General features: G+C 34.5%; 6 protein-coding genes and 1 long non-coding RNA gene across 7 annotated transcripts; 2 read left to right on the plus strand and 5 right to left on the minus strand.

Annotated features, from left to right (window-relative positions):
* Nucleotides 1-11,914: 11,914 nt before the first annotated feature.
* On the minus strand, nt 11,915-13,458 carry LOC122591726. Its single transcript, XR_006322700.1, has 4 exons — nt 13,189-13,458; nt 13,007-13,092; nt 12,674-12,761; nt 11,915-12,272 (listed from the first exon to the last, which is right to left on the minus strand). It is a non-coding gene; the product is annotated as an uncharacterized LOC122591726 (long non-coding RNA).
* A 551-nt stretch (nt 13,459-14,009) lies between these two features.
* LOC122590188 (receptor-like protein EIX1) lies at nt 14,010-20,687 on the plus strand. The gene is made up of 2 exons (XM_043762524.1): nt 14,010-15,810; nt 19,119-20,687. The coding sequence occupies exons 1-2, from the start codon at nt 14,058-14,060 to the stop codon at nt 20,378-20,380; spliced, it is 3,015 nt and encodes a 1,004-aa protein (XP_043618459.1). The 5' UTR covers nt 14,010-14,057; the 3' UTR covers nt 20,381-20,687.
* Nucleotides 20,688-31,286: 10,599 nt separating this feature from the next.
* On the plus strand, nt 31,287-32,548 carry LOC122585978 (23 kDa jasmonate-induced protein-like). The gene is made up of 2 exons (XM_043758093.1): nt 31,287-31,773; nt 32,190-32,548. The coding sequence occupies exons 1-2, from the start codon at nt 31,360-31,362 to the stop codon at nt 32,388-32,390; spliced, it is 615 nt and encodes a 204-aa protein (XP_043614028.1). The 5' UTR covers nt 31,287-31,359; the 3' UTR covers nt 32,391-32,548.
* A 5,455-nt stretch (nt 32,549-38,003) lies between these two features.
* On the minus strand, nt 38,004-39,092 carry LOC122609103 (kunitz trypsin inhibitor 4-like). Its single transcript, XM_043782167.1, has one exon. It carries the CDS (start codon nt 38,960-38,962, stop codon nt 38,111-38,113), a length of 852 nt encoding a protein of 283 aa, XP_043638102.1. The 5' UTR covers nt 38,963-39,092; the 3' UTR covers nt 38,004-38,110.
* A 4,443-nt stretch (nt 39,093-43,535) lies between these two features.
* LOC122584848 (kunitz trypsin inhibitor 5-like) lies at nt 43,536-44,568 on the minus strand. Its single transcript, XM_043756918.1, has 2 exons — nt 44,082-44,568; nt 43,536-43,967 (listed from the first exon to the last, which is right to left on the minus strand). Exons 1-2 carry the CDS (start codon nt 44,479-44,481, stop codon nt 43,684-43,686), a joined length of 684 nt encoding a protein of 227 aa, XP_043612853.1. The 5' UTR covers nt 44,482-44,568; the 3' UTR covers nt 43,536-43,683.
* A 4,389-nt stretch (nt 44,569-48,957) lies between these two features.
* On the minus strand, nt 48,958-52,130 carry LOC122590196 (monocopper oxidase-like protein SKU5). Its single transcript, XM_043762535.1, has 8 exons — nt 52,011-52,130; nt 51,733-51,842; nt 51,379-51,649; nt 50,771-50,888; nt 50,275-50,635; nt 49,532-49,900; nt 49,180-49,436; nt 48,958-49,103 (listed from the first exon to the last, which is right to left on the minus strand). The coding sequence occupies exons 1-8, from the start codon at nt 52,128-52,130 to the stop codon at nt 49,048-49,050; spliced, it is 1,662 nt and encodes a 553-aa protein (XP_043618470.1). The 3' UTR covers nt 48,958-49,047.
* A 1,860-nt stretch (nt 52,131-53,990) lies between these two features.
* On the minus strand, nt 53,991-56,895 carry LOC122585335 (ras-related protein RABC2a-like). The gene is made up of 6 exons (XM_043757463.1): nt 56,559-56,895; nt 55,403-55,471; nt 55,248-55,313; nt 55,013-55,134; nt 54,781-54,909; nt 53,991-54,491 (listed from the first exon to the last, which is right to left on the minus strand). Exons 1-6 carry the CDS (start codon nt 56,782-56,784, stop codon nt 54,381-54,383), a joined length of 723 nt encoding a protein of 240 aa, XP_043613398.1. The 5' UTR covers nt 56,785-56,895; the 3' UTR covers nt 53,991-54,380.
* Between the last annotated feature and the right edge of the window lie 15,194 nt (nt 56,896-72,089).

The raw sequence follows: 72,089 nt of genomic DNA on the forward strand, positions 1-72,089 counted from the left end.
ATAAACTCACTGGCCAAAAAGAACCTTGTTCGTGGCCTTCATCCTCTGTCCTTTGAAAAAGATAGACTTTGTGGTGCTTGTGAAAAAGGCAAATGCCATAGAGCTACTTTCAAAACTAAACAAGCTAACTCTGTTAAGGGTTGCTTTCACCTTCTTCACATGGACCTTTTTGGACCAGTGAATGTCCAAAGTCTAAAGGGTAGCAGATACACTTTAGTAATTGTGGATGAATATTCACGATATACTTGGACACTTTTTCTTAATTATCAAATTCATTAAGAAAATGGAAAATCTCAATAGCATAAGGGTCAAAGAACTCAGAAGTGATCATGGCACTGAGTTTAGAAACCACACTCTTGAAACTTTTTGTGCTGATCAAGGGATCTCACAAAACTTCTCTTCCACTAGAACTCCTGAGCAAAATGGTGTTGCTGAAAGGAGAAATAGAACTCTTATAGAGGCAGCACGTACTATGCTCAGTGAGTCCTCTCTTCCCAGCAGGTTTTGGGCTGAAGCAGTCAACACTGCTTGTCACACTCAAAATCGATGTCTCATTGTTAAAAGACATGACAAAACAACATATGAAGTTTTAAGAGGAAAGAAACCTCAAATCAAATACTTCCATGTATTTGGCTGTCCTGTCTTTATTCTTAATAATAAGGATCATTTAGGCAAATTTGATCCTAAAGCTGATGATGGTTACTTTGTTGGCTACTCTTCCATTAGCAAAGCTTTTAGAGTATTCAATACTCGACTTCAAAAAGTGGATGAATCCATTCATGTCACTTTTGATGAAAGCTCATCTGCTCTTAAAGATATTCAGCTATCCTCTACTGAAGAGATTTTCAATGAGTTCACTAATCCTCCTATGGAGGATGCCATAGGATGCTGACTCCTTTGTTGACGCTTCTTGTTCACCTCCTCTTGATCAGCAACTCACTGAGGACAGTTCAGCAGACCCTGAGCTGGAGCAAGTTGCTGCTCATATATATTCGATTGAGCCAGTTGAGCCTATCTTAAGGTCAATCCATGTTGCATCAGCCAAACCTAGATCACTGGCTGATGATATGCAAGTTGATGACTCTGCTGATGATGAGTTTCATGATGCTTCAGCTAACACTGAAAACATGGATTCTGCTGATGATGATGACCCCATCATTGGTAACTCAAATCAGTCAAATGGCTCCACTGATCAAACTCCTCTTGATCCTTTAATTACCATTGATTTCTCCTCTTATTCTTCTCCTGCTGATCCCTTGCAAATGTCTTCTGCTACCACTCTAGGTTCATCAAGTGTCCCATCACTTAAATGGACTTCAAGTCATCTTGCTCACCAAATTATTGGTGATCCTCAGCAGGGTATTATGACTAGATCAACGACTAGAAACACATGTCTATATGTTAACTTCTTGTCAATGATCACTCCTAAGAATATTGGAGAGGCCATGGTTGACCCATCGTGGGTTGCTGCCATGCAAGAAGAACTAACACAATTCCAAAGACAGCATGTCTGGTTCTTAGTTCCTCTTCCTCCTGGCAAAGAACCCATTGGAACTAAATGGGTTTATAGAAATAAGATGGACGAAGATGGTGTTGTTATACGCAACAAGGCTAGGTTAGTAGCTCAAGGCTACCTTCAAGAAGAAGGTGTTGACTATGACGAAACCTTTGCTACAGTGGCTAGACTTGAAGCAATACGCTTATTCCTGGCACATGCTGCTTATCAAAACTTCACTGTATATCAAATGGATGTCAAGAGTGCTTTCCTAAATGGAAAACTCGAAGAAGAAGTTTATGTGGAGCAGCCACCTGGTTTTGAAGATCTAACCAAGCCAAACCACGTCTATCGTCTTTATAAAGCATTATATGGTCTTAAGCAAGCTCCCAGAGCTTGGTATGACACTCTCTCTGAATTTCTTCTTTCTCATGAGTTTCAGCGTGGATCTATAGACAACACCCTCTTTATCTATAGAAAGGGTGCTCATGTTCTCTATGTGCAAATATATGTCGATGACATCATATTTGGATCCTCCAGTAAGAAACTTTGCAATAAATTTAGCTCACTAATGTCTTCTCACTTTGAAATGAGTATGATGGGTGAGCTAACCTTCTTCCTTGGTCTACAAATTCGTCAGCTCACTGATGGTATCTTTATAAACCAAGAAAAGTATATACGAGACATGCTGGCCAAATTTGATATGTCTAATATCACCACAAAGCCTACTCCCATGTCTCCTCCAAACAATCTCCATGCTGACCTTGATGGTAAGCATGTGAACCCCACCTTCTATCGTGGAATGATTGGCTCACTGATGTATCTCACAGCGAGTCGTCCTGACATTATGTTTGCTACTTGCCTTTGTGCAAGGTATCAAGCATCACCCAGGGAGTCTCACCTTCTCGTTGTCAAGCGTATCTTCAAATATTTCAAAGGGACTTCCTCTCTAGGTCTCTGGTATCCCAAGGATTCTAACTTTGATTTAGTTGCATACTCTGATTCTGACTATGCTGGTTGCATGTTAGATAGGAAAAGTACCAGTGGTGGATGTCAACTGTTGGGGGGAAGGCTGACTAGTTGGTCCAGTAAGAAACAACATACAGTTTCCATCTCCACTGCTGAGGCAGAGTATGTGTATGCAGCAAGTTGTTGTGCACAAGTCCTTTGGATGAAAAACCAACTTGCTGACTATGACCTAAATTTTTCTAAGATCCCCATCATGTGTGATAACACTAGTGCTATTGCTATCACACATAATCCTGTTCAGCATTCCAAAACTAAGCATATTGACATTAGGTATCACTTCATTCGTGATCATGTCATGAAGGGGGATGTTGAAATTTACTTCATCCCCACTGATGACCAACTTGCTGACATCTTCACTAAACCTTTAGATGAAAAAAGATTCAAGGATCTTGTCAGTAGGTTGGGAATGTTAAATTGTGATCCTACAAGTTCAGCAACATGATCACTCATGTTCTGCTTCCCATCTTCCTCTTACGAAGATGAGCAGCGACTTTTTAAGTCAAAGTCATCAGCGAGCTCTTCCTTATTACTCACCGATCCCTGTTGCTTTGGGAAAAAGCAAAATAAAGGCAATGGAAAGCCAAAAGTTTCCATCCAGTCCACAGCAAACGGCTGTGGTAACGACTTCTAAAATCCGTTGATCCCTGATGCTTTGGGAAAAAGCATAACAAAAGTAATAGGGTGCTGAAAGTCCCTATCTAGTCCAGCAGCAAACGACTGTTGGTAAAGACTTCTAAAATCCGTTGATCCCTGATGCTTTGGGAAAAAGCATAACAAAAGTAATAGGGTGCTGAAAGTCCCCATCTAGTCCAGCAGCAAACGGCTGCTGGTAAAGACTTCTAAAATCCGTTGATGGCTGACAATTTGCCAAAAATTGTTTAATGTTCGTCAGCATCCACTCTTTCTGTCTTTGTGGTGCTGATTAAAACTTGGTAACCATTATTTCTTCAAAAATTATATAAACTCTTCAGTGGATACCTCAATTTATCTGAGTGTATTCCACTACGTATTTTTGTTAATATTTTATTATATATATCTCAAACGGTTACCTCGATTTTCTCCCAAATGGGCAACTTGTACACTGTACGCGCCGTATGAACTCGAGTACAGTTGAAATCGTGGTTCATATAGTCACATCATACCTCTCTCATACGTATATACATACAGTGTCCTATAATTTTAAAATAATATTTTTATGCCACGAATGAAAGAGTGTACATGTGACGACTCACTTTTTTGCAATTATGGGGCCCATCCATGCCATATATATTCACAATTCCTTCCATATTCCACCTTTTACGTTCATTTCTTCTTCTCTATCAATTTTAAATATCTCCTATCATTCAAACCTCTCTCTCAAAATCTTTCAAACATCTCTTAACGTCTCTTGATCTTTCCAATCATCTCTAAAAACTTCCCAAATGGCTTCTTCTTCTCAACAAGAAATCACTCCAACATATCTCATCTCTGAGAAATATGATCTAGAAGGGATCCCCTCCTCTAAACTCATTATAAAGGCCAACAACTATCTTGGTTCTCCCAGTATCCCAGAAAATGTGGAGGGATACTTCTCCATGTTGGACTTCATCAAGGGGTGTGACATCAGAAGGACGATTTACAGCTCTTCATCTCCTAAGAGAGTTTTGGTGGACTTGTGACTATGACAAGGTCAATGATGTCATCACTGGATCAGTGATGAAAGGGGAACACAAAATATCTATTACTGTTAACTCGTTGAGGCAAGCTCTTCGTCTTCCTCAACAATCTGCTGAGCGTTCGTTTGTTGGGTTGTATCCACCCAAGTATGGAAGGAATGGCTGGCAACCATTGGATATGGCACCAATATTGAACCTGTGCAAGCTGTGCACAGCAACCCTCAAAAGAAGTTTTTGCCAGGGGTGTGGAGACTGCTGTTCACTCATGTAATACAATGTCTTGGTGGCAACAGTGGATCATTTGATCAAGCCACTGCTGGCCAGATGCAGATGATATATGCATTGGAAAATGGTCGATTCCTTGACTTTGCCAGTGTCATTTTTGAAGATCTTAAAGGGAAAGTATCCATCAAGAATAGATCAAGTTCAGTGCCATTTGCAAGATTTCTTTCACTGATCTTTAAACAGGAATTAAAGGAGAAGTACATGCCTCCTGGTGCTCAATACATGCTGTCTCCCAGAATTGCTAATACTGTTTACAAGACTCCAGCATGTGATCCAGAACAATTTGAAGCAAGATTCGCTGAGCTTACTCCAGCAATGAATCAGGTATTGATCACTGTCTTTCCTGAACAATATGCACCAAACCCCTCTGGAGCTGGTGTGCTGGTAATCCCCCCAGCAGCCTCCAAAGCTCACAAGAAACCCAAAAAATTAAGAAATTTAAAACTTCTCTCTTCTTCCACTTCACCTCCTGCTGCTGTCCCAACACAGCAGCAGCGAGTACCAAAGGGTCCAACTACTAAGGTTAGGAAGTCCTCACGACCCAAGGATATTAGAAACCCAGCTAGTCCATCAGCAGTCTCCCAACAGACTGCTGACGAGAATATGGGAAACCGTCAGCAGCCACCTCAAACGTCTGTAGGCGAGGTTGGTGTAGAACATGGGTCACCCCAGCCCACTAGAGTTGAGTCAACCACTACTATAATTCCCCCTTCTTCTCTACCCTCTAAGTCGCTGACAACAGCCAGATCACATGTGTTGCTAGAGTCAACAAATTCTACGGCCGATGATGAGTTGGTGCAACAACACACTGACTCTGAGGCACCCGGTTCCCTGACCCTTTAAAATTTTCAGTTGAAGCGAGAGCTGGTAGTCACGACGTTGAGAATGTGGTGGTTGCTGATGAGGTCTTAAACGAACAAGAAAATGTGATTGCCGAAGGTAATGATGATGAATCGGTTGAAAATGTTGTGGAAAGTGGTGGTTTTGATGTTGGTGATGATGTTGAATTTGATGATGAAGAGAGTGATCTTGAGCTAGATGATTTCATGGTTGAAGATTTCCAGCTGGATTTCTCTACCCAGGCTGATGTACCAGTTAGTGATATGGAGGAGGATGCTGACATGGAAACTGCTGCTGATGACAGTGCAGCAGTCACTGAAAATGTTGAAGGTATCGTTGCTATCACTCACACTGAAATTGTTGATATAGCACGACAAGCAGCCACCTCAGAACAAGTAGATGTACAAGCACTGGGCATGCCCTCCTTTGGCATGCCTTCTTCATTTCGTGCTTTCGGGTGTACCTCTGGCAAGCCTGCTGATATTCCATTAACTGCCAAAGAGTTGGGACTCTCCTTCAACACCAACTCCGCTGACAGGCTTGCTAGGATTGAAGAAAACCTTAATGATCTCACCAAGGCTGCTTCTATGGCAATAAAAAGTTGGTACATATTGCAGAAAGAAAATTCTGCCAGCATCGATAAGATCAAAAAGAAATCTATCTCTATGGCTGCTGATCAAACTAAGCTGCGCATCTTTTCTTCCTCTATTAGAAGAGATCAGCAGGCCATCCGGGGAGTGACTCGATCGCTGTGTAGAACCGGAAATGCCACCAGAATGCTTGCAAAGAAGGCATCCTCTAGCAGTAAAGCTGCTGCTGCTGAGGTTAAGAAACTTGTTGACCTGGTGTCTCCCCTTATCACCCAGGTTGAGAACAACTCTAAGGCGATCAGTGCCTTGGAAACACAAGTGGCCAGTCTTCCTCCTCCTCAAGTCTCATTCACTGAGGAAGATCGTAAGTGCCAACAGAAGCTAGAGGCTGAAGTTGGGGAAATCAAGAACTTGCTCACCCAACTTCTCAACAAAAAAGAGGCTCCGACAGCAACTGTGGAGGTTGTTATTAATAATACAACCTCCAAGGGGGAGAAAGCTGATGCTGTCATCTTGGATCTTGTCTCTGAAGCAATAAATAAAGCAGTGAGCAATATGTTTAAAGAAACTGCTGACAAGGTCCTTGATGAAGATGATAATAATGGTACAGCCACTGAAACAACAAATGAAGAAAGAGCATTAGTGGTTGTAGAAGGAACAAGTCCCCCTGCTGAAGTTCAGGGGGAGACAGGTGTAAATGCTGAGGGGGAGCAGTCATTGGCGATGAGTGATGCTCCTTTGGATCAAAACGTGCTGAATGAAGAAGAGGAAGCGAGTCCTCAAACATTAAAAGCAGGATGGGAAGCTGCTTGCATTCAAGAAATGGAGACGGATAGATCTAGAGAGATGCTCCCTATCTTTCATCCTTGCTATGTGGCAAATGCTCAAGTTACTCAATTAACTGGGGCTGGAAGGCAGCAGCTTGTAGAAGCTGGCGTTCTTAGCAGACCATCCTCCTCACTAACTGCTCAAAATGTATCCATCACTTCCCCGGCAGGCAATCAATTTCAGGTGATCGATGTTCTCCCTCTTACTGCCGAGGGAAAAACTCAAGAAGAGGCCTTGGAGGAGCTTGACAGAATAAAATTGAACGAGGAAAATGAAAAGAAAAATCTGCAGTTCATTTCCAGTTGGCCCTCTTCGAGAAGGACCAGATGGATGCTGAACAAAAGATGCTGCTGACCACCGGTAGGCCTCAAGCTCTCTATAGACAAAAACAAGCTGATGTAGAGCAACGATTGAAAGAGAAAAGAGAGAGGTTTGAGAGCGAGAAGGCCAAGTGGATAAAAATCATGAATGATAGAAAGAGGAAGGAAAGAATAACTGCTGTTGAAGTCTGCTGTTGAAGTTCACAAAGCAGCTTTGGGAACCAAATCAAATCTGAAGTTCGTAAGAGAAGGGGACAATGCGCCAACAAGAATTGAAGATGTAAAGATCACCAATCTTGGAGCGTCATAATGGTTTGAAATTTATATGCTGATAAAGAACAAAAAGGCTGCCAGTTATGTACACCTTCAGAAGATGCTGAAAGAATATTTTGATAAAGCTCTGAAGTTTGAAACAAAGTTTAAGGCAGACCTCCCATTGTTGAGAGCTGTCCTTGGGTCCCCAGCAGTCGTTACCTTGTCAGCAGGCAAGCGTATACTTAAAAGGAAACATGCTGAAAGACTCCTGCTTGCTGACCTTCCTCCTATCCCCACTGATGCTGGCCTGATCATGAAGCTACCTCCTAGAGCCTTCTTTGAAGAAGGAAGAGTTCTTGAACAACCTGCTGGCATCTTCTTCAACAACTTTCAAAATGATGAACTCTTCTTCCGCATTGCTGAAATGGAAAAGGCATCCACTGGATTTCTGATTGGCCTTAGGAAAAGGTTTGTCAAAGTGTCGAGTGCCAGATCGGTCATCAGCATGATAGATGAGGAGCTAACTAAGCCTCATAGAAGAGATGATCCGGTGCTGAGGATAGCCAAGCAAGAAGAAGCTTTTGAAATAGAAGCAGCAATGGCCTCAAATGTCTTTAACATTTAATGTATATTGCTTGTAACATTTTTTTTTATGAAATAAAGACATTTTTCTCTTTCCTTATCTATATGTCTTAAGTAATTTTCATCTAGCAAGTCTCCTCAGCAAATAGGGGGAGATCGTTAAGTCTGGGATTCGCTGAAGAAGACTTGCTCGCTGACGTATGTCGTCAGCAAGTCTTTAGCAAGTCATCAGCAGGTGAAGTGACATCTTCAGGAAGTTGAATACTCCAACATGGTGGTCATGGCGGGAAGAATTCAAATCAAATGAAGACAAGAAGTCACATGGTGGTTAACCAACTGTAATTTGCCTTGAATGGCAAAAGTACATGTTGGGACCAAAGCAAGGGTTCTCTCTCTCTCATACTCGATTTGGTATAGAAGACAAGGGCACATGATTCAAGTACTATGAGCTAATTGGATGTCGACAACCACCATCAAGTCACAATCAAAGAAGGCTGTGTTGCCCTAATTCTTCATCTATATAAAGCAACACAGCCACATTGTATCAAGTGTGTTAGTCACCTTGAAAGTGTGTATCACTTGTAATTGTTTAAGTTTTTAGTGTGTCTAGGCTTAGCAATTACCTTTGTTCTTTTGTATTCTTGTAAGTCAAGTGTGTAAGATCAACCATGTATTCATCGTTTAATCAATGATACATATGATTATCCTTGCATTGATGTACTACAATTGAACTTGATATTGTTCTTGTTATTTACTCTCTTGTCTAATTTAAATAAAACATAAGTTGTGCATTCAAGGACCATCAGTTATCAAACTAAATCCTTAGAACCAACGTGCGTTAAAATCTAACGGATCTGGGTTTTGATTAGTTCATTTGGGTTATGAGTTGTTGTCAAGGCAGTCCTCAAAACTAACGGGCGTTAAAAACTAACAGATCTGGGTTGTGATTAGTTCATCTGGGTTGTGAGTTGTTGTCAAGGACATTCCTCAAAACTTACAGGCATTAGAACCTGCACAAATTCGTCCCAAAATACACCCAAGCTTCATTTTGACCTCAAAATCATTTAGGAAGCACTTCAAAACTCATTTTTGGACATAAACAACTTATACTAACATGAATTGAACATAACCCACTTCAAATACTTGAATCAAACATCACAATTTAGCTCAAAAATCATTTTTACCCATTTTGTAACTCTAAGAAACCCTACCAACCTCAAATTCGACTTAAGGAGCATCAAGAAACGATTTCAAGTGTAAATAACTAATTTTGGACATAACTAAACATAACCCATCTCATTAATTCGTTTCATTTCATCCCAAAAAGCTTCAATTTCAATCTTGACCTAATTACATAACCAAAACCCTAATTTTGACCCATTTGAGTTTTTGACCTGAAAATTGACCCAAGCACACTTGTAAGAGACCAAGAACATAATAACAAACACAAAAATGATGGAATTGGGATTGATTTAACTTACCAACAACCCAACGTTTGCTAAATTTTGGATTTGAGCTCAAGAGGATGGATGAACACAGTTGACTTTCTGAAGTCAACTTTGACCTAGAACAATCAAACCCTAATTTACACACAAATTTGACTTTGAGGCTTCAAAACCCGATTTTTAATCCTTGGTGAACACACAGATGTAAACAAACATATCCCCTAACATAATTTTGATTCAAAACATAATTTTCGAAATCAATTGATTTTTGACCTAATTTCAAATAATAAAAACCCTAATTTGAGTTAAATCAGTTCTCCCCATAGAAAAATCAGTGTTGAAGTTATAATGATAACTTTGATACTATTATTTTCTATCGTACATGCATATATGTAAGATAAAACCTGCAGAGGAATGTGTATTGACAGGGTATAGGAAATGAAACAAAAGAACGGGACGAGAACATAAATTAAGTATCGCATGCCTGAGCCATAAACCGCGGAAGCATGATCTTCAATATCTGATCAAGGACTTGTGTGCCGCTTGATTCAATCGTTTGAACTGGTATTGCTTGGAAAGGAAATGGAATATCAATACTGACCTGAGCAAAAATTTCAAACATTTAAATACCTGATATACAAGTACAGAATTATGTTTGAAGATGTAAGATTTTGAATTATAATTTAGCTGTTTGTAGTTCAGAGAAAATAAGCAGAAATCTGAGTAGACCTCGATCCTAATAAAGTCCAAACAGAGATAAATCCAGAAAACATAAGATTGACTTTTAAAAGTCAAGTGCATTTCTTTTACAATTGATCATAGATGAAATTATAATAACCTAAGATACGAAACCAGAGTCAATGGAGTCCTGAAAAAGCCTTTTTACTTTTGATTTTTTCCTGAATTACTAGGTGATTATTACCTACAACATTTGTTTTAGGGACTATAAAGAGCAGATATGTGAATAGGTCATGGTTAAAATGCTTTCGCACTTCATAGGATGTTAAACTCCCATATAAAATGGTATATTTGGCTAAACCTGTTAGTGGATAAGTAATTTGAGACGGTTGATGTGGTACTACAAATGGATTCTGGTGGACCCGTTTAATCTTTCAATTTACCTGTTAATTAGATGTTCAAAATCGGGCGGGGTCGGTAATGGGTCAGAACACCTTTTAGATATTCATAAAAATTGATCAGAATTAGACGAGCACCTTTTAAATATGTATGTACGTGAAAATAATATAACCATAGTCTCATGCTGTATCTATGGTTTATAGTTCACAATCTCATGTTGTATGCTTTGCCTAATTATTTTTGGCTCGAAACAAAATTGACAGCATTAAAGGCATTTCTATTTCTATTACCAAAAAAGGCCATTTTGGTACCTTTATCATTTTATTTTCTTCTCACGTGTCTTTTTACTAATAACAAAACGTATTGAGCAGCCGACTTGTCAAAAATGACACTGATACTGGTGTCTTCTTTTGAAATTTTTCTAAGCATCTTGTAAAGTTGTAATGATGTAGGAATGAGCATAACGGACATCACGATCCAAATGGATTCGTTTCGAATCGATAGCTATTGTGGCCAATTATCACGAAGTATATCACCCTCGCCTTCATGGACCCTGTTATAACTGGAGTAAAGGTCCGCATCCCAGACCAAATTATATTCCACATAACATTTTAAGAGATTACACACCTTGCAGTCCACATTACAACTATAACCTGAACTATGGCCAACCATATCCTCAGATGGTTTAGCGTTGGTAGATACAACCGTTGGTACATCGTGATGGTGATTTTTATCTGATCTAAACACCTCAAATTGGTATTGCCAGTCATTATGATGGTCATAATCAGTGGTAACCATTAAGATATCGCCACCCCCAATCATCACCATCAGACTACAGGATAGGCCCCTAGGGGGAAACAGATTGCTGGTAGAGGCCATGTACCTCAACACCGGTTACAACACCAACATTCTGGGAAAAAGTAAAGAACAATAACGACCTTCTTTCCATTAAATAATGAAGTACATTTTGTATGTATACGTCTCATATTCTCCGGTAACACTATGTAACTGACACTTATTTGGGTAAGGTCTAGGTATGATCGTCTTTCCATGTTATAAACTTGACCTGTTATAAACATACTCAATATCATCTTGTATTTGTATATATATGCTAGCTTAGGTTCTTGTAAAGTGGAGGTGAATAGTAGTTTCCTCTGTATTATTCATCACAACTAAAAACCTTACAACACCCCATGGACAGGATACAAGGCTCTAAATATATGGCCTATTAGAGTATATATATTATCATATTATGTAGCATGTACTCGAGCTTATCTGCAGACTGTTGGCCCCTAGAGTTTTAATGATATGATCTTTGTCCTATTTAAATGCTTCATCGTGACAAGTAATATTAATCGAAATACAACAATGTCACCACCTAGATAAATAAACCTGATGGCTTTAATACATGCTACATAATATGACCATTAAGTAATTTTTTGATCGAGTTGATCAAATTGTAACTCTCGTGAAAAACAACTACCAAGTAAAAGCAGACGTTTAGAACTGCAACTCAATCAAATCTGCCGTGCTCATTCTAAAATCAAAGGACAAACACAATGTCATTCAGAAAGTCAAGATAGAACTGAGAAAACCAGCTAACTTCTAAGACACATCCTACTTTGATAGGAAAGTTTACGTGTTTAACACTACAACCAGCAATCGTTTACTAACGCTAACATGTTATTATGACCCAAACAAGATAAAATGTATGTGGCCATCGGCTCTTAAAAGACTTACAGTGATTCATGACTCCAAGTCTACCATTAAAATCTTGATCACGACAACATGTATTTGTCACCCAAACAAGTTGATATGTATGTGGGCACCGGCTCTTGGAAGACTTAGAATGATTCAAGATTCCAAGTCTACTGTTAAAATCTCGATGACGACAATTTTGTCATTCAGGAATACAAACAAGTTTTGCAAAACACTGCAGTCAACAAAGCATCGTTGGCTGGCAATAATAGGGACAACACGTTATGGACCCAAACAAGCTTTTTCTGTATGTGGCCACTATTACTTGAAAGACTTTGTGTGATCCTTGATTCCAAGTCTACTATTAAACGTCTTGTGGAATCAAGTCGATATCAACCTAAGTATCCGTTCATATAAGATTTTAAGGCATGCTGCGTTATATATATGCCCCATTCCCCCAAACAATTTTTTTGCATATTAGATTATCAACTATTGCTGTAACCGATAGCTTTTGTTTGTCCAAAGATTAACCGAGTTTGATAGTGGACTATGGTAACCAATAAAGAATATGTACCTGCAATCTTGGTACCAGTGATTCGAGCTGGTTCAACACGTTTTAAACTTAAATGGGCTCCTCTTCAAACACCATACCGATTTTTACCCTACGAACCAATAAAGAAAAGACAAAAAGAAAATAAAGATCTGAGAAGTGAGAAATAAACGATATGCAATCAATAAAGAAAATATAATCAATTGTAACAACTTTAATGATATGATTAAATAACCATACTTAAACTACAACTACTAATTAGCACATAATAAATTACTACGATATGTTATCTTCTGTGACTCTAATCATATAATAACATATATATACAGGTAAAATATACAAAGACAATCGTCTAACCTGATGCAATCGAGCACTCTTCTGAAAATTTTTATCTTCATACCGCCTACCGCCTGAATAAGCTGTTCCACTTTGATAAGATCTGGCTGAGAAGTGAGCGAGAATAGGTTGCAAAAACAGAAATTCTTAAAAGTATCCAAAATAACAAGAAAACAAGAAAAGAATAATAGTCGCTCAGTCACCTTGCTTTGATTAGTCAATTAACCATCAACACTAGAAAGCATAATCCACCAATTGACTTCAATTCAGAAGAAGCTAAGTTGAAAAGTTAAAATCTGAATGCATACCGCATCCGCTGCATCTTTGGCTGCTCGAAAACGTCTTGAATGCTTTTTGCTCTTTGCCCTTGGAACAACACCATCTATATCTATTTTTCAGCTGATATAAACTTAGGAATGATATACTCTAATACTCTATCAGTGTTAAAAAGAGATTTTAAATTTTTAAATAATAAAACATACATATATCCATGTATAGGAGTTTGTGTGGTCACACCATCACAAAATGAGGATCTATGGAATCAAACATGCACTTGAACACCACATCAAATGAGGTTGATCACGTGTCAATATCCGAAAATTCAGCAAACTGAAACCCGGGGCCCTGACCTGCATTTTATCCTTATTACCTTAAGTTTGTTACCAGTTACTACAATTCATCTCAAACTTGTACACACTGTATGAATAATCAAAATATCATAACTATTTTTATATGACTCAAACAACTTGTACTCACATAATAGGAGTAAGTTATGGACCCAAACAAGCGGTTTCTGTATGTGGCTACTATTACTTGAAAGACTTCGTGTGATCCTTGACTCCAAGTCTACTATTATGTCTTGTGGACTGAAGTCAATATCGACCTAAGTATACGTTCATAAGAGAAAGATTTTCAGGCATGCGTGTTATATATGTGCCCTATTTTCCCCTGCTTTTGCTTTATATAACGTGCACTCTATCTTCATTACTCCAAAATGGAATCTACTTTTCTTTTCACTTTTCCATTATTATTCCTGTTTTTTCAAACATATGGCGCAAACAGTAGCAACACTATGATCACAGCTTCCTCAAACATTACCTGTAACCAAAGGGAGCGGCAATCACTTCTTGAATTCCGAGAAGGCCTCTCGGACAATTCAAATCGTCTATCAACATGGACCGGATTAGAATGTTGTGAGTGGGAGGGAGTTGGGTGTGGCAGGAGGCATGGTCATGTTGTCAAACTTGATCTTCGATCTCCATTGTCTACCTGGAACGACCATCCTTTATACACAAACAAATTGCTCGAAGGTAAGGTAAGTCCTTCCTTAATCAACTTGGAGCATTTGCGTTACTTGGACCTGAGCATGAACAATTTCTCGGGTCAAAATATTCCTGAATTCTTTGGGTCTTTCAAGTATTTGGAATACCTTGACCTCTCTTACTCTGGTTTTAGTGGTGTAGTCCCTCCTCATCTAGGAAATCTCTCAAGGTTACAATATCTTAACCTTAACGTTGCAGATAGGTATGAGGTTTCGTTGATAGTCAAGGATGATCTGCGGTGGGTGTCTTTGTTGTTGTCGTTAAAGCACTTGGACTTGTCAGGGATAACAATCGGTAAGCATATTGATTGGTTCCATCCAGTTAACATGTTGCCTTCTTTGCTTACACTGAACTTGACCAGGTGTGATATCAATATCCCCTCCATAAAATCCTTCAATTTCACTTCCCTAAATTCACTCGATCTCTATGGAAACAACATAACTTCAACCATTCCTGTCTGGTTATCAAATCTTACTAGCCTCGTGATTCTAAGACTTAAAGAAAACAACTTCCATGGCCGAATACCTGATTCTATTGGAAACTTGAGCTCTCTTTCTTTACTCAGCCTTTCATATAATCAATTGTCAGGGCCAATACCTCTCTCACTTGGTGGCCTATCATCTCTAAGAGAGCTCGCTCTTTATGAAAATCAATTGAGTGGGAGCATACCTGAAAGCATTGGACAATTATCAATGCTTGAAAAGCTTTATCTTGAATGTAATAAATTGAGTGGAAGCATACCTGAAAGCATTGGACAACTAACGAGGCTGCAAGTGCTCGCTCTTTCTGATAATCAATTGAGTGGGAGCATACCTGAAAGCATTGGACAACTAACGAGGCTGCAAGTGCTCGCTCTTTATGATAATCAATTGAGTGGGAGCATACCTGAAAGCATTGGACAATTATCAATGCTTGAAAAGCTTTATCTTGATGATAATCAATTGAGTGGGAGCATACCTGAAAGCATTGGACAATTATCAATGCTTGAAAAGCTTTATCTTGTATGTAATAAATTGAGTGGAAGCATACCTGAAAGCATTGGACAACTAACGAGGCTGCAAGTGCTCGCTCTTGATTTTAATCAATTGAGTGGGAGCATTCCCGCTAGTCTTGGTCAGCTTTCAAACCTCCAATACCTCTCTCTTTGGGGTAATCAATTGAGTGGCGTGGTTTCTGAAATTCACTTCACCAAACTCAACAATCTAACCTGGTTGCGGTTGGAAGATAACCCATTAACGTTGAATGTGAGCCCTCGTTGGATTCCTCCCTTCCAATTGAAGTTTTTTTTGGCAAGCTCCTGCAACATCGGACCCCGATTCCCGAGTTTGATTCGGAACTCAACACATCTTGAAGTTTTACATCTTTCGAATTCGAGTATTAGAGATCGCATACCGGAGTGGTTTGAGAGCATCTCCTCTCATCTTCGGGATTTGGATTTGTCGGACAACCAGATCAGTGGAAATCTTCCACGAATTCTTGGATCAACGAACCTTCCTCATTCAGGTACAATTACATGATAATAACCTTTTTTCATTTTGCGACTTATGAAGACTTATTTAGGGGTGTTTGGGTTAGATCTTACGTTGATTTTTAGAATTGGTTCTGATGGAAATTTTATAAATTTTTGTTTTTAGGACTTAGAAACGAATTTTAATTTTATGCACCAACTTAATTTTTTATGACAAAGGGTTGTCACTAACAATACCTTTCATTTATATATAAAAAGAAAAAAAATAATGGCCTCTGGACAACAATCGAATATCCATTGACCTACCCCGTATGAATCCTATGATGCTGGTAAAATATCTCCATATGATCTAGACAACCCGAAAGATTGAACCTACGTATTTCAACTTCACATATGGGTCTAGTTAATACCTTTCATTTATATATGTCTTAGACAAACATAATTCAAAATATTTTATCTTTTACATTATAGGAACAAATAAAGAAAACAAAAGAAGTAAAAAGATGTGATAACTACCGATGAACTAAAACAAAATTGACATATTTTTCACGCTACATGTGTTCTTTTAGTTTATATTAATAAATCTCTTTTTTTTATATACCACATATATAATTAGAATTATTATTTAATTAAGAGACAGGTATATTTAATTATTAAATTGTTATTATATTGACAATTGTAAATAATGTATGTTATTGATGTAAAAAGGGATATTGTAGTTATTTTAGTAGTCAATGGTAGATGTTGTAAATTAATTTTATTAAGAATGTTATAAGTATTTCAAGTATATTTATTGATATTTATGGTGTATAATTTAAAATAATGAACAAAATTGAAATATATTTTAGAGTTATCAATTATTAAGTAGAAAAAAAGAAAAGAACAAAACCTTATAATGCATTTTAGGGTTATTAATTATTAAGTAGGAAAAAAGAAAAGAACAAACCGTTATAATGCATTTTAGGGTTATCAATTATTTAGTAGAAAAAAAGAAAAGAACAAACCCGTATAATGTAGTATAGATTGTTATCACATCTATCAATACAACATATGTATTATATAAAAACTAATAACTTAATACTCCTATATGATAAATTAGGAATTTCATGCCGCCCGATGGGCGACATAAGTTTTTGAATACGTTTACCTTTATGAGTGAGGTTAAAAAAAAAAACCACAAATTTATAGGCGACAAGAAGTATTGAAAACCAAAAGTTTAAAAATATAAAAAAAATGTATTAAACCAAAAGATAAAAAAGAGAACAAAAAAAAAGAATACGAAAACCAAATGAAGAAGTTATAAAAAAAACAAATGTTACATATAAAAAAGGTATAAAAACCAAATGTTTAAAAGAATATAAAATATATATTTCGCAACAAAAAAACCAAAAAAAAAAAATAGAAAACTAAAAAATGTATAACATTTTAAAAAGCTATAAAAAAAATGTTAAATATAATAAAGGTAAATAAAACAAATTTTACAAATTACAAAACATTAAAAAAAATTATATAAAGTTAGGGGGTTGAAGTAATAAAAAGGAAACAGGAGGGACAGAATAATAAAAGAAAAAAGAATGAGGGGCTAAAGTGCAAATACTTTATTACTAAATGAAAACCAAAAAAAATAAAAAAGGGGTGGAGGGTTTGAACCCGAGAGCTCCATCGCATAGGCATAGAGACCAACCACTGAGCTAACTCCATATGTTGTATTACAATTGCTAATTCTCATATTTATATTGAAAACGGAGATAAGACAAAAAAAACCCTGTTCACATCCAACTCTTTTATTATAGTAAGTAATAATGTATGTAGTTAATTTTATTTTTAAGATACTTTATATGATTTAAAATTGTATATTAGCTTAAATGTATATTTCCACTTAGTCCTAAGGTTTTATCTCAACTAAATGTTGTGTTTGCGGATGGTTTAGTTGGGGTTTTCTTCTCCTACCAGGTATTGAGAGTAAAGGGGCTCTCTAGCTCGGACCCGGTTAAGATAACGTAAGCTAGATCACCTATTGCGAGCAAATGATCCACACCTTTAATATATATATATATATATATATAATCTATATATTGAGTAAAATTATTGTTATTTACCAATTAATAAGGGTTGGAGGGCTTTAACTATGGATAGTGATATTCTTACAACAAAACTTTGCCATCTACAACAAAGATACAAACTTTATTGCATAGAGTATAACTGCATAATGAAGATATTGTTGTAAATTGCTAAATTTTGTTGAAGATTTATCATTTCTCACACTCAGTGGCGGATCTATGAATGAAAATCACGCGTGTCTAATTTTAGTTTAGGCAAAAAAAAATGTTTTTTCCTCGTATTTGATATCGGATCAGGTCGGGTTTTTACAAAAAAATTGTAATTCTATCGCAAAGCGAGTTCTTTCATAAACTACCTATTAGCAATTAAGGGGAATTCTCATAAAATTCCTTGTTTTACCTTGCCATAACATTAATTCAACTTATATCCGACAACTATCTTAACTACGAAGAAATGAAAGGAGTTTTTATTGTTAAACAATACTTACTATAGGAAATGATTCTTGGTAAATTTTGTTTAATTCCTCCTTACACCTAATTTCAAAAAAAATTCACGACCACTTTTAAATCTTACTAAATTAGTTGTTGGGGGCATTATTATTACATAATGGCATTACTCGAAAAAGTCTTTTGATAAGTTTAATGTTTAAACATCAAAGATTTTGAATTAAAAACATAAGAAAAGTGACTAAAATTATGCTACTAATAAACCATTAGGATTAGAAAATAGTCCATTATCTTTCTAAATTGTTTTATTCTATAATTAACGGATCTATGAATAAATAATACGTGTATCTAATTATAATTTATTACATCGAATGCTTCAAAAGAGTTACTTTATAATTTACCTAGGTTCAAACCCTGAAATAACATATGTCCAATCGTAATTTTCTATATGTCTGCTGAAAAAAGTTCCGACCTAACGTAGGTCCGTGGACCTAGTTTATACCTTAATAGAACCGCCCTTGCCCACACTTAATAGAAGTTTATACAGATCATGTATTGTTTCAAACAAACTAAGAAAAATATTTTGGGTGTGTGCAATTGATTTCATGTAACCCGAGTTAAATCTTTTGTGTAACATTTTATCAAAAATTTTCAGTTAAAATAAATAAACTTATTTACCCATTATTTTTTGTGGATATTTGAATTAGATACAAAAAAAAATTTTTTTTTTTGTGTTTTCAGAAATTTAAAGTTAACGATTGCTCCAATATAACTCAACTTAACTTAACTTGTCTTATAAAATTTAACTAGACTAATGATTTCCTTATCCAATCCAGGTCTCCTTTATGTTATTCTTAACAAAAATCGCTTCACTGGAAGCGTTCAAACACACTTATGTGAGTTGCTTAGTATAAAAGTACTGGATCTATCCGATAATAACTTCTCTGGAGTACTTCCCAAGTGCTTAGGGAGCTTGATTCAGTTACAGGCGATGGATCTTACGTGTAACACTATAACAGGTGCTATTCCGAATTCATTGGGTTCTCTATTATATCTCCGATCATTGCACTTGGGCAACAACAAATTTGAAGGTAATCTCCCGGTGGTTTTACAAAACTTGACAAACTTAGTCACCTTTGATATAGGGAACAATTTGTTGACCGGTAATATCCCTTATTGGATCGGAAAAAAATTATCAAAGCTTAAAATCTTAAATCTTCATTCAAATAAGTTCATGGGTAAGATCCCACTGGAACTCTGTCAAAACAACGATCTTCAATATTTAAACTTGGCAAATAATAACTTAACTGGAACTGTCCCTCATTGCTTTTGTAATTTAACTGGTATGATCATGATTAATGATAAATTTGTAAACTATGACATCGATATCGTCAACAATAGCTACATTCAATATAATAGCAGTACTAGGTATGAAGAAAGTATTGTGAGTTACATAAAGGGCATCCAATTGAAGTACACCAAAAACGCTAGGTTTCTTATATCATTGGACCTTTCAAGCAATAGACTTATTGGTGAAATTCCTGATGTTTTGATGAAACTTGTGGCGTTAAAGAATTTGAATCTTTCTAGAAACTTACTAAGCGGACAAATTCCAATAACCATTGGAAATCTAAAGCAAATGGAATCTTTAGATTTGTCGGCGAATAAGTTGTCTGGTCAAATTCCATCAAGTTTATCTAGCTTGAACTTTCTAAGCTACTTGAACCTATCCTTCAATAACTTATCTGGTCCAGTACCAACCGGAAATCATCTTGAAACTTTAGGTGATCCATATACTATCTATGAAGGGAACATTGAGCTATGTGGGTCGTCACTATTAAGGAGTTGCAAAAAAAACAATTCCTCGGATGCTCATGCCGGGAAGAATGAAGGTAATGAAGGGTCACAAGGTTGGTCGTGGTTTTATGCTGGCATGGTCTCTGGTTTTGTTGTGGGCTTCATGGGACTTGTTGGTAGCTTGCATTTTATTAGGATTTGGAGAGTAACTTACTTTGAGATGATGGAGAACGTTTACACTTTTCTAATGATCTCAATTATGGTAACTCTTGCTCGACTAAGGAGGAAGATTTTCGAATAAGGTATTTATATTCACAAAGGGTGAATCAGGTTGGTTTACAGGTCGAGTACGGTTCAAGTCAGGTTATGATTTAGCTTGTGAAGAACTGGTCTAGGTTGTGACTTGTGACCGAGTATTATGCATGGAAAGTTGTAGCAACGTTGAGATTATGCAAGCTGAACGTTGGAATATTGGGAACTAGATAATAGGATACGTCAGAGTTTCTATTTGCATGTGGTTTATTTACTTTATAAAAAGCAGGTTATAGTTTTAGTTTGTTTTTTTGTACCTTCTGTTAATTAATTGAGAAAGTGCAGTAAGTGTTTTATATTTTTCCTTATGCAAACATATATATACATATATTCAGGGGCTTGTGACACAACACAAAGAGTCAAAGATCACTCTTTTACTATAAATTTGTCTAAACATATGTTTCATGCTTAGGTTAGTTGTGTTTACCGGCCTAAATTGATATAACGACCTGTGAGCCAACCCAAAAATACGCATGGACTAACTATTTTGACCAGCCAACTGCCAAGAGACTATAATTAAGAACTTATTTGGCTCCTTGTTTTTTTTTTTGATTGGCTAAACCGATAAGTAATTTGAGAGGGTTAAGGTGGTGAATCTTTATTTGTATCTCATTGCAAAAATCGCAGTTTTTTTTTTTTTCGTTTAGCGGCTTTTTTTTTTGACAAAAATGTGTTTGTCGCATAAGTTTCGTCGCAAAAAACCATGATCTCATTTCTTCTTTTAATTCTCTTTTTAATAATATTTTTAGTTGACAGAATCATAAAAAAAATAATAAATAGATTTGAGTACGTCAAGTTAATACAAGTAAACTTTAATGGCTCATACTAATGTTTTTTCAATTTCTTTTAGCATCATATGTTAGAATATGCGCAAATGGAAGTTGCAATGCTAATTATCAAAAGACTTGCACCATTAAAACCATTGCCCAAAGATATATATATATATATATACTCCATACTATATTCATCTGACACTGTACGTTTGGTATGAGCATGGCATCATTTAATTAGTTGAAGAGATGGCGGCTTGAACGTGGTTTTCTTACTTGTCAACAACATCCAATTTTAAATCTTTAATGTGATCGAGTTAGGAATAGACGACGAAGATAGGATTTACATTGTGTTCTGTTGAGTCTATGATGCATTCTCTAGCTTTTTATGATGTTTTACTAATTTGATATGAATCATATGATAATGGAAGGATGTGGTGCAACCTGAAGCATACATAGGTAGCATTGCTTAGTTATGGTAGATGTTTACTTATGATCAGTTGTCATAGGAGCCTCTTCTAAAGGCAGTTATTTGCCAATATAGTCAAGGTCAACGTGTTTTGACTTTTGAGCCATATATACCCCTTCTTCAGAAGCAGTGACTGAATCTACGAAAATACATTGTGGGGTTCGTTGTTGGGGCCATCGAGAGAAGTTTTATTAGTATGCAAAGTTTGGCAACGGATAATAAAATAAATTTGCACTTAAACAATGTTCAGAAATTATCCTTTTTCTATCAATAATTAAATTTTCAATAAATCAATGATATTTTAAGCTACAAATTAATGCTCGTACAATTCAACTATAATATAATGAGCAAGTGAAGTGCCTAATCAAATTACAGTACTCAATACGTACCAAACTAAATTATGTTAGGCCTTCGAAAGATATCTTCCTCACTGCTATACAGTTATTTTTCCTCCTAAACATACTCAAAAACTTTCACTTATTATAAGGTCTACAGTTATTTTTCCTCCTAAACATACTCAAAAACTTTCACTTATTATAAGGTCTCTTCCTGACTTTTTGTTCAAAACTTTTTGTTTTATTTTATTTTAACTCAAATATTAATAAAACTTTTAATTTTTATAAAAATTAAACATTACATAAAAATTAAACATTACATCACATATTAAAATAAATACTACTACGTAATTAAAATTACACTACCATATTATTAAACTTAAACAAGTAATATTTATAATTATACAAGTACATCAACGTTGTTGAGCATTTGTCTTTATCCCATCCTTGAAATTTTCTCATTCCTTACATATGTTGGAGCCATAAATTTTTTTAAAATAATGAGATCACAACAAACATGTTAAGTTACAGACTACTAGCAGAGACATACCAGGAAGAAATTTCAAATGGGATAAAATCAAAAAATTCGTAAAAAATAGTTTTAAAAAGGGATAAAATGTTTAAAACCTATAGAAAAAAAATTAAAAATACATGACAAAATCCAAATTTTGAAGGGGGGGGGGGCATTATCCCCCTTTGACTCCCCTTTAATACCGCGCCTGACTACTAGCACGGTACTGCGCAATGCAGCGATAATCATGGTGGTGGGGGCGATTGTTGGTGGTACATGCGGCGTCGAGTGATGTAGATAATTGATGTAAAAGTAATTCATGTAAAGGGCTAGAGATACTTTTTCTTTAAAAAAAGGACTAATAGTGTAATTTAATTATTAAAGACATTTTAAACATTTCTTTTCATATAGCTTTCAACAATATGAATATTTTTCTTTATACTGCAATAAAGTATAAATATATAAGATGTCATTTGAACTTATTTTGGAGCAAGATAGCCATTAAAAGAAATCAAAAGAAAAAAATTAAAACCTCTCACTAATTTAAGTTTTACTACAGTTGTCTTTTAAAAACAGTCCTAATGGGAGTGTATTGGAATCCAATACATTTGAACACCATTAGAAGGGTAGTGTATTGGATATATAATTATATATTGATATAATTGTGGTTGTATCTAAATGTATTAGATGTATTAGTTATTGGATAAATTGAAAGAAAATATATTAAAATGAGATTTTACTAATCTGGCATTGTGTGATAGTCTATTGAGTGTATTGAGAAAGAGTATCGGGAGTGTTCTAAACATTAGGGTTTTGTACTTGTGGTCATATGAATTTTTTACTTATGATTCATATACTACAATATACATGCTTTATGAAATTATAATTATAAATTTATAATAGTTAATAAAATTAAATGTACAATGCATACTTATAAATTATAATAATGTACTGATCAAAATTTAAAATATGTATCAATATTTATCAATGTTCCTGGCGTATCTTTAAAATATTTTAGGATTGTTTATCATGATGAATTGCATGGATAACAAAAGTCGACACAACAGTTACCGTTTTAATAAAAGGTTTGGTTTAACTAAATAAAAATGGGTACTTGGGGAGTTGGGGTGGGTTTGAGACTTTGAGATATATGAACTGGCCCAGTTGAAACATGAGGACACAGTCCGATTGTGACAATGAATCTAATATAGACAAAAATAGAGGTGCACGGAAAAACCGGTTAACCGAATCGATTCGAAAATTAACCTATAACCGTAACCGGTTAGTAACCGATATCATACTAATCGATTATAGGTTTTTAAAAACTGCCAGTTACAAGTCGATTAGGATTTTCGAAATCATTAACCGATTAATAATCGGTTAACCACAAACCGATTAATTTTTTGGGATTAAACCGGTTAACCGGTTATGGGGTAAACAATATAATTTATATTTCGAAATCAATAACCAGGCTTCCTGCTCGCTGCTCCTAGTCGAATCCCCAATCGATCAGTATACCCTAACAAATCCAAAGTTTTGTTCACTTGGTTTCTCCTAGTCGAATCCCCAATCGATCAAGCTCTCTGCTCGCTGCTCCTAGTCGATCAATAATCCCCAATTCTTGCTCCCTGCTCGCTGCTCACTGTTCACTTGTTCACTTCATCATCAATCGATCGATTAAAAGTTCTGTTCACTTGTTCAGTCGATAATCATATAAAAAAACAGTCGATCAATAATCCCCAATTCTTGGTTTCTTGTTCACTTGTTCACTTCATCATCAACCGATCGAGTAATCCCCAATTCTTGGTTTCTTTCAATAATATAACCACTGATGTTTTGAAAACTTACAAACCGGTGTTAATATAACCACTGATGTTTGGTCTGCCCCCCATGGTTTACCGGAATCGTACCTTTGTGTTACAGCACATTGGGTCGATCCAAAGACTTGGCAATTGATGAAAAGCACAATTGCATTTGAGATGTTTGGATATCCACATACGGGAGATGCGTTATTTGAAATTTTAGATGAAGTGATACAAACTTATAAGTTGGAAAAAAAGATTTTGTCAATTTCTTTTGATAATGCTTCAAATAATACTAGTGCGGTTCAAAAGTTGAAGATAAAGTATGAACCTATCTGTAAGGGTGTGTTTTTTCATAGTAGATGTGTTGCACACATCATTAATTTGGTTGTGCAACATGGACTAGAAGTTCCCGCGATTAAGAAGGTAAAAGATGTTTTTAAAGAAATGTTACAAGATGTTTTTTCAAGTTCTAAAAGAAGACGTAAGGAGTATGAGAAATTATGCAAAGACTTAAATAAACCGTGTCTTGGTCCTAATTGGGATGTACCGACTAGGTGGAATTCTACTTGGAAAATGTTTGATAGTGCTATCCAACAAAGACCTACTTTAGAATTGTTCCATGACGGTCTTGTTTCAAAAGATTTGGCACCTCAATTTCCTACTGTGGGTTGGGATAGTATTGTAAAATTAACCGAGTTACTTGAAGTTTTTAAAACTTCAACCACTATTTTGTCCGGAGTTTATTATCCCACTAGTAGTTTGGTACTAAAACAACTATATTTGATGTGTGGAAAGATAAATGACTTTCAATTTGGGGGTAACGTTTATGAAACAATGATAGCTCCAATGAAAGCGAAGTTTAAAAAATATTTTGAAGAAATGCCGCCCGTAATTACTTGTGCCGCCGCATTAAACCCGTGTTTAAATGTTGCGGGTGTGGAGTTGTTAATAGAAAACATATGTTTCGATTTGGATTTGAACGATAATGACCCCAATTTCTCGGATAATGCAATTAAACATTTTAAAAAATGTTTAAAAGAGATGTTTGATGTGTATTTGGTTAAACATTTTAAACATACGCCAACAAATGGCTTCGGAGTCGTCAAGCTCACGGGCGAACCCCGAGCTAAATTTGTATAACACTTTGAGAAATGTTAGTAGTAAGCGGTCTCGGGGTAGCACCCCAAGTAGTGAGCTCGGAAGATATATAGGAACCGACTTTTTGGCAACAATGCTTCCCGAAGAATTTTCAAACTTTGATATTTTGGCTTGGTGGAAAGAAAAGGAAGCCCACTTTCCCGTTCTAGCTGCCATGGCACGTGATTTATTAAGTGTCCAAGCTTCCACGGTAGCTTCGGAGTCGATTTTTTCTCTTAGTGGAAGGGTTTTATCAGTTAGAAGAACAAGGCTCACTCCAACTTCTCTTGGAACGTGCATTTGCTTGAAAGACTACTTGGACGCCGCTGAACGTATACAAGATGTGACTAGTCTTGAAGATCAACTTGCCATAGAAGAACCCATACATCTCTATGAAGTATCACAAGGAAAGGCCACTCCACTTTCTGACGATGAACTTGACGAGTAAGTTTTGTTTTGCTATTTAGTTTATACTTTAGATGTTTTCTGTTTTTTGTTTCTCTTTTGGATATTACGCCTCTGTTTTCTGTTTCTGTTTTGAGTTGGTTTTCGTTTGTGATGCAGCTGATGCTGCTCATGTTGCTGTTTGTGTTGCTGCTAAAACTGATGCTACTAAAACTAAACTGTTCTGTTCCAGTTCTGTTCTGTTCTGTTCTGTTCCAGTTCTGTTCTGTTGATCTGTTCTGTTCAGTGCTGTTTTCTGTTCTGTTCAGTTCTGTTGATGCTACTAAAACTGCTTTTCTGTTCTGTTTTCTGATGCTACTAAAACTTATGTTCAGTTCTGTTCTGTTCTTTTCGGTTCTGCTTAATGTTTCGGTTTCTGTTCTATTTTCTAGTTCTGTACTTCTGTTCTGTTCTGTTTTGCTATATTAGTTGTGGAATATGCTAGTTTATGTTTTTGTTTCTGTTTAACATAGCCAAATCCATAAAAAGCTACTGCAACTCTGCAAGTTTATGTTTCTGTTTAACATAGCCAAATCCATAAAAAGCTATTGTTCTGTTTCTGTTTCTAGTTTATGTTTCTGTTTTATGCTACTGTTTCTGTTTCTGAATATGCCATAGTAATCTGCACTGCAGATTCTGCAGGTTTAAGAATATCGGTTATGCTACTGTTCTGTTCAGTAATCTGCAAGGTTATGTTTCTGTTCAAGAATATCGGTTAACTGGAATAGGTTAACCATTTCGGTTAACCGGTTTTTATAAACCGTAACCGGTTCCATCAGTTTCATATTTTTTATGGATTAACCGGTTATTAACCGGTACCGATTAACCAGGACCGGTTAATTTTTTTTAAAAAAAAAACCGATTACGGTTATTAAATTAACTAACTGAAACCGGTTAACTGGTTTTGACACCAATAGACAAAAATATGTGATATTGGGCTTACCATGGTTTCTGAATTCTGACCCCCAATAAGGCAATAACTACCTTTATAATTATGTAACTGATCAAAAAATATAGAAAAATAAAATCAATACACTAATTTTTTTTGAAATTCTAAACTTCCATAGTTTCATTATAAAAAAAAATTAAATAGATAGGAAACTTTTGTCTCGTGTACCGGAATACTTAAATTGCACACCACATAAATTTAAATTTATGCCCTATAAGTTACTATGGTATTACACTTTGAGATTACACCATTAGAGATGATAAACTTCAACATCATTGTTATGAAATGTAGTAAATTTCAAATTTTTTCTAATATAAATAACATGTCTATGAAATCTGTTACCATTGTTGGGAAATTTCACTATAAACGAACAGATAACCGGATGTGATCAATCTTTGAAGGCACGTAAACACTCTCAGATTAAGTCAATTTGGCGGTTCACCCGAACTATTCAATCGGATATAATCAAAGATTAAGAATTTTCTGTGTATATGTGTTTAAGAGAACAGAACTAGAGAAAAAGAGATGAAAAAAAGATGTATCGATCAATTATCTAAAACGGGATATAAATTAGGGCCTATTCACTATCGTAAGTCAGTTAATTAAAATGTTTCGAATTTGGCAAAATTAGCCCCCCAAATTCCAAAAAAATTTTTTAGCCCTAGCCAAGGGCTCTGCCCCATGGACATCGCTCCTAGGGGCGCTGCCCCTGGACCCCCGTACCTTAGGGGCGAAGCCCTAAGGTCATAATAAATTCAAATATGCATGCACTCCGCACCTCCAATCCTATATGATGTATTATTATAACGTTATTGATCAAACAAGTTAATTCAATTACACTAAAATATCCAACAACCATGACCATATAAATAAAATAAAACTATGTGTTAACATAATTAATAAATGTTTATATCATACTTTATACTAACAAATTATTTTTAAGTATGTTTATACTGATATCATGTCAAAGTATAAACTTATAGTATATTTAAGTTACGTTATCATTTTAGGTTTTGTTAAATAGAGTCCCAAACATGCATAAAATAGTTGTACCTATCATGATATCCAGAGATATGTTTTATATGAAAGGTAATTTTTTTTATACATGTTAAATAAAACCCTCAAAACTACCTTTAGTATTTTCCTTTTAATTTTTTACTTTTAACATATAGATAATAAAGTCAACGTGTTTTTGAGCTATATAAATTAATTAATCTAATTCTTAAGGTCCCCTACACATATGGTTTATGACATAAAAGCCATGTGTATATGTTTAATAAGTCCTGTATACCTATGTTTTTATGATGGGACCAATCTACCTTGTTACCCCTCATTTACAAATTGCAAAAGACTTATTATTTTTTAAGTTGAATTTCACTAGAAACTTCGTGTCGTGATTTGACAGCGAGAAGTCTAGCATACGTTGTTCTAACCGGATCTGCATTAGAGAGCTCACTCGAAGTAGAAACGTGTATTTGAAATACCCGATTAGGGGGGGGGCCCCTACTAATCCGCCCGAAGGCACGACGATTAATATGGGTAAACAATACCCCTTCATACTTGAACCTTAGTATACCTAAGTCAAGCCATCATAAAGGGACTTAATTCATATGTCATCCCCAAGGCTTGCACACAAGACTTCTTGCAAGGAGGGATGGAATTTCAACCACTCAACTAAATCTCGGCATAAGAAAATAATTACAAAGAAGGTAAAATTAAAAAAATCCAGGATGCAAATGTTTAATACCTATAGGAAAATTTTAAAAATACATGAAAATGTTTAAAAATTCATGATAAAATTTAAAATTCAAGGGAGGCATTGACCCTCTTTGCCTACTGATGAGCGTCCATTTTGTGATAAAAACCCCTATCGAAAGGCTTCATTTCAATGCTTAAATGAGTTTATATTCCAGAACTATCGGTACTTAATGGAATTGTATGTTTATGCATGTTCACGGAAGATGCGAGAGAGGGTAAATGACATCAAGTAACTCAAGAAAGAAGCCTATGAAGTTCCAAGACACAAGGAAGTGATTCGGGCGCCGAACAAATAAGTACGAGTACAAACAGCAGCAACCAGCGCCGCTGGCAGCCATGCCAGCACCGCTGGAGAAGACCCAGCGCCGCTAGCCACTGACCAGCGCCGCTGGCCCAGAAAAGCCCACAGCCAGCGCCACTGGTGAACCCACCAGTGCCGCTATTCGACCCTGATCAGCAACCGACATAAATCACTATTTAAGCCGAACTAACCCTCAAAACCCTAAGAGAGAGCCGATTCAGCAGCCTTAGCCTCCCAGCAACAACCCTAGATCGATTTGCATATTTCCAAGAAGGTTTTGGAGCTTCTAATACCTTCCGATCTTCATCCTTGGTCTAGGTTTTTTATCTTATATTTACTATACTTTATCAAACAGTATCTTTCATCTTTTCAGACTTTGTTATTCCTTTAATAATCCTAGGCTAGTAGGCTGAATACTTGTTTGGATCGATGTGATCATGTAGACGTTTATTGTTTTACTTTGTTTGTTTATCGTAGATCCATGTTTATTAGTAATTCATGATATTATAGGTTTTATATCTGAATATATTAGTTTAATTCTGATGGTTGTCTATCATCATACACTATGACTAATATGCCCAAAAAGTCTAAAATAATAGTGAAATTAAACATCACAAAAGGAATAATTTGTTCTCTACGTTTCATCAAACACTTACAATGCTTCAATTAAGATTGTCTTATTTCCACTAACCTGCAACTCTACAAGTATTAATGAGTTTTTTTGCTACTATTTTATAAAACACAATCCAAAAAATAGCCAAAGGTTAAAACCAAAGTGTCATTCCGAAGTTCTGTAATGATGCTTAGATCCTTGGAGAACAGAGTTCGAGTCTGAGCAGACGAGGTTTTACCTCCAATTTAACGTCGTGCCTTCTGTAGCAGTTAAATTAGTAGGTTTTCCCTCCCTTGTGGTCCCTAACTTCGTGGATCGGTTGCTAGTGACTGTCTGTCCATATGGATGTAACGGCTAGCCGTCCCGTGACACGAATGTTAAAAAAAATCCAAAAAATAAAATATAAAATAAGATTACAAATATTGAAAGAGGTTATAATTAATAAATAAAAAAAGAAACCTATTTCTTATTTATTGTAATCTTGTTTTTCACAACTTTTTGTCATCCGTTTGAAATTTTATCATATATCATCATCCATAGTCATCCATTTGAAATTTTATCACATCTACGTTCAAGCCATCATCCATATATACTAGCTTTAGGGAATTAGGGTCGTCCATACTAAACTAATAGGAAAAGTAAACCAAACTAAAATTAATCAAGTCAGATTATCTAGATATAGCTTAGAGTTTGGACTATCTTATGCTTGATATACCCAAATTTAAAAGTGGCTTTCGAAGTCTAAAATTTGTTGGAGAAGATGGTATGAAGAGAATGAGATAAGAGAGGCATGAAACTTTTTTGATCCATCAAATATTTGTGGTCGAATCCAACAGTCTAAATTAAACGAGACCACTCTTCACTTAATGAAACAAAAGAGATTACGTTTCATCTCACGTTTAAAAGCATTCCCCTCTAAATGGCATTATGAAAATTTAATGTATGATAGACAAATGAATGGAGTCATGAAAAGTAAGTCTATAATAAGCAATGGTGTTAATGTAATGCATATCATAATTCACTACACTAATTGAAAATCATTGAAGACAACAATCAATTTAAACAATAATGCATGTAGCTACGAAAAGTCTATAATAAATAATATTGTTAATGTAATGCATGTGAACAAATATGCGTATAGATAATGGAAGCAAAGGAGTCCTTGTTTATTTTATGACCAACCATTAACAAGCCTCATAAATTAAAGTCATAATTGTTTCATCTAACTCAATTGGTATATATAAATACACAGATTTTTAATTCTAGATAACTTTTTAAGATACCTTAGCTTCATGTACATCCAATGCATATGAGGGCTTAATGGAGCCATACTAAACCTTATGGGTCATTTAGAAATATCAAAAGTAAATTTACTTTCGATACAAACTCACTAAACCGGAAGTTTAATTGGATGATATATTGCATTATTTATACTCCGTATTTAATTGGGTCTTTAACACAAGTAAAAATAACAAGCGAAAATGAGTAGATTAGATTTGTTATCCATCTTATTTTGTAACTCTTTAGCCTCTTGTTCGATTTTATTAATATAAATACCGATGTTTAAAAAAAATATATATAAAATAATGGATGTTAGAAGCAGATTTAAGTTCTGGTATGAAACTTCACCACAAGGGGATGTACGTGGTAACATTAAAAAGCACACGTTCTAAACTTGATAATACCCCAAAACACGAGGGGGCATTTGTGAAGTTACCTTCTAAGTTTGTTTATTGGAAGAAAAAGCTTTGCTATAAATAGAGCCCCCTTGATTAACAATGCAAAACTGTCAAAGAAAAACGTACACACATAACCTTACTTACAGTCGTACATACTCTTTTAGTCTTTTTGTTGTTGGTAGTAGGACGTACTATCGATGGCTGATAACGTGTTTGGCATCACTGTGAGGTGGGGAAGTAGGCTAGATAGGGCCCTCAAGGCCATGGAGGATACAAACGTAGGCGGAAAGCGTGATCAGGCACTTGCCTATGTCAAGGAACAAAAAAAGAAATTTGGGGATGGAGTTTCCACACTATGTATCTTTTATAATGCTACTGGTGAGAACTTGTTTTATGTTGACGACAACTCCTCGTATGGAAAAATCTATGACTCGTATCCAGTTATTGTTCACAATGGGCAGTGGGGTGCGTTTCTGCATATTAAAAAGCCCGGCGAGGCAGCTGGCTCGGGTGCATTTGTAGTATATAGTGGCAAGTACAATAATACAGATTATTGCAAGCATCTAATTGCTTGGGATGTCCCTTGTGACCAATTGACAGGTTACAACCACGTAAGTTAATTTGCTCGAAATGATGTAGAGCGCTGAAAATCATAACTTGGCCGATAACTAAATTAGAACTAGTCAGCGTCACATTAGAAAAATAATTTCTCGAATAACTGATCAATACGTATCAATCACCAGTTTAGAACCAACCATTTATATTAATTAATTAAGCTACCTGACTAACTATTCATCATTCATTATACAGTATAATTATCCGTGAATACACACTAATATTAATTATTCCCTTCGTTTCATTTTAATTGTCATAGTTTGATTTTAAAATTTTTTTTTTTTTTAACTCTGACTGTAATGATTTTTTTTTGTGTTATACAAATTTAAGTTTCCCATTTTTGCTAGTATTAATTAGTACAATATAAATGTAAAATAAATTTGAATATAATTTGTCGTGCATATCTGTGCAGGCATATTGTGGGATCTATGATGAAGACTTCGAAATCAACACGGGCAGGGGCGGTAGGGATGTGCACGGGTCTAGAACCGGCCCGACCCGGCTTGACCCGGGAACCGAAAGTGCAAGAAAAGTGGAACCGAGAATCAGCCCGTTGACCTCCCGGGCGGGTCGGTTCGGTCCGGATTTTATCGGGTCGGGCTCGGGTTTATAAGGGTGACCCGAAAATGAATTTCTAGCTAGGTGAAGAAAGTGATGGTTGATCTCTGTTTTGCTTCCGAATTCATAAAGCTGATGCATCATTTAAAATGATGAAGAACTGACTTATTAATTGGGATGTTGATGCAATGAAGAAAGAAATTGATTTGTCAAGACTCGTATATTTTGTGGTGATGTTTTTCGTGTGGATTTTGATGAAAGAAGAGGTAGGTAGTGCAGGAAAGGACACTAAAGTATCTCTAATATCTTATCTTATATATATTTATTATTATTATTTATTATTATTATAATATACATTGGGAACTAAAATATATATAGTGCTTGACAACTTGCATTGTATGTGGTCATCCATCTGCTTAAAAGTAAAAAATCCTTAGGGTGAGAGGAGTCATGCCTTCCAAATTCCCATCCCTTTCAAATTCTACCAATCAAATTCCTCCAACTCAATTTTTCTTTTCAACCCTCCCAATCATTTTTAATGGCATTCATGACTTTCCCATCCCTCTCAAAAAATATTTTTCTTTTTCATTTAATTTAATCAAACAATTAATGAAAACTATATCATTTAACTAAATTATGAAAGAAATTATATATATACATAAAATTACATCTTTGGTCCTTAAAGTTGGTAAGATTTTCAGTTATAGCCCTTAAGTGAATTAATTACAGAAAACCCCTAAAGTTGGTCAAATTTTTCACTTTTCACTCCGTCACTAACAACCGTCTATTAGGTCTGTTAAGTGAGGGGCAAATTCGTTATTTCACAATGATTTTTTCTTCTTTTTCTTCCAAACTCAAACACAAACCCAGATTCGTCAGGTTTTGAAAAAAAAAACGAAATGTCAAATGAAATCACGGCGGCCGAAAATTTGAAAATCGCGTCAGAAAAATTAAAATATAGATTTATCTCTTGTTTCTTTGAATCTAAACACGAAACATGTCGGCTCAAAATTCAATCGTGCACGAACCCTAGCCAAAATAATCCGATCTAGACTTCGTCGGAAAAACTTGACCGCTGAAAAGACTTGTTTGAATTGAAAAGAAAGACAAAACAAAGCAATTGCAATTTGAATCCAACCAAATCTATCCAAAACCAATCCCAATCCAAGCAATTTCGAATCCAAAAACCCTTGCTTCCGATCTCAAAGTTGTGTGTTTCGAGTGCGTGTTTGTGTTTCTTTCCGAGTGTGTGTGTGCTCGGTGTGTGTTTTCAGTTGACATTTCGTTTTCCGGCCACCGTGATTTTCAAAATCTGGGTTTGTGTTTGAGTTTGGAGGAAGAATAGAAGATATCATAGTGAAATGACAAATTTGCACCTCACTTAACCGACCTAATAGACGACTGTTAGTCACGGAGTGAAAAGTGAAAAAATTGACCAACTTTAGGGTTTAGTCTGTAATTAATTCACTTAGGGCAATAACTGAAAATCCTGCCAACCTGAAAGACCAAAAATGTAATTTTCTCTTGATAATAACAACAAACATAATCTTAAACAAAATATTATATTAATAAGTCTAGGTATAAAAATATAACTTTGAAAACTAGATAAGTTTTTTGTAAAGAAAGTAAAAGTCTAGGGAGCTAGAATGAAAATTTGCATTTTATTGGTTTTGACTACTTATCTTCTTCCCTACACCATATATACAATACACCATATATAAAAATACACGCCTGAAGCTATATCGATCTCCATGATTTTATAGGTTTGAGTTTTTTTTTTAATGTCTGCAACGTTCAATTCTCCCTGGCCCCACCTCCCCAACGTCTTTATTCTTCTCAACCCGCACCGGGCTTTAATGTCGTTGAGCTTCATGCCACTGCCATGCCGCAGGGATGGCGGCGATGTTCCCTCGGCGGCATGGCATGCCTTTTCCCATGCCGTCCTCCACTCCTCTCCCCCTTAGGAATAGATGGAAATTACAACTGTATATTTATTTAATATTTTATTTTGAAAACATCAGATGTATACTTTATTTATTGGCTAGTATATATAGAAAACCCAACCATTTAAGATAAAGAGGAAGGAGATGCTTCGCACTGGGATGGGATCTCGTTTTTCATCAAAGACTTTAACTTTATTATCTTCTAATTTCATTAACTTGTTTGTATGCTACTGCGTTTCAATAGATGAGTTACATCCTCGCTTTCTATTACCATTATAGGTTACAAGTACATACATATATATAGATACATATATATATATATATATATGTTACACCTTCATAATTTATTTTGCTTTCCATGCTCATTTTCTGTTATTATCATTACATGATAAATCAATACAGTCCACACTCTCGGGTTGCCGCCGGGTTTGCCGGGTTTTGCCGGGTTTGGACCGGCCCGACCCGAGAACCGAAAAATCACTAAAAACTAAACCGAAGCCCGGCTCGTGGAGCTCTCGGGCAGGTCAGTTCGGGTCGGGTTTGGGCGGTTTTGAAGTGGGTTATGGGTTTTCGGATTATCTGCTCATCCCTAAGGGGCGGAGCCACATTGGCATTAGGATGGGCCAAGGCCCACCCCAGCAGACCACTTATACTTTAATTATATGTAGATGAGTGATAAAGTTTTAGGTTTATAATGAAGTTGGCCCATCCCACCATAATAAAATGAAAAATAATACTGGTCTATCCCACCAATGTCTCTTACTTTGCACAATATGACAAACATGTTTTTATCCGCCATTCTTTCTTGGACTAACAGAGCCTCAACTATGGAAGTTTAATAATTTTCATTCTCTTTTTCTTATTTCAATCTAACAAAGGTATTTTAATTTATTCATTCTATTTCTTTCTTCTTTTTTACTACTTCGTAGGTTTTTATTCCAATCAAACAAGTGTATTATTTATATATCTAATAACTAATACTATCTTAAAGTATTTTGCCTTTTTTAAAAAAAAAATGATTTGAACTACCTAAAATACCCATATTCTTTATTCACTAATTTAAACATCTCCACCTAATAATACCTATAATAACCTTAAATTTCAACCATTCATTTTTTTCGCCTCTGTCCTAAAATCTCAGCCACCAATTTTTTTCTCACTCATCTATAAATCATTTTATTCCTCTAATTTATTCAAAATCTTTTAACTCAAAAACCGTACATCGATATATTATAAAAATTATACGGGTGTTCTTAAAATTTCATGCTACTGTTTATGAACTAAAATGATGTTATTTCGCAGCCATTTTTCGACCACTGTCCAGGTAAAAAAAAAAAATTTTTGGCCCTCCCCGTATCAAATTGCTGGCTTCGCCACTGAACACGGGTGAGGTGTATAAAAAGATGGAAGCTGGTGGCCGACGACAGCATACAACTCTTAAGAAAGGAATGTTTGTCAAATCGAAAGTTGATGAGAGTTCTTCTCCTTTGTATGAAGCACAATTTATTCTTGCAGATGCTGCATAACACATCTGATCGATGCATGCATATATGGCTGGCTGTTGGGCACCAATGTATTTACGTATGACACAGGCACCAATATATATACGTATGACGTACCTGCTGCTTGAACAACAATGTTTCATGAAGATCGATTTAATTAGTCTATTTGTATAATAATAAATCCACTGTCCACATATGTGTTATGTTGTGGTTTCAATTAACTTTCAATAAATCCATCCATATTTTGTGGTTTGAAACTTTGAATATAAGTATAAAGCATATAATCCCATATATGCCCTTTGATTTGTTGCTTCAATTCCTTGTTTTCATGAATATTGAATGTTAATCAATTTGTGCGGAAATATATATCTTCTTAAAAAATAGCTTAATAATCCTTTTAACAACTTGTTTACATAACAAGTGAATCTACTAATTTTCTCTCCTAATTTTACCATTTGATTTTACTTATTTTTCTAATAATCCGGTCATCTATATACTTCTCCTTTAAGCGCAACATCTGAACAATCATAAAAACAAGTCCTTTTGGACTATTTTGACTGAATTTCAAAAAGCATCTAAAAGGTGAAATTTATTCAAACAAACAAAAACAAGTCCTTTTGGACTATTTTGACTGAATTTCAAAAAACATCTAAAAGGTGAAATTTATTCAAACAAACAGGGGTGGGAGACACATATATAATACTACTAGTCATATGTCCGCACGATGCGACCTTGCGACGGTGCGATGATGGTGGTGGCGACGACGGGTGTTGGTGGTGTTGCCGGCGACGGATGGTGGTGGCGGCAGTTGCGTAGTGGCATGGTCATTAATATAAAAGTAATTGATATATAATATGAAATATTATAATTATCTTAAAAGGTAAATGTATGTATGTTATAAATGATTTCATTAATAATTATACTTTAGAATATAGATCTATATTCCAGTTAACTAGGAGATGAAGATGTAGAAAGTACAAACTATAAACCAGGACCCGTGAGCCAGCCCAAAAATACGTCTGTACAGTGGACACTGACTTGACCAGCTAAGTGACTCTTGATAACTTAATGGCGCAATCTATTTTAAAACTAAATCTATAGCGGTGGGCTACCTGATTTAGTTGGATTTGTAAACTTGGTAGTTGGGCCGAATGCAAGCCCAAACTTTCTGAACTGAATCTATAGCCTGCTGCCTGATTTAGCTGAATCTATAGTGTGCTGTCTTAAAGGTTTGTTTAAGACAAGTTTGTATGATTCCAAATTCCAATTGCATATTAAATACTTATGCCGGTATATGATTTTTTTTTTTAACGTACTGAGCTGATATGCTACCATTATACATGTAGAAGTGATATTAGACTTTAGAAGAGTCCATTTTGGATTAGTTTTACTCTCTATATTTGTCATGGCCCATTGGTGGGTCAAAAATCCCCAACCCTAACCTGACTTTTTTCGGGTTGGGTTCGGGTTGGGTTGAGATTGACAGCCCTAATTTAGGATGGTGGGTGGGGTCAAGGAGTTTCGAAAGTCTTGGTTTACAAGTGTATATATATTTCATGTATCTTTTAATTTGCATGAAACAAAACTTAATTATTGAGAAGGTTTTTCACTTGTTTGTTGGTTTGTTCACAAAATGATTTACATTATAAGATTGTATAAGGCCTATGCAAATAAAAAAGCTATATTTTTAACATCTGAACTGTCACGTCCTCGTTATATTATTTTTTACTTTCAAAATTACTCTGAGTTTTACCCTACCACCAATACTACCATTCTCATCAAATTTTTAACTTTCCATTGCCACATCATTTTTCTTTATTTAAACACAAAAATAGATAAAATAACATTACATTACATTAATTCAGAACGTGAAAAATGAAGGGTTAAAAGTAAGGGATTTAGAACATGGGCCCACATAGACTCCCATTCTCGGCGTCGCTCCGGCATCCAGAACGGCTTAATTAGTAAAAGTAAGGGCTTGGAGAATTGGCATAACATGCCATCTACAACGGCCTTGTAAAAGTCATAGTGAAGTGTCTAATCAAATGACTCGATACCAAACCATATGATGTTAGGCACCACAATAACAGATCGAGAGTGGTATGATATATACTACAAAATTGGATGGATATTCATAATAAAAATTTATTACTTTTGATTTATACACTATAAATTAATATATGAACAAAAATAGTCTGCTTGAAAAGTTATTGCAGTCAAACATTCTGAAACGATCGTTCATCTTTATTACTAATAAGTGTACAAATATAACTCTTCAATTCGATATTATTCCATGTGTATCTCTACAATACAATACAAGTATACCTAAATTAATAATTCAACCTTATATCGCTAAACGTGCTCACTTTAGCCATAAACTGGCTAAAGGTGCTCATTTTAGCCGACGGGCTAAACACGTCCTTGTTATCCGATTTGCCATACGATCCATAAGCATTCGTAAACGCAACAGGAAAAATCTCATCCGTGTGACCAAGGTACCCGGTACCATCAACATCTTTGATAATGCCGACGTTATAGCAACTAAAACCAGGACTACTACTACTCGAAGAAGAACCACATTTAAATGGACAATGTTGAATTTGATAACTTATTAACCCTGGCATCAAATCATTTTCAACAAATTGAAAACAACTTTCGGGCTTGTTATATTCCCCACCATTTGTCACAATTTGTATAGTAACATATTTACTATCGTCGTCGTCATCATCATCTTTCTTCTTCTTATGATCATAACTATGATTATTATTATAATTTTCATTAACCAAATGTTTACTATCTTTTTTCATTCTAGTTTTCACGGTCGTCACTTTCAATATATTTGATGCATGACAAGGGTTTGAGACATCGGACTCTATTGATATTGGGTAAGCTCCACGTATGATTTCTTCTTCAAGAACAATTGGATTGAAGGTGAATGGGACACCATTGTTGAATTCAAAAGGTTCTTGTGTGACATTGAGTGGGCACCCGTCTTTCGTGGTTCGGGTCAGGGTTAGTCCTCCACCCGAACCACGAAGGAGAGGGAGGATGTAGTAAGGAATGCCCCTTAGAAGCTTGTTACCGGCTGAGTCATATATTATTCCTGAACCGGATGTGAAATGTGAAAGTGTAGTGGTGAAAATGAGAAGATTTAAGAAAATAAAAGTATATGTTTTCTTCATGATTACGAAATTATTAAAGCTATAAAAAAGATTGATTATGATGATGTAATGATTTTTTTGAGGTTGGTTTTATGGTGTATGTTTGATACAATTGTCTTTATAGATGAAAAAAAAGGGAGAAATTTGATGTTATCATGTTTCGTAATTTCAAAAGAAGTTATAAGAAAAGAAAAATAATAAGGATAACAGGAAGGTTCTTGAAACAAGTGCCTCATAACATCCACATAAATCTATAGGTCCCATGCATTAAAGCAGAAAATATCCGAGAAGAAAAATGATTAATTAACTTATATGATTAAAAATCAACTAAAAATTTTAAGAATTTAATATGTGAATTCCGTTAATTTTTTTTTCTAATCTTGTTCTCTAATTTTTTCACATGTTATTGTTTTACTATTAGATATATCTTTAGACACTAATTAAGTTAATTTATCGTTATTGAATAGAGAAAATAGAGTGTGGGTGGATTGATTTTGGAGTTGATTCTAGCCACCAAAATAATATTTTATTTTCTTTTTTCTTAAAAAAAAAATTCACAGAAAAAGTTTATCATGTTTTGAGTTGTACGTACTAAGTATTAATTTTTTTTTATCAAGTATATATATCGAGATGACGAGATCATAGCTGATTTACGTAGAACTAAATATTGAAGGTGAAGAAAAAAGTCATTCGAATATGGATTGTTAACACTGGAGCTATATCAAGTTATTTTAATTTGTTGATTCAATTAAACGGTACATACGTACACACCCATGAAAAATCGTTATCATTATTATCGTAGATACATAATAGAGCACGTTATGACTAATAATAGTTAAGACTATCTCCAATCAGGGTACATTTAGGCGCTCTTATGTGTCCTTAAACATCCTTTGTCATTAAAATTTGTCTAAAACTAATGATTTTTTGAAGGATGTCCTTACCTAAAGGTTCATTACCTAATATATTTTTATTTTTAGTTAGCGTTAAAAGATATGTAAAGATAAGTAAGGATATGTAAGGATATTTGTATATATGGTTGTAGATAAAATTATAAGATTTGAAGGATTTATAAAGATGTATAAGGATTTGTAAGATAATGATTTGACAGCTCAAAGACACCTAAAAACGTTCTTAGCATTGGAGATAGTCTAATACCATAATTGGTTACCTCCAAAAATGTACCATTTACAATATACACAATAATTTTAATCGCACATGGAGTACTTCAATGATCAGTTCACAACGAGTTTTTTCCCCTATCGATCCTTACTACTTTATCTACTAGTTGTAAAGGTGCACATCATCATATCACAAACATACAAGGAAGCCAGAACTTATTACTTGCACATGTCAAATTACTAATTGATAAAACTGATTATCTTTGATAAATCTGATTATCTTGAAAAAAAAAAAAAAAGTTACACACCGCATAGAATTGATGCCCAGTAACTCACCATTCTCATATATGGGTCACTAAATATAGTTTTTGGCAAGATTTTAATATGTGACTTGCAACCGATCATATGTAGGCCCATGTGATCACATGGTGGCGGTATCTGTTGATCTATGATCAATTGGTTAATTATCTTGAACAATTTATATGAAAATACTAAAAAAGTGATTAAGAAAAATAGTGAATGGATTATACATATCTAACATTTTGCTCAATTAATTATGCAAAACACTACATTAATGTTCTACATTAATTAATTAAATAACATTTTTTTATAAACAATGTTGTTATTGTTATACGAGACGACAAAATGATGATAAGCAGTTGTTGAAAGTAAGCAGTAAATGAACCGAACAGTTCATGAACTGTGAACTGTTCGGAGGAAGTTCGTTCGTGTTCGTTCGTTTAGTTAAATGAATGAACATGAATACAAAAATCCGTTCGTTTAGTTAAACGAACGAACATGAACACAACTTTCGTTCGTTCAATTATGTTCATGAACGTTCGATAATATGTTCGTGAACGATGTTCGTAAACATCCGTTCATTTATATTCATGAACATCCTTTCATTTATGTTCATGAACATCCATTCGTTTATGTTCGTAAACATTTCATTTTGATATATATATATAATATTAATTTAATATTAACATTAATATCTAATCATTTATATACTTTAAAAAAATTTAAATACAAATTATAAAGATAAGTACTCATATTTTATCAAACTGTAAGATATTTTCACTTTCTAAAGTATGAAAGTTTCGTAAAACTTTTAGCCAATCAATAATTTGTAACTATGAAGTCTAATATTTTTAATTTATATATTTGTAAATATTTTTAGTTAATATATATTTGTTCATTTGTGTTTGTTTGTGTTCGTTCATTTGCGTTCGTTCGTTTGTGTCCGTTCAATATTGTTCGTTCGTTTGTGTTCGTGAACATTCGTTCATGAACACAAATGAACAAATATGAACAAACCATTACGTTCGTTCATCTGTTCGTGAACATAACATTATGTTCGTTTATTCGTTCGTGAACCGTTCGTTAAGTTAACGAACGAACATGAACAAACTCTCGTTCATGTTCTTTCAGTTCGTTTACCGCCCTAACTAAAAGGAATGTGTCAATTTAAAATGCTAACATAATGTTAATGTGGTAAAACTGACGAGCAACTGATATTTAATTGTAACTATTGTGAGCAGCATAATGACATTATCTGTTTTTTTTTTTTTCTATTGAAACGTGGGGTGTAAATACTAAATCCTAATTGAATTGGTGTCCTATAGAACAAAACGTACTTGCGAGGAAGTTTCCGAGCCAGCTAGCTGCTCCTTCCTGAATATTGAGCGTTATTGTTTTTTTCTTCCCCCCTATGTAATATCAGTCAAGTATTTAATCATTAGCTCAATGCATGGTTGAAAGGTCATTCTTACATTTAAGATGTCTCGTACGTCTTGGAAAGGTGAATATCCCTCAAGTTACAAATAACTTCAGAGGTCAAGTTAGAGTATTCATGACCTTTCATTTAAAATCAAAAGTAAAGATTAAAACACCATCTTTTAATCTTAACCTTTGATTTTAAATCAAGAGTCAAGATTTCCTCAACTTGACTAGTCAAGTTGATTAACTTAGGGGAATCTCCTCCCGTCTTGGAAAGGACATAATAAGTTATTTTATGATGGTTTGACTTGGGTAAGTTCAAGTCTAAGGAGGCAGAGTTTACCCATATTAATCGTTATGCCTTCGGGCGAATTAGTAGCGGTTTTTCCTCCATCAGGTATTTGAAATAAACATTTCTACTTCGAGAGAGCTCTCTAGTATGGACCCAGTTAAGACATCGTATGTTAGACCTCTCGCTGTCAAATCACAACACGAAAATTTTCAGTGAAATTTACCTTTTAAAAAAATGTAATATCAGTCAAAGGGCATACTTAATCGATGCATTGAAAAGTAACATATAACTAATTATTTAATTTGCTCAAATTCTATATTGGGCCTCATATATGTATATTTGCTAAAGTAGTAGTACTCGTAATAAAACTTCGTTAATAAGATGCAAGTATCAACAAGAATTTATCTAATAGCTGCATACAAAAGCACAGGTTATATATAAGGCGGCCAATTTTTTCGCCCATCGAATGAAAAGGCATACTAAAGTGTAGTAAATTAAAGATGTTAAACACTACCAGACCTGGCCTGTATGATATATGATCATCCCCAAACTTAAATGATATAATTATCGTAAGGGATATACATTTTCTTCTAGCTCATTTTGGTTTGGTAATTTCTTTGGTTTTGATTTCACATAATTGGTTTCAATAGTCAATCTGTCAATTTTATTTGTTATAGATATATGACCGTACGGTGTTGATGAAAATCAATGGTGGTGGCCGACCAGTGGAAAATGGCGCTTCTATAGTGGCTAGTATGAAAATGGATATATGTGATGAGTGGTGAATTGAATATGAATGAATTAGAAGATGAGGAATTAGGTGGTGCTAATTACATGATCATAACTCGGTTTAGCTAGACACTTGCTCAATAAACTAAAGAGCCTTTAATTAGTCTAAGATATTCGAGATGACTCATTAACCAAAAAGTGAGTTTTAGCAATTCCATTATGAACAGACTGTGAAATGTATGTCTTAAAACAAATTTTTACAAAAAGAAAGTTTGGGTAGTTCATTGACTATTTTTAGGAATACAATATCGGTAAAATACATGACACAAAATTGTGATTTTGCAAGAATCGTAGTAGCTAGGAACATTATATGAAAGGATATTGACATATTATGTTATTATCAGAAGTTTTTCACCCTCGTAATAAATTAGATGGGCATATTTTATAACGAGAGTAATGCTATAATTATCTGAACCTCATACATATTGCTCATGTTTAGATATAGTTGAATTCTTAAATTAAATGATACGAGTACTATGGATTCTTTTCATAAGTCTATATCAAAATAGTTATGTTGCATGCATGTGCTTGAGAAATCGTATGATTTGTCAAATTCACTTGATAATTTTCTACCGACAAATTAAGTTTGGTAAATGATGTATAAGTATTTATTAAATATATGAAGCATATGCGCACATTCTAATATTTTGTCGAATTTAAGTCTTTGTACCAGTAGCATCCTCAATTTATTTTATTATGATTCATGGTTTGTTGTTAAGATACATTACATATATAATTAACTACGAGTGATTATTTAGCATCATTTTGCATGACGTTACAAAATGTGTAAAAGAATTTACGAATCCGTGGCCACTTGAGAACTACTGTGATTGAACGGGCTTGCTAAACGTATTAGAGAAAACAACCGGAAACATGGCATCAGTTAGAGAAAGAAATCCCTTGCCGGATTCGTCTGGTGTAATTCCAATGTTGTAGCAAGTAAGACTACTAGTAGTACTATTCGAACCACATTTAAACGGACATAACTGAATTTGGTAGCTTCTCAATCCCGGCATCACATCATCTTCTACAAACTGGAAGCAACTCTCTGGCGTATTAAATTCTCCGCCGGTTGTAATTGTTTTAGTACCAGGAGGGGAACCAACTATTAATTAGCAATTAAAAGCGTTAATTATTATTATAAAGTAGTTATATTAGCGTTATATATAAAACTATAAAAATTGAGTGGGGACAATGGACCCCACTCGTCTATATATACCTAGCTTCTTCACAACAGCAGACAGTTCTGCTGTTGTCGAGACCTTCAAGATATTTGAACCCTTACAAGGGTCTGCAACATCTGCTTCAATGGAAACCGGATACGATGCATGAACATAATCTTCATCTAACACAATGGGGGTAAACGTGAAGGGGACGCCAAAATTGAGCTCAAATGGTTCTTGAGTGACGTCAAGTGGGCATGCATCTTTCCTGCTCCGAGAAAGAGTGAGACCACCACTCGTGCCACGTAGGAGGGGGAGAATGAAGTAAGGAATGCCCCTTAAAAGCTTGTTACCGGCTGAATCGTATATTACATCGGAAGCTGTGGCTAGGGGTGGGAATGTTGTGGTGAGGATGATGAAGCTAATTAAGGATAAGATATAAAATATCATCTTCATTATGATATTTAGATATTATTGGAAAAAGTTGAATTGAATGAATGTTACTAAAAATAAATATCTTCTGAAGAGTACGAGGAACACGATGAAATTGGATATTGTGGTATTTATAGAAAGGTATGCGGTTATACTGGCGAAAGAGAGAATAATAAGAGGGCTAAATGATGAAGATCAATATGATAGTAGATAGTAAGAGATACATGTAATGTAATGTTTATGTAAGTTTAGAGTTGTAAACTTCTACCAAACGGGTAAATTATTTGAATTTTAAACAACTTTTGTACTTTAATGAATGAAAATGTGAGTAAACTATGATCATTATTAAATATACTCGTAACTTTTTTTAAGGGTAAATTTTGGTTTTAAATGATAAACTTTTAGGTAAAATATCTATATAAACTCGGAGACCAATAGAAAAGTGGATATTTTGCTAAACGTTTTTGGATGCATTCATGTGCACACATTAATTTAGTAGGTACCCCATAGCATATACTATGTCGCACACTTTTTAGTTACACACTAAATGAGTCAAATTTTAAAACTCGTTTATCACATTATATTTTTCATACTAATACTAATACCCGTATGATGTACGGTAGCTATATATGTGGTATCATAAAAAAAAATCGAAAATGTCTCATACATGATTCGTAAGTGTAAAATAAATTGTTGTTAAGGTAATTGATGATCGATGCTAAAGTAATATACAGTAATGATAGATATAATTAGTTAGAATTTTGGATTAACCTTTAGTTTTTAGAAGCACATCAAAATCGGAATTTATAAGCATAGTGGATGCATGATGGCAAATAGCCATATGATTTCGGATCGTAAACTTGAATTTTTGAAGTCTTCATAATATAAGTAATAAGAGTTGAAGAATTGAGAAAATAAAAAAAATAATTTATTAATGAAAAACAATTAATCAAATAAGGTTATAATGTCTTTTGTATTAATAAAACGAAGAGTTAGAGTTTAATGTTAAATCTAATAAGAAAATTGAATTTATATACAATTAAAAAAGCTAATTTGAATTTATATACAACTAAAAAAATAATTTATATGTCAATCTTATTTTAGTTTATTGGTAGATTCATTATAACTGCAGCAAGACCCATACTCACAGATCATTCCAGCTTGCAATTGTCATTACTTGGAATAAAACTATAATGAAGATAAAGAGTCTAGAAGCCGGCCTTGTACATGAAAAACCTTTAAGAAGAGGTAAAAGTTACCAAAATCTTTTACAAACGGCAAATGATCATAGAAAACTAGTTGCCACGAATTCAAGACTAGTGTTAATAAATTGTGCTAAGATCATGGAAAAAATTTTCCTATACATCACGAGTCATGGGTGTTGCTAATCAACCTACTTGAAGACTTGAACTTGATTGTCAAACTTAGGGCATGCTTGGTTGAGAGTTATTCTAGGTGAGGAATGAGAAAGATAATGATAGATGATGCTTGTTATCATATAATGTAGTTAATCATTACTTAGTTTTGGTTAATACCCCATTACCTAATAAGTTGGGGATAATGACTGTCATTACCGAGTTATACGTGCTTATCCGTAATCTCACCCCACTATGACATATTCCATGATTCTCGCTTTCTAAATGCAATAGTTATAACCGTATATACAATATCAATTCTAAGCCAAATAATATACTATATTTTATATATATTAATTATATTAAGGGTTTTGTTGGTGACAGCCCTTAGGGTTGTCAATAAAAACTAATTGGGTGCATTAAAATTTGTACCTTGCTATTAGAAAAATCAGAGGACGGTTTTTAATATATAATGTACAAGTTTTTAAACATGTAATATATTGTTAGTGACAGCCATTAAGGCTGTCATTATCATTTTCCTTATATTAAAGGTTTTCCTAAATTCATATATCATAATAAGATTAATGTATTATAAGTCCAATGAACACATTAGTATCTTATAATCATATGTTTAATCGTTAGTAGAAGGAATGTTCACTTTCACTGTACAAAATTTCATTGATTTTAATTATAATTTACACATTATGTAATATAATTATATATATATATATATATAATATAATTATATTTACACAATATATAACTAAAACAACAATATATAATTATAATTAGAAAAATATTTAAATAAACAATTACAATATATATTATTACACTTATTTAATAAATTGATATACACATAATACATTTTTGTTGAATACACCAACTTAACCAAGCATCATCAAAAGAAATAGAGTATTCATTGCATTCCTTAGTATTCCTTTTGCCTTTTCCATTACCATTCTGTAAATTGAACCAAGCACCCCCTTACTACTTTTTTTTTTTTTTGGTAGTAAATTTAAAAATCAGAAAAATTCATACTCGAAAAAATCACGTACTCTATATAGCATGTTATATAGTGTTGAAAACTCTTTCCTTAGTCAGTTAGTCCTTACATTATAAATCTTGAGAAAATTCATTATTACATTATTATATTATAATACTATGCTTAAGAAATTTGTCGGGTAATCAAAAATGAAAAGGCCGTTTAGAATCTTCGTACCTAACAATTGTAAAATTGTGTTGTCGCAAAAATATCCACACATAAACGGCAAAGCAGATAACATACTGATAACCATTCTTTTAAATGTGTCGTACACCCAAATAAATATCTTTGCTTATCTGGAATATTAATTAATATTTGATATTGATAGGTTTGAAAAAGAAGAAAATGCTATATAAATAAATAAAATTAAAGCATACATACCCAAACACAGATATATTATTTTATGTTCGATTTTAGATTAATTAAACTTTTGTTTGTAATTAATTTGTTAACTACAAGCTATGAATTCTACTACGCCAAATTTGACGCTATGAATCGAACTAACTTAATTTAAAAAGAAAAATTAGGATTCTATAAATAAAATAAAATAACGCATGATTAATGCCGATAATGGCGCCCCACACCTTCAATTCGCAATCAATTTACCGTCTCTCGAGTTAAATATTAAAACTAGCGTATAACCCGGGTAACACGCGAGATTTGTATATTTTTTTTCATTAAATAACTTTTAATATCTGAAAACGATTAACATCTAAATGTATATTTATATAATTTTGAACAACAATTATAATACCATATTCCTTATCAAAGAAAAATGTTAAGAAATCATGTTTTTAACCATAAAACCTAAATTATAGGAAATGTTAAAAAATAATTTTATTAACACTAAGTTGTAACTATACTGTTACTCTTATCAAGGGTACCAAATATGTTATTTTAATTCATGCAATTAAACAATCACATCAAAAAACCATGTAATATAAACATTTTTGAAAAAATATTTATAGTGTTGTTGAAATAAAATGTTATTAATAGAAATAAAATGTAAAATGTTTCGTTACAATATAAAAAATCATAGTTAAATTAAATAAAAAATCATACAACTAAGATTGTTTACGGAAGGGTAATCATAGTTAAATTAAATAAAAAATCATACAACTAAGATTCTTTACCAAAGGGTAATTAGTGTAGTAAATGATATAGGTTATCAACAAATAAATAAGCATATGGTAAATATATCAAAACTTAAATATCATATTCAATTTATAACACATTTTAAATTGAAATTTTGTCAAATATTCAATTATACGATATTAGAAATAGAAATGTACAATATAAACTTTGTATGCATATATTATTATATAAATAAATGATTTATTTTATAAGTTATAACATTAAAGAATAAGGAGTACCATTATTATAAAGATTTGTTTAATAATGTTATTGAGTGATAAGTATAAGGATTAAAAACGTTATTGACTAATTCTTAAGTCAATAGTGATGTCATCAAGGAAGTTTAATGGTAGAAAATAAAATTAAAATATAATCAATGGCTTAAACTTTTTCAAATTTGAATTAAGATTTTTGTTTTAATATATATTAAAAATATGTTTCAATTTCTTTTATCTAATTCCATTTTGAATAGCCAACAAGCTACAATGTGTAAGCTTGTATAAGACTATGAAAAAGTTTATATATATCCATATAAATAATTCAAAATTAACAATAAGGTACCCAATCCGATAGGTATATTCCACAAGTATAAAAAAAAAAAAAAAGTTAAGATATAAACAGTCATACTTATAATAGACCGACTTCTTTAGGCCACCTTCTTCATCCCTTGTCTGTGCAACAAGTTATCGATGACCGTGGGGTAGTATTGGTCAACTATTGTTGCATTTATGTAAAATGGCCGGTAATTGAGAAAAGTGAATATGGATTAGGTATATAATTCTTCACATATTAATATTTAATACGAGTATTTATTACTATATGATTGATAAATGATTGAGCCCATGTTAATATATGATGTTTATGTCCTGTGCTAAAAGTACACAATAATACAAGTCCATCGCCGATACTGAAGTAAGTTTGTCAATGCCGTTACTATAATACATGTTCTGTTACAACTGTAAATATTGTTTCCCATTTTATTTCAAAAAAGAGCAGATACAAGTTCCATGCTCATGAAACGCTGCCAGGACGACCAAGCTGGCCACAAGATTGTTGTCATCACCCTCCTGGCTGAGGCGCCGGAGCACCAGTCGGTGCTATCGTGCCAAACATCCCTTTTAAAAACGGACAATAAATAAGTACGTATTCAGTAACTCACAAAGATTCAAAATATAGTTATGATTCACTCACCACATAAAAGGAGATTTTCGGGTGGAGGATTTTCTTTAGCAGGGTTTGGATCATCGTCGTGAACTCTGATATAAAGTTCTTGACCCAAATACCATTTTTTCAAATGTTGTGATCTCAAATTCCACATTCCAGGATTGTCAAGAAATACATAAACTGCAGTCCACCCTCCTGGGTAGACCTGGACCGTAGAACGGACCACAGGGTCATACAAGTTGTATGTACTTCGTGAACTTGAGGTCCATTCCCCATCACCAAACCTAAAAGGAAGAAAACATATTATGAATATTTTATAAAAACGTTTACTATTGTTGTATACAAATTGCTTCCATCGTATAAATCAAAATTCACTTACCCAACAACATAAAATCCAGAGCCATCTAAATGCCAAGAATCCATCATGGTCAGATCGTTTTGAAAGACAAGTTCATGCCACCCTTTGTGAGCTGCATTTACTACTGAAACACCAAACGTGGCAGGGTCTTTGATAGACTGGATAGGGAAATCACCTAATCGGTACACTCCAGAGCCATTGACGTAATAATCAGCAAGTTTTAATGGTGTCTCTGGAGTGAGATATGACACATTGTTCACCACATGACGGTACATGCCATCAATATTGGCTTCTGATCCGTGAAGGATAATGGTTTCTGATAAGGTCACATTCGAGACGTTAAATGTACCTTGTGGGTTAGGTCTTGCAGCCCCTGCTGTCAAGTTCCATCTGATTCAACAGCCAAACTCGTTATGTGGTTAAAGATTCATGATCAAAAAATTATTAGATGTGCTAAATTTGACTCCGATATGGATAAATTCAGCTTATGGTTAAATGAAGGAAACGGGTCAAAAGGATAGGAAGACCCCAAAATGCATTTTTGGTCTTAAAACTCAAATTATTTAAAATTTTCAGGTAAATATTTATTAGACTTTATCGTTGATCATATGTGTCAGGTAAATAATTATAAAAATCTTAGTAACAAAAATGAATAGAATGTGTTCTAGGTCAAGCGAACACAGCTCAACCCGTCTTACCCATTAGTCAACCCATCCATATTGCCATCTCTAACAGATTTATCTAATCTAAAGCTATTTACTTACTTGATTGATCTTGCTTGATTCACAGAAAATTCAATATCCCATGGGTCAGGACCAATGGGGAGAGGACCGCTAACAGGTGAACCCGAATTGGTGTAATGCAAAACCCCTTTGGCAACAAGTGGGCTGTTGTCAGAGGTGTTCAACAATTTGGGACTGGCTACAATGTAGTAATCAGAAACATCTTGATCTGCAGTCACTAGAACTGAATATGACTGCCCAACATGTACATCAAGAGAGTCTAATGTAATCTGGTTAGTGTACGAGCCTTCAGTTTCGACTAAAACCATTTGGTGGTTCTGAATCCTGAAGTTGAAACTCAACATGCTTCCAACATTTGATACTCTAAATCGGTATGTGTTCCCTGTAAGATTTGGAGCAGGAAGCATTAATATATGACTTTAAATCAACTAAAAGTTAATCAAGATTAGTAGCACACAAGTAAATAAATAGCATTTGCAAAGGTTTGATAGATGGTCCATAACCAAATCATACAAACCTTTAGTGACCTCAAACGACTCAGAAGGTTTCGACGTGGAATACCCAAAAGGAGCTTTTCCATTCATCAAGATCATATCAGGAATTTCTGTTGCAGCTCCAAGCGTTGACCGAAGAACCTTTTTAGTTCACAAACAGGTGAAATTAGATGTTTCTGAATCATAAGAATGATCACAGAGTTGACTAGTTGAGTGATGAACTCGTCCAACAACTAAAGCTTGGTTTTGCATAGTAAAATAACCATCATCTTTAGTATATTGAAAAGGTGAAGAAAACAATATGCCTTGATAGGACGTGTGATTTTATATTAGTTTTATTAATAATGAAAGTAAATAATTTCTATCAAGTAGCATGGCAAAATAGGCTGATTGGGTAACGAGTTGAAACAGGTTAGGATCTGAATGAGTGGACAGGTTAAACAACACCTTTTGTCCATTTGAAAGAACAATATACTAGTTAGATATGACTGCAGGAGTTTGCAATTAGACTCATATATGTTACCCTCATTCTTGCACTATATCCTTTTTTTTTTCTTGATTTATATGATTCATTTAAGTTAATGTCAACTTAATAGATATGACAGCAAAGTTTGCAAGACTATCATTGTACCCTATAATCTGAAGAAAACCAGTCACTGATAAGGAGATCAAACTCGGCTGTGGGTTTTGGGAATGGAACAGCGATGACAATGCGGTTGTTAACTCTAATAGCTCCAAAACCTCCAGCAAGCTTCTGATAGTTTATAGAAGGGAAGTAACTAAAAGTACCAATCTGGTCTTTTGCCACAAATGCATAAGTCCAATTGGTGCCCGGTGGAATCGCGCAGTTAGTCCCTGAAACTCCATCTTGCCACGAGTTAAGCCTTTGTTGAATACCATTCCTGTAGAGAATTTAACACCAACCCATTACATCATTTTAAAGTACTGTGGTATTTTGTAGAATATAGTACAATATAAGACGTACCAAGTGAAAAGAAAAGCTTCGTCTAGATTGTTGAACACATTAACCTTGACTATATCATTAGTTGTGGCATTAATAAGTGGACCCGGAAACTTACCATTAATGGTTATAACCTATAACCAACACAAATACATCAAAACACTAATTAGACTAGTGTTTATGTGTAACTTTTTTGTCAGCATGCAAACAGAAATATGGTTTCAGCTAAAAGTTTGGAAATGTCGGTAAAAAAATGTGCATATAGCTAACTTGCTATGTGAATGCAGTATAAGTGTACATACCGGTTGATCAACGGATGCAGGTTGGATAGTGTCATCACTAGCAACAACCCAGCGTAGATCAATAATATCAGCACGCGTTCCAGCAGCTAAAACCGCAAAAATTGCTAGTATGGGCCACATGATAGGAAGCATTATGAGATGTGGAGGAGCAAAATGACCCTCTTGGGTCTATGTAGCAAGGAGGTTTTAAAATAGAGGTTGTGTATGCATTCTGGCATAGAAGTTAACTAAGTTCAATATACAAAATGACTTTGTTTTTAACAATTTAGATGACACCGGGTCGTGGCATACTAGGAACCAACTGTTTTTTGTCATTTCATACATGTTAAACATGCCAAAACAATGTTCACAAGTGCAGTCTGTTTAACTTAGCTATATGTCCTCTATTGTCATGTAACTGAAAGACACGTCTACAAAATTACAGAGAATTTGACATGTTCAACGAAAATCTTAAGCTCTTAAAAATCTGTCAGTTTGACTTTTGGGTCAAACTTCCTAAGTTTCAACATCAAGATCAGTATGGATTCTTTTGAAGTTTTCTTGATTAAATTTGTGGTATATACTTCAAATGCAATAAGTAGACCTAAAAAATTTAATGCCAAGCTTGATTCAGAAGAAACTTAACATTTGTATGTAAAAAAGGAAAATGAGATTGACCTATAAAGTCAAGCTTACAGTAAAAAAAGAGTGTCCGGATGTATTATTGTTCTACATGACTATCGGCAGAGCTGGTGGTGGTTTGGCGGGGTGGGGTGGGGGAAATGCGATGGTGGATGTTGACCCCCTCTAATTAGTGCATCATCCTATGTAAGAATATCTCCAATCGGCCCTATTCAATCAACCATGAAACTAAAAAACGGTGATAATAAACAACCAACGTCATTCTACGATTGTTGATGGATCCCAATGGCCATAATCAATCGTTTTTCTATACTTCTACATTATTGTTGCTTGTTATTCTTCTTTCACTTAATTTACTTGGTCATTTATAAAGCGGTGATAATAAACAGCCATTGTTCTATACTTGTATACATTAGTGTTGTTTGTTATTCTTTTACCTAATCTAATTGGTTCAAGTATAAAGTTTACCAGGGTTTTTCTCTAACCTATGGTGGATTCCCTCCTGTGAGTGGTCTTCGGGTCCTACACTCGAGAAATGCAGATGATCAGATGGGCCAGTGGCCCGTGGCCCGTCAGTGATCTAACTTGCGTTCAAAAAAGAAAAAGGTATAAAGCTGACCTCCCTAAACATCATAAGTGACAGTAGACTTCAATCAAAGTGTGGAATCTGCACCATAAAGCCTATATTGATACATATATACTACTTTCCTTATGGTGAAAATTCAAACATTCAGCATTACCTTTTTTGGTGCATTTCCGGGTGACAACATCATTATAGAAGTTTGTCTTGAGTCATTTGTATATGTAATTATTAAATTATACGTTTTTATAAGTAATAAGGTCAAACACGACTAAGTCAACCAGAGAGTTGACAAAGTCTAACTAGACCTTTCTAGGTTGGTCTAGGTCGACCTTGGGAGGTCTAGCTAGACCTCAATGGGCCGAAATGTTACAGGTGCGTGTCTTGAATAATAGGTTCGGTCCATATTAGATTAGTATAAATAGGAGATTAGACCTTATGTTTAAAGTGAATCTCTTTAGTGTGTATTTTCGGTTTTCATAAGCTCGTGTGTTAATTGTAATCGTTATTACCTAATTAATACAAGGCTTCGTTGTTTCATTCATATATTGTTCGTGTATTCGGTTTACCGAATATTGTTGATTGCTAGCGTTCGCGATTTTCCGCACTTAAACACTAGTTATCTAATCTTGTAGATCCGGTGGGTAAGGGACTTTCACCTTTAATACAGTACAACTTTGTCTTCTGATGGGCCAACCTTCGCAATCTGTATAAGTACTAATACTAACATATTACCGCTATCTAAGAGAACCCTTTTCCTATACTAGGTGAAACAAAGCTTCAAACAAAGAGGTTTGATAGATGTATAAGCAAGCAAATCTGGTATACTTATAGAAGTTGTATTACAAAACAATTATAGCAAAAAAAGAAAAACTATTTACTTCCATATCCCATAACGGGTTTCCATTCGGACGCCTACACTCTCAAGCCATTTAAAACTTCAAGCTCTAATAAGACCACGTCAGGCCTGCATATTCAACAAATAAAGAACAAAGTGTACCTATGCGATTTAAGCTACTAAGCATTATACAGTAACCCCCACTTCTTACAAACTTGATAAGATAATGGATTCATTTAGATTTGACCATGGAGAATGCAAGAGCCGAGTTGACCGATGAATCATCTGGAGTGAACCCTCATGAAAAAAAGGAACCATAAACATGTTTTGATCAGGAGCAGCAATTGTCACTTCTCTTTTTCTGAGAAAGTTGCTTCTGTTTCAAGATTTGTCTCTTCACTACTACTGATCCCTGTTCCAATAGACCAGGTTTATCCAGTATCTGCACAAGTTCACATGTTATAAGATTAGATACAAGTATATAAAAATAAAAATACAGAAAATTATATGCATCAGAGATGGAAAATTCAACCCAATTACATTCAATTGGTTGATTCTGAATAAAAAAATCTGTATTGACCCGTTACCAACCCATTACGCTTTGACCCGTTACCCACCCAATCCGTTTTGACCCATACCAAAATAAACCCACTTTCACTAGTTAACACTTAACAGCATGCCCGGCCCCTGCATATGCACAATGAACAACCACCAAGAAAATATAAATGCACCTTTAGAGAAAGATCTTTGAAGCATTGCTGTACGTTTGCTCTAGTTCTAGCACTACACTCATAAAATAAACAGCCATGCTTCTTAGCTAATGCCATTCCCTCTTCAACGGTTACAGCCCTTTCAACATCCTGAAATTCACCATCATGTTTTTGTATAGTAGTTATAACTTGATGGTTCCATAAAAAGACCTAATATGAAAAAAGGTGCAACCTTTTTGGTTCATTAACTTACCCTATCAACCTTGTTTCCAACTAATATCTTGACACAATCAGGGTTCGTGGAGTAGAGCTCAACTTCTCGTGCCCATATTTCTGATAAATTTGTAAAAGATTCTCTTCGGGTCACATCATAAACTGAAAATGAGACGTATAATGAGCAGAAATTAAAAGAACATATTTGATACTGATCATATTTGATACTAATCAGTATCAAATATCTTATCTCTGTTGTCTATTTAATGGCATACCGAGTATAATTCCATGTGCACCTCTATAGTATGAGCTTGTTAGTGTACCAAACCTCTCTTGTCCAGCTGCAGTAGAAAAAGTGTTTCATTAGCTATAAAAATTTCTCCTAACACGTATTATTGATATTATGATGAATACATATCAATATTATTACCTGTATCCCATATTGTGAGTTTGAGTCGTTTTCCTTCGATTGTGAGCATTTTCATCTTAAAATCCACACCTGGAAAACAGCAAAAATGAACATGAATGTTTCATAGTCGGTTGCTTGTTACTTAATTGCATATATAGTGCACATTCTATGATAGCATACAACACCTTATAAGTTGTAAGGTCCATGCTTAAGCTTAACATTGTACCATATGCGTCAAAACAAGATAGACAAACACGACAATGCTATCGGTTGAGAAGGATTAATGGGTACATGAATCAAAAAAGGAACAAATAAACATAGAACATGAAGTATTGTCTAAACATGTGTAGCTGAATCTTGAAGACCCTCATTTAGGGGACATATTTTAAGTGTATCCAATAATGAGACAAAGACATGGCATCATCTTTCCACATGCAAAGAACTCTTGAACTATTTTCTGAAATAAAATATGGAACCTTAATGGAATCAAGTCACATAACTAAAAACATATCTGACAGTCTTTTATCTTTATGATTGAAGTAATTATTAGGTCAATTGAAGATATAATACAACACATAAGATAATGGTAGTGAAAGAGGAAGATAAAATATAGACCCAGAATTCCAATAACATGTGTGTGCAAGTCATCAAAAATTAATATGAATATACATCAAAAAGAAATAAGAGAGCTAGAGAATTGATAAATTTCCATGACAACAATATAATCGGATATTACATACATATATATGGATGCATATAAGGCTATGATTTAGATCGCTATAGAATGAAACTAGTAAAAAAAAAATAAAAAACACTGTCTTAGAAACAAAATCATACATGCAAAACATATATTGGATAAAATTTCAATAAAGTCCATATATGCACACAAAAAATAAATAAATGAATGAATTAAGTACTGGGTTATGAATATATAAAAAATAAAACAAGATGATATTTAGTTATTTACTACGTAATTATAAGTAACAGTATATTAAGTTGTAGATATGTTAAATAAAAAAATCAAATAAAATACAAATATGTATGTATATGATAAGTTTATTTATTATTGGCTGAAAATCCAAGAAAATCTAAAAACAGCTTAAAATTTCATCTTTTACATAATAAAAAGGCATATAGATATGTATAATAAAAATTGAGAAATGATATAAAATATTACCTATAGTAGGAGAAACATCATGAAGATGGTCTTGATCTTGAGAGTTTGATACAAAGCTTAGTAAAAGACTACTTTTGCCAACAGCAGAATCTCCAATAACCAAAATCTTGAAAGAATAATCATAACTAGTTGGACTTATTTGTGACCTTTTCCATCCTCCTTTTGTTGTTTCTCCATTCATATTCATGTATGGTGTTGCTGATGGAGATTCACATGATGACCCCATTTTATTAGTCTTCTTATTCTTATTAATTCTTAATTAAATCCTTAATACTGTACAAAATTTGAATTCTATGAAAGATGATGAATATATATAGATTGTTTGATGGTTTTTTTTTTTCTCTCTCTCTCTCTTTTTGTGTGTGTCTTTTTGTCTTCCTTAAAAATAAGACAAATGAAAGATATACTATATGTTGATGAAGATGTTGGCGGGTTAAGGATTTCATTTTATTTCAATTTCATTATATTCACTACGGTTTTGTAAAAAATATACGAGTATTATTTGAGGATCCTTCAAGTTTGGAATGATTTATATCAAAACCCATTGACTTATAGTCTTATACAAAAGTGTACACTTTTTTCTTTTTATTGCTAAAGACTAAAGAGTCTACTAGTTTGGTATATATCTCGTTCCTTTTGCAACTAGTTAAAAGTGAAAGGGTTATTCTCAAGGTAATATTAATAAAATTTAGACTTTAAAGTTTAAACTTGAAAGTATTCTTCCACATCGTAATAAGGTAGTTAAATGATATTGTGCCACCAAGGTTAATTAATAAAAAGTAAATACAATGATTAAAATAGTAATCAATACCATTGATGTCCGCTTTAAATTTAAATTTAAATACTTTTGTAAATTGTTTGTGCTACAAAGTACCTACTACTCGTATAGGCAAATATTACATTAAAATTGGAGATCCTCTCTTATCATTGTTGACCAAAATCGGATCCTGCTTTCACCAACGGTAGGCGGTACGGCGTGCAATGTAGGCAAACATTAACCATTGGTCGATGAGTCTAGTCCGAGCGCATCCTAGTTTTGCCGTAGTACGGTAGTAGGCATTGAGCTACCCAAATTAGATAGTACAAACGGTTACGTATAGGTCTTGTCCTTTCGTTGCCCATTGAGGCTTCCTCAAGATAACCAAGCACTATTCGTTGGTCGTTAAGAATAAAAAATAGAGGTAAATAGTATGTAATGAAACTAAGCTTTTTCATAATCAAATTACAATCTACGTTTATTAAGTCAATTTAATATCTACCGGTTTGTTTCAAATCTTAATTTGTTCACAAGATATTCATTTGCTTAATTATGCACTTGAAGTTAACAGAAGCATGATCGAGTTTAAATACCAAAGGATTTTCATTTTAATCTCTCTTAACATGATAACAAGCCACTAAACAAGATAAGTTGATTGCTTCCATAAGATGTGTCTATGATTGTTTGGTATAAAACAAAATCATCATATCCTCTAGTGGCTTCATTGCTTCGCAATGATCGTCATTGTTAGGACGGACATTTTAACCATACCATTAAATCAAAGGCTTTTCGTAATTTTTTTTGTTTTTGTTTTCAAACTGTAAATGCTACCTAATTAACATAAACCTTTTTACTTTTTTTACAACTTTAAACTAATTTCATTATAGTCCGCTAAAAAAAAATTTAAGTTAGCATGATGATCTTTCTTGTCCATACAATATGTAATTATACTTTAAAGTTAAAACCTTATATTTTTCAAATAGGCAATTATTTTGTGACGGATGAGGTAGAAAGAAAGATCAAATTGAAGATGGTATCATTGAGGTAAAACCTTAGGGCGCGTTTGGTTCGCGGAATGTTTTTGGAAGGAATGAAATCTTTCAAAGGAATTGGAATCTGAAGGAATGAAATTTGACGGAATGTTTTTTATTTTTTGAAGATTCAAGTGAGGGACGGAATGAGATTCCTTCCTCCATCCCCAAGGAATGGAGATTCCATCAAATGAGAGAATGTTAACATTCCAACGGAATGTGATTCCTCCATCTTTAACCAACCAAACACACTAAGGAATGGAATTCAATTCCAATTCCATCAGATTCCATCAAATTCTGTGAACCAAACGCGACCTTAGTGTCTCAGTCTTTCTCATAAGGGTCTTGAGTTTGGGTAAACCTAGGTTCAAATCCTGATACGGCAAGGTTTACTCTTATTTATCGTTGTGTTATTTGACGGATTAATAGAAGGTTTTTCTTCTTTCATTGTTCCCTAAAAATTCAAGTGGTATCCTACCCGAAAAATGTAAGGGCCGATAAATGAAACGAACAAATTTTGACCATTTGAATGTTAAAAAAAAAAAAAGAAGATGGGAATTGAGAGGGTAAATAATTGCATCACGTCGATACTTAAAGGATTAAATTCCAAATTCAATCGCTTCATTTGTTTAAGGTTTTCGTAGTAAATAAGTCTTTGAAGTTAATTTGAATGAGTTTTGTATTTTATATTTATATAAAATATGAATATAGATAGTGAAAGGGGGTTTTGGTTTGGTGCGTAGTAGATATGTGAGAAACACACATGGCTTTATATCATTCACAGTAACAGTGACGTGTCGTCGTACGCGCCGTTTGGGACCCACAACTGGTGATACTCAGCCGTTTTGCTTAACGTGCCATATTATTTATTTATTTGGTTGAATTCATAATTAGCAGCTGTCTGTTTTCTATTCATCATTGTTTCCGTTACCCGAACGGCAAAACCTATAACGACGGCCGTTATTATTTTTACTTCAAACTTCAAATTTATTTGATTGATAATTCGTTTTTATCATATTTATTTATAGAGTATAGAAAATGAAGGTAACTCAACTGACAGATTTATTTTTGGTTTTTCTCACAGGTCTTGAATTTGACTTTTAAGAGTGACAAATCTGTAGGTTTTTTTTCTTGAATCACCTCTAACGGCTTATGGTCTACATTTCATAGTCTAGAGTATATGCAAAGATTCACCATTATACGGTCATGTGTTCCCCAATATCGAATACCAACTAACTGTTAAAAAATAGTTTTGCGGAGTCTACCTTTCGGATCATTTGATGTTTCGAACTGAAAAAATAAACATTGTATGTTTTAGAATTAAGATTAGAATCTAATTACAATATAAATTTGTATGTTAACAATATATGGGTTTAATTGATGCAAATTTCGTCCAAACTTTTATTTAGATGGTCGAAATTTACATTTAACACTAACAAATAAATTTATTTTGGACTTGATACTTATAAATTACAGTCTAATATGTATGCATTTAACTAGCTGACTTGAAAGTTGCTATCACGTACTCTACCATAACATGTCGGGGGTTTTCAGTAATTTTAAGTTGCATTGTAGTTTAGGAATAATTAACAATAGGATAATTTGTCGTTTTGAAAATGTACATATATATAGTGATAATATATTAATGATATTATTTAGGGCTGTCTCATTATCATCAAAAAAAGATTAAAAATGCCTATGAGCCGGTCGACAAAATGTCAAAAAATCTTTTGTTTTGTTTTTATTAAGGTACTAAATACATGCATAGAATAATCATTTAGTAAAGTCAATATTTTTGTTAGGATTTTTTCATTTTATATTGGAAATTATATATTTGATGTTCAAAATCGTTTAGGTAGAAGTGGCATGTAGTCACTCATATTGGTGGGTTTGATAAGGAGCTTTTAAAAACTTAACAAAGCTGCTAATATGCGTTAACAAAAGCATATATAAGCTTTTCACTTATAATTTAAATTACTAATATTATTAGCAAGGTTGTACGGTTGTATTTGACCTCTTGCATCATCAGCAGCTGTCCATTGTAAACTCGCGGGGATCCACCTTCTCCGATGATATTCATACTAGCCAAGTCTTTGACTCGTTGCTGGCCGGGTATATGTTGTTCCGACGATGCCGTGTCACGAAAAAGGAGTTAAGAAAAAGGTGGCGAGAGATATGTTCCGGATTTGCCTTTTCCGATAATATATGCCTTCTTTAAAAAGTGAGAAGTAGCTGTAGGTACGTTATGTTGGTTGGATGGAGATGAAGGGAAATAGATATATATCCTGGGTTGTATATAGAACTAAGATATACGAAGCGTAAATGGAAACAAGACTCTTCATTTCATTTGGTCAAAAATTTGGTTGTATCACAAGCTAGGTTAAAGAAACCGACACCAACTTTTAACTTATCCTTACCATGACTAACAATAAATATGGACTAAATGGTTAGCGATATAGTAATTATTTCTATTTCAAAAATAATATAATTATGCACATTATAACTCATATCGAGAGCACGACAGCAAATTCATGACGAAAATTAATATCGGCTAAATATTACAAGTATATATATCGGGTAGGAGGTGTACTTAAAATTAGGGACACATAAAAATAAAACCTGAAGAAGAATGTCACAACTAAAGACACTTACAACAACCTCATGATCGAAGAATGTGACAACGTACGACACTACTAGAAAATTGGATATCACCGATGAAATTTCTGACGAATGTTTTTCGTCGGAAATTTTCCTAAAATTTACCGACGAATTTCAAACAAAAAAAGCATGAATCGAAAATTGTCTCATCTATGACAAATTTCCTACAAATTTACTACAAATTAATTTTCGTCGGAATTTCGACACTAATATACACACAATAACGACAAAATACCGAGGGATTAATGTCAAAAATATATTTCGTCAAAATACCTTAGAAACATTTAGTTTAAATATTAATTAATTTCAAATAAGACAATTCCTTGGAGATTTGTAAATTTTTTTAAAACTTTTTAAGGAATTTACGACAAAATATATCTATATTTTAAAAGTCACAAGAATTTTTTTTTCAAAAGAAAATATTGGTCGGAAATATGTTGAAACTGAATTAAATGTTTTACAAAATTTCTGACGATTTTTTAAAAATTATATGTTTTATAAGTTTTGTTGGAAATTCATAGGAAACTATAACAATTTCCAACTAATTTCTTACTAAAACTATCTCTAAGAATAAAATAAAATTTTAAGCTTATGTCACTTCCTTTTTCTCTTTGTCAATTAAAGTTTTTTTTCAATGTGATATTTTGTTGTTAATTTTCTTATTATCTAAAAAAATCCTAAAAAATAGCTAGCATAAAACTATAATTTGAATTATCATCTAAGGTTTAGTCATTTATTTTGAAAAGTCATTCAAAAAGATTCTTGCAAAATCTTTTCTTTTAAATTAATTAGTGATTAATGAATAGATCGAACCACTTAACTTAATATAAATATTAAAACTTTTTAAGTTATATATATATATGCCGGCAAATATATAATATAAAATAAGAAAATATTGAGTAATTGTTTTATAATACTTTATAATAAGTTTAATACAATTAATGATGTATGAATAATAAAAGTAAAAAATATATATATTATGTATTTATCATAAAATTACTAGAGTATTTTATTATAATATTACCATTTGTTTGTTGAATTATGAATTATAATATGCATAGAAAAAATGATGTTTTACATATAAAAAAAGCCATCTTAAATTTAACATAATAGTCTTAGCTCCATCTGATAGACGGGTAGTCTTAAAATAAAAAAAATTAGAGAAAAAAAAAGAAAGAAAAAAAAGAGAGAATAAAGTTAATTGGGAGGTAGAATTAGACCTAAAAATAAGATTAGGGATGCAACTATGCAAGTGTAACCTAACCTCTAGATAATAAAATTTAACTTTTTATGCAAATGTTATTAGCAAAACCATAAATTGTAGATTTATGTAAAACTCATGCATGATCTTTATATATATAGAAGATAGGTTCTCGATGTCGATACTAAAAGTTTAGATGGATTGGTATGTGTAGGCATAGACAACACTTGTACGTTAATATTGTGGAATCCATTGACCGGTGCCTACAAGACGTTGTCTTACAACGACGACATATATCGTCATTATTTTAATAATGATAATAATAATGATGCTATTGGTTTCTATGTTTCGAATGATGATTACAAGCTTCTACATGTAAGTCGCAATAATGGTCATGCGTACATATATTCTCTAAGATTGGATAGATGGAGAAGAGTTAAGTTTTTGGAAAACGACGTCGCCCAACGTATCTCCAATTACAAGTGGGTCTCCAGTTATTTTCTCTAACAAAAGTCTTTATTTTACAGCAGGGGGTAATTAATTACAACGGTGGCGAACGAATGGTGATTTGTTTTGATTTGAATTCCGAAAAGTTTAGGGAAATACAGCTTCCAACTGATGTACACAATGATGCAAATAAACGTCGTTGGCGTTTAATTATTAGTGGATGTGAACGACTGTATTCACTTGTATTATGGTTATGAGTATAATAGAGATATCTTATTCGGCCATTATGTGAACTCGGAGATTGGTCTATGGAGGTTGGAAGCAACGACAGCAGGGAAACATCAATGGAAGAAGGTGGCGTGTTTTGTTGACGTGGATACCGGAGCTAAATGGTTTGATTGGGACCCGATTTATATAATGAAGAATAATGAGAATTCGCTCATGATTGGGGATAAAGGAACAACCATTTATAGAATAGATTTTAAGACAAAGGTCGATGATTATTGTGTTCCTTTGTACAATGGTGTTCATCATACCATACAACAAGCTCTCTATATCGAGAGTTTTGTGTCACCAAATCCCTAATTCATTCAATATTTACAACCAATATATATTATGTATACTTAGAATGACTTCTCATTCTTTTAGCTAGCTAATGGCCTTCAGTGTACGTTTTTTTTTATTGGTAAACCTTATTTTGCTTTTGCTTTATTTAATTAGTACTCGTAATATTCTTTTTCAATTTTATCATTTTTATTTGACCCCGCCCTCATGGATGGATGGATAATGTTGCGCCCTTAATTATGTACATACTAGCCCGGTACCCGAGCGTTGTAGCTAGTGGTACCCTTTAAAAAGTGGATGTTAAGTCATTCGTACTTATGTACTACACACAAAGCCATGAACAGAAAATGTAATGTACGTCCTTGGTCAAATATTTTGGATATGTGCTAATCATGCCAAGACAGGAGTGTAATCCGGGCAGTGTTAGCCATGGTTGCAACATGAGAATTTGTCATTTGGCGACTAAAGTTGGGAACATAATGTAGTGTCGGGCTACCACAGTAAACTGCTATAAATCCTCATTCAGTCACACCAAGGAAGATTGTTAGTCATACGGGTCAGCTGGACAAACACTAATGTAGTAATGTGTACAAACTAATGGGCAACAAGATCCATAACCTTTTCTGGTTATCACAAACCAATCCAACCCAACTGGTCATAGTTTTACCTTGTAACCGATAGAAGTTAACCCCTTTTGAGACATTGCCCAACCCGCCTAACCCGAAGCTCAATACTTAGCCAACACAACAGTAGCCAAACAGAAGTTTTACAATGAAGTCGGGTATGATCTTTTATCTTAACAAAAAAGCGTATATGGATGGAAACGATTCTTTAGCAACAAACATGTTGGGTTTCACAAGGTTAATTTGATAAACAATGCTATGTTTTGATGAATAAACTTGCTATAATATATCACAGAATTGTTTACACATACAAACTATCGACTCTTAAAAAAATGCGGTGGTTGTTTCTTATATAGACAACCAACAGACACTTCTAACAGACATACCATTTCACAAACGACCCTTTACGTACAGGCACATCCTTTCAACATATAACTGTCTATTCGGTTATTATCTTCTAACTTGACACTTTTAACCCAAAGTTTAGGTTAACAATCAACAAAACATGCAATATACATGTTCTACATTAAAATCAAAGTTATACAATCCATATGTTGGATGCTCGCTTAGTTATAACAAAGCCAAAACATGTTCAGATCTCACTTAAATGACATTGGAAATGCAGCAGTCAAGTTTAGATCGACAAGTCAAGGCAGCTGCATGTGATGGTACTTGAAGTCAGCCAAGTGGATGAAGACTGTTACTTTTTTAAAATTCGTTATTTCAAGTACTAAAAATCATGTAATGGAACTTGAAGACTGCTAGATTATCCAAAATTCACCTATAGCATCACCTCAATCCAATAGTCGCAGTACCTACAACCACAGATGACAAATAAATACCATGTGACTGACCTGTTTCAAATAATCATCAGTAAATCATTACAGCATGATCATCCGGTCCGCTGTTTAGTTTGAACATACGCTAAAGTTGATCCCTCGTCAATGACTGTTCATAATGCAGATATATTAAATCAATGCAACAAAACTCCAATGTTCAGGGTACAAATGTCACAAATCCTGGTCAACCTCTTAGGCTCTTAACCTAAGACCTCTTGTAAAGAATTACATGATGATTCATTAGGCCACCATGTAAAAGTAGGCGTATCCTTGATAAACATTCAAAATCATTTGACTTAACAAAACAAACTATTGATATTATGTACTTTCTGTAATACATACGGAGTAACATTTATGACAAATAGTCAAATAATGTTTCAGGTCAAACACAGCCTGACCGGGACTTAAAACTACGCATTTACCCAACCCACCCATTCAGCTATTGCAAATGGGTCGATTACGCTATGTGTTTTTCATCAATGATTTGAGTGTCGAAAGTTTAACTTAAGAAGAAATAGTCCAATGAAATAAGCATTCATCAATAGTTGCATTAAGATTAATGCAGCCTTCTGTAGACCTTGTAACACAACTAATTAATTAGCTGCTGCAGTAACTAAAGTCCAAACATTCCTTGTGTTTTAAGCTCGATAGATCTGGAAGTCGTTCCAACAAAGGGAGGTTACTTGCATATATGTAGTGTCTTTAGATTAGGAGGAAACTCTTAAATTGATTGGAAAATATCTTGCAATCATTTAACCAAAGGTATTGCAGACTACTAAGTTGACTGAGGCTGTGTAAATATCGAAAATTTTTTCGAAACGGACTTATTTCATGGGTGTTTTGTCAAACAAGTTTTGGAAAAAAAAAATTTATCAAACAAGTCAAACCGGTATTTGAAATACCGGATTCAAAATTCCCGGTCAAATCCGGTATTTGAAATACCGGTTTCAAAAAGGAAGTTTGAATCCGGTATTTCAAATACCGGACTCGAAAGATGATGTGACAAGAGAGAGAGAGGGGACAGTGCAGAGACAGAGCAGACAGAGTGAATAGTGGTACGGTAGTACAGTGGTCAAATGCACGTTTCTCGAAACCGGTATTTGAAAAACCGGTTTCGATGAAACCCTAATACGTGTCATGTCGTGGTGAAACCCTAATATGCTAGGTTAACTTAATTAGATTTTTGTTGTATATATATAGTATGTGATGGCTTCTTCAGATAACATTAACAAACATTTTCAGATAATATTTCAAACACTTTAAAAAAAAAAACAAACATTTTCAGATAACATTTCAAACACTTTCAAAACAAATGGCTTCTTCTTCATCATTCAAACCCATTGTAGTTCAGTTAGTATGGGATGATCAAGTATCATTCAAAAATGAAATCCTTCAAAATACAGATCCATCGAAAAGAAGAAGTTTTCCCATTTTCCACATGATGACTTATTCACAAATCTGTGATATAATTTACAGTTGTTTTGGTGTTTCAAAACAACAGTTCAAACTGCAATTATATTTGTGGTATGAATTTAAGGGTGTTCCTTTTAGGAACTTAATTACGGATGATAATACTTTGGCAATGATTTATCATCTCGGTGAAGCGCAATTTGAAGTGATGTTCGAGCCTACTTTTACAAACCAGTTGTTAAGCTTGAATCAAAGCCAATGTTATTTCCAAGGAAGTAACGAACCAGAAGATAACGAAGATGATGCAGGCAATGACAATGACGATGATGAAGACAATGACGATGAAGACGATGAACATGTTCAAGATCATGAAATTGACCCAATGGTTGGTGGATCAAGCGACGAGGCACCTTATACAAGTGATGATACCATCGACGCATATAGCGTTGATGGGGATGTATCTGGAGATGAAGAAGAAGAAGGGGCTCATGCACAAGGTCCTTTGGAGCATGAAGAACTTGTTAATTTTGAAGATGATAATGAAGATCGTCTAATGCCATTCAATGAAGTTCAAGAAGATGTGAAATTTTGGTCGCCGGATAGAAATGTGATAGAAAAAGGAATGTTTTTTCAGAGCAAGGCGGAGCTTATACACGCTGTTAGGCTTTGGAACATAAGAGAAAACAGGGAACTTATTGTTATGAATACAAGGCCAGCGTTTTGGAAAGCACAGTGCATGACCAGGGGGAAGAATTGTCGTGGTGTTTTGGACCGGGTCCCGTGTAGGTGGCTTGTAGCTGGATCTAACAAAAACAGATTAGGATTGTTTCAGATCACAAAGTGGGTGGAGAGTCACAATTGTTATGGAGAAGTGATATCTAATAACAATCGTTGTATGACAGCAAGTATGATTGCTTCTGAAATTTTGTCACAAGTGCGGGAGGATTTAACTTTAAAAGTTAGACAGATCCAGGCCTAAGTAAAAACAACGTTCAATGTTGATGTGAGCTATGCCAAGGCGTGGAATGCAAGAAGGTTGGCAATTGAAAGGTTGTATGGAACTTGGCCGAGTAACTTTGATGCACTGCCCAAGTATGTTGTTGAATTACAACGTGCTAACCCAGACACTGTTGTGGAATGGCTCCATTCTCCAACCAGTTCAAGCCATATACATACATTCAAGTATGTATTTTGGGCATTTGGACCGGCAATTAGGGCATTCCAACGTTGTATTCCGGTGATCTTTGTCGATGGCACTCATTTGAAAGGCAGCTACAAAGGTAAGTTGCTAACTGTAGTGACAAAGAACGCCAATGGACAACTATTTCCAGTCGCTTATGGCTTGGTTGATGAAGAGTCTAATGAAAGTTGGGGATGGTTTCTAAATCTCTTTGAAGAGCATGTCGGGTCGCAGAGGCAAGGAGATTTGTGTATCATTTCAGACCGTCACCAAGGCATTCTTAATGCAGTGAGCCAAATTGATGGGTGGCATCATCGGTATTGTTTGAGGCACATTTGTAGCAACGTCAACTCGCACTTTAAGAACAGGAGAATCAAGAATCTGGCTTGGGTTATCGGTTCCACCTCCCAATCATCCATGTATACTTGGGCGATAAACACAATCAAAGGTGAAGATGATGCTGTTTGGCCGTATTTGAGGAACATTGGTTTGGACAAGTGGACTCTAAGGCACGACTTGGCGCTTCGTCGTTGGGGTAACTTAACGACAAACATTGCCGAGTGCCAAAACAATATCCTTGGTAAGGCTCGAATGCTAACTATTAGAGCTTTAATTGAGAGCACTTTTACTTGGACAAGAGACCATTTTGTCAGCCAATACCGGAAGGCAAGTAGCTGGAACCCACCACTAGCTCGCAAAATGTGGCAGGTTTATCAGATGCGTGAACGAGCGTCAACAAGCCATAGAGTGGAAGTGTTTGATGAACGAACAGGTAATTACACGGTCAGAACAAACCAAAAGAAATGCAGAAGGCGAGTACACATACAATGTTGTCATGGGGGAGAATAGGAAAAAATGCTCTTGTGAAGCTTGGCAGCATCAAAGGTTTCCATGTTCTCATGCCATTGCTGTTTGCGGGTATAGACAAGAGAGAGCTGCTAATCTTCCAAGTAAAAGGTACACAACTAGGACATGGATAAATCAGTATAATGCTGCACTTTCTCCCCTTCGAGAGGTGAATTACTGGGCACCGGTAGATTGGCAGATTCAGGGAGACCCTGAAAAACTGGTCACCCAAAGGGGTAGGAGACGCACCAGACGGTACCGGAATGAGATGGATGAGAGTTCTACGAGTAGATCTTCAACCTCAAGACAACAAGCTAGATGTGGTATTTGCGGTCAATTGGGCCATAACAGGAAGACATGCCCTGAAATTTGAATATGTCATGCCATGTAATTTCAACCTCAATTAAAATGTTTTGATGGTTTGTTTTACCTGAAATTAAAATTTCTCTTTGTATTGATGAATTTAAAATTTAGGTTTGTTTTTTCCTGAATTCCTAATCTGTTTTTAATTGGTTATTTGTTTTAATTGGTTCCAACATGAAATAAAAACACATTTTATTGATAACGTTAACAATACATTAACAACACATTTTAATTGGTTATCTGTTTTGATTAAAATACAAAGTAAACATAACAATACATTAAAAAAACATTAAAAAATATATACATACGTAAAAATTGAAAAAAAACTATTTAATTGGGATATAAGCCAAAATCTTAACCATCATTAAAAACTATGTTTGTTTTTACGTCATCCTTGTATTTTTTGTTCATTTATTTTGAAACCGGTTTTTGAAAAACCGGATTCAAAAAGCAACATTGATTAAGCCTGTTGTCTTTAGGTGATGTGACAGGTCTGTTGACTGGCTACAGTTTGTTGACTGGCCACAGTGGTCGCGTGCATCAATTTCGAAACCGGTATTCCAAATCCCGGTTCTAAATATAGTATATATATATATATATAACTCGGGTGTTTAAGCATTTGTAACATATATATCCGACATCTAAAAACCCATAACGATTTGTAAGTTATGGCTTCTTCATCGTTATCTGACCCATCATCACCTCCTACGGTAACATTTCATGCATTGAAAGCGCAATGTAAAGAAGATATAAGCGACGGGTATGAACTTTACTTGAAAATTAATGACTGTAAGCTGCTTATGGAACAAAGGAAGCTCGAACATAAGAAGAAAATAAAAGAAATAAGCAAAAAGGGCATCGGAATGATTATAAGTGAAGAAATGCATAAGGATTATCTTGAGACGGCATTACCAAGTATCGACAAAATAACATCTGAACTTGAGAAAATGTTAAAGTTGGTTAACAAAAAAATCGACTTGGCGACAATTTACAAATTGGAAGCTGAAGACGGTTTCAGTTAAAAAGTTTATGTAGTATTTCAAATATGTATTATGTTTATTTAAGTTTACGTATTCCATTTATCTTTTATTTCAAATATGTATTATGTTTATTTAAGTTTACGTATTCCATTTATCTTTTATTTCAAATATGTATTATGTTTATTACGGTTTCAGTTAAAGGTGCTTTTTTTTTTGAATAATTCAATTAAACAATATTATTAAAAAAATATATTTATTTATAAAATATACAGATATTTATTAACACAAACCTAACAAAGAATTACAAGAAAAATATAATTTATCTATGCCCCAAGTTCCACATCCCGGTGGATTGCCACGTTCTCGGTTACTTCTTCTTGGTTCGAACACGTCTTCCTCTTCTAATCCTTCATCATTTGCCAGATTTGTAGCTGGCAGTTGAGAAGAACCAATATAAGGAGAGAAGTCTTGCATTGGATAAGGAGAAATGTTTCGAGCCGGTGGACCAGTTCCGTAGTAAAAATCAGGATTAAAATGATGTAGAGGGAGATCAAACAGATTAGTTGGTCCTGCATTTTGGGTATAATAACTCGGGGTTTGAAAGCTACCCATGAAGAAATTACCCGGGAACATTTGATGGGTTGCTGAAGTCAAGGCTCCAGACTGTGGGTTACCCGGTTGGTAACTTTGAAACCCTGAATTGGGTGTCGGCCTAAACACAGTTTGGGTATTAAAACTGGAAGGACCACCTACCCAATTAGAAGGACCAGCACTTGAAGGAGCTTGATAACTTTGGGAGGGAGGCATTTCAAATGGCTGTGGCTCAGGAAACTGCCAATTTTGAGACGAATAATTCATTCGTTCTTCCTGTTGAGTCAACGAAAATGTCTCCCTCGTTATTGTTCTAAAATCCCCAAACAAGTGACTTATCTGCGGATTTGCTTCTTGTTGTTGACAAGCTCGCTCGTCAACCTGTACCAAACTGTCTTGCTGCGCACATTTAAATATTAGTAACAAATAAATATTTAATAATAGTAAGGTTTATTTAACAAAAAAACACTTACATAAAACTGTTGGGTAACGCCCCATTGAGGGTACTGGCCTGGAGGCTGTTGCTGACCGGGCTTACCGACTGTTAAGACGGTACGCTCCAAATACCACTGCATATACCCTGGTGCATAGGTGGCCCCTCGGTCTCCCTGGTGGATCCGCTGCGCCCGGTTGTCCCACTGGTTGATATAGTCGGCATGTACTTCACAGTAATCGACCCTCGCTTTTCGCATTTTGATGAGGGTCTTATGCTGTGCTGGGGCCACCAAAGCATCATTATCAGGAATGGTTTGTATCAAGCCGAACTGTCTAGCAACTCTATCTGCTAGATGGAACTCCACTTCCTCCCAACAAATCAAGGGGCCCATGTATCTCCATATGCTCCGCCCAGTCTTACAACTCGCAGGGAGTATGTTGATGAAGTTGTTATATGGAGTCCATTCGAACTGCATTAATTAAAAAGTATTCAAAGATATTAACATATTATAACTTAGAGATTAATAAGTAAATATAACTTAAAACGTATTAAAACATATTAATTATTACCTGGTCAGGTGTTAGCGCATTGAAAAAAGAACGAAATAAAATTATACAGTGTCCCGGTGTATCACGATTTGAGTGGTCTCCACACCACTTGTTTGCTAAACAGCTTCCGTATTCATACACCTCTTCTTCTTCTCCGTCATCCGGTTTGAATGGCGTGACTCGTGGGGCAATGCGTGGAAATCTTTCCCACGCCCAGTACTGCAACAACAACAAGGGTCCATCAATGCCTTGTCTAGTAGGCCAAGTCCCCTTAGACAAATTCCTATACAAACAACAAAGGGTCGCTGAACCCCAGCTCCTTCGACCCGCTATGCTCAGGTCTCCCAGAAACGGCAAATAGTTAAGACTAACATCATAGCTGTTAGAATCAGGAAAAAGCTGCAAACCAATAAGAGCTAGAATAACTCGTCTAGCCATTTGTTGGCAACGCTCGTCATCATTCGGGTCCCAATGTTCAAAAGTAATCGTACCCGCCAACCGATTAAACTTCATTCGACCTTTGCGCAAGTCGTCATCTTCCGGGTAAATACCCAGATACTCCTGACACAAATTCTTCCAATACTCAACATTTCGGGTCTCTGTAACCCATTTACCACACACCGGTGGTCCCTGTATGGGTAAACTCCATATCCCTGCACATCTTGTATGACCAGTGTTCATCTGCAGCTTGTAGCCACAACAACTCTGGGTTTCTGGGAACACAGCTAACATTGATAGAGGCCATTTTTTTTTATGAAAATACTGCTTTGATAAATTGTTTGTTGCTTGTTGCTTGTTTATGAAAAATATATGTTTTTGCGTGATCATCTATGAGAAAAATATGCATGTATATATACAATGCATAGTCTGCTACGTTGCATGGTTTTTTTTGTCTCAACTTCAATCCGGTTTTGGAATTACCGGATTCATAGTCACCTACTGCCATCTTCCTGCAGCTCTGAACCAAGGTCACATCATATCAACTAGAGTTTCACCTCCATTCGACACGTGTTAGGGTTTGGTTGAATCCGGTTTTTCCAATACCGGATTCATTGTA

Source organism: Erigeron canadensis, chromosome 1 (genome assembly GCF_010389155.1).
Source record: "Erigeron canadensis isolate Cc75 chromosome 1, C_canadensis_v1, whole genome shotgun sequence".
In the NCBI taxonomy this organism is placed as follows: Eukaryota; Viridiplantae; Streptophyta; class Magnoliopsida; order Asterales; family Asteraceae; genus Erigeron; species Erigeron canadensis.

Bases quoted from the DNA above. Each gene is read 5' to 3' on its own strand.
- LOC122609103 (XM_043782167.1), bottom strand. From the start codon at position 38,962: ATGAAGAAAACATATACTTTTATTTTCTTAAATCTTCTCATTTTCACC.
- LOC122584848 (XM_043756918.1), bottom strand. From the start codon at position 44,481: ATGAAGATGATATTTTATATCTTATCCTTAATTAGCTTCATCATCCTC. The intron at 43,968-44,081 runs GTATATATAGAC...GCTAATTAATAG, and splicing joins TGCTGTTGTGAAGAAGCTAG to TTGGTTCCCCTCCTGGTACT.
- LOC122590188 (XM_043762524.1), top strand. From the start codon at position 14,058: ATGATCACAGCTTCCTCAAACATTACCTGTAACCAAAGGGAGCGGCAA. The intron at 15,811-19,118 runs GTACAATTACAT...TATCCAATCCAG, and splicing joins AACGAACCTTCCTCATTCAG to GTCTCCTTTATGTTATTCTT.
- LOC122585335 (XM_043757463.1), bottom strand. From the start codon at position 56,784: ATGGGGTCATCATGTGAATCTCCATCAGCAACACCATACATGAATATG. The intron at 55,472-56,558 runs GTAATATTTTAT...GCTGTTTTCCAG, and splicing joins TGATGTTTCTCCTACTATAG to GTGTGGATTTTAAGATGAAA. The intron at 55,135-55,247 runs GTATGCCATTAA...TCTCATTTTCAG, and splicing joins TGCACATGGAATTATACTCG to TTTATGATGTGACCCGAAGA.
- LOC122590196 (XM_043762535.1), bottom strand. From the start codon at position 52,130: ATGTGGCCCATACTAGCAATTTTTGCGGTTTTAGCTGCTGGAACGCGT. The intron at 50,636-50,770 runs GTTTGTATGATT...CAAATCTTACAG, and splicing joins GTCGTTTGAGGTCACTAAAG to GGAACACATACCGATTTAGA. The intron at 49,104-49,179 runs GTGAGTGAATCA...CGTTTTTAAAAG, and splicing joins CGAAAATCTCCTTTTATGTG to GGATGTTTGGCACGATAGCA.
- LOC122585978 (XM_043758093.1), top strand. From the start codon at position 31,360: ATGGCTGATAACGTGTTTGGCATCACTGTGAGGTGGGGAAGTAGGCTA. The intron at 31,774-32,189 runs GTAAGTTAATTT...ATATCTGTGCAG, and splicing joins AATTGACAGGTTACAACCAC to GCATATTGTGGGATCTATGA.